This window comes from Syzygium oleosum, unplaced genomic scaffold, assembly GCF_021117445.2.
Source record: "Syzygium oleosum isolate NSW1041296 unplaced genomic scaffold, Sole_v2.1 Sole_v2.22, whole genome shotgun sequence".
Taxonomy (NCBI): Eukaryota; Viridiplantae; Streptophyta; class Magnoliopsida; order Myrtales; family Myrtaceae; genus Syzygium; species Syzygium oleosum.
This window is the reverse complement of record NW_026607506.1, coordinates 2,406,331-2,466,777: the sequence shown is the minus strand read 5'-3', so window position 1 is coordinate 2,466,777 and position 60,447 is coordinate 2,406,331. Positions and strand designations below refer to the sequence as shown.

Here is a 60,447-nt window from a genome sequence, read left to right as displayed (position 1 = left end):
CCTCTTCCGCCATCGACGGATTGGAGAAAACAGCGCCAGTGGACTAACAAGACGAAGGCACCAAATTTTCTTGAGAGTGGACGCAGAAGAAAGTCCCGATCTCGATGACCGACAGGCTCCGAAACCTCCGGAAGTTGTCTTTCGATTCATTCCTGGTTGGCAAACTCTATCTCGATATCAATCTCCATCGTCATGGTGGGATAAAGCCGCTTGATTTGCGCATATGCCCGTGCGCGTCGTCTTAGATCGGGAATCGAATCCGTGATCTCATCCCTAACCTCCTTTCTTCAAGGCGTGATTTACCCTTTCCCATCAATGTCAATGGAGTTGAAACTTGAAAAAGGAGACAAAGCCCTGTATTCCTTTAGGTAGGAACTTTGCCATTGTCATGGTGCAATGCAGCGAGTGCACATACATCGTGGGTCGTAGTTTCCTTCGTTCAAGCTTCCTTACAAACTTTTGTTTAGAAAAAAGATGTACTTTAGGAACTCACATATCTAATTTTTTCATTCTAGTAGAATGAGTGAGTTTATAGAAGCATCAGATATTCTGAGTTCATCCGGATGAGATTTATATAATATAAACAAAAAAATCACGTCATTAAACATCGATCCGTTGTAGTCTAGTTGGTCAGGATATTCGGCTCTCACCCGAAAGACCCGGGTTCAAGTCCCGGCAACGGAAACAGAAAAACTTTTTGCATTAAACAACTCGCCGTCTCTGTTTTTCACCGTCTTTTTCGTTTTTTGGTTCTTGCCTTTTCCTTTTGCGCCGTCAAATTCTGAAGTTTTGAGCGCCAATCTTCAAGGGAGATTGAGATCTATCGATTCCTAAATTTTCAAAGGAACAGAAGAAAAGCTCGTGCATATGTCCGAGCCGTTTGCTTTACGATCCCCTCCCCTCGTAGAAGCGGGATGTTAAAACTGTACAAAATATTAATGGGCATTATTTAAAACTGTATTGCTTCGGGCGTACAGAGATTCCCCGTGACTTTATTGGTTATGTTCTTGACAGATAGCGAGTAAAAGCCCTGTAATCTTGTGCACTAAGAGACGGTACTCAGTATCCGGTAACGCTCGCTCATCCATCCGCGCTTCGGGTGCTTATGATTCTGGCCGGTCATGTGGTCTCGAATTAGCAGCGTCGGAAATGGCGGCCTCCAATGGAGGAATTGGAGCCGCGACGCCGCCCCTGGTGTACGGCGTGGGTCCCCATCTGCCGTAGTCGTCCGTGATCACCGATCCCGTCAGGCCTTTGTCACGGTCGCGGAGTTCTAGCTTCAGCCAGTCGGGTCACAGTGGCGAAAGCAAGGGCGAGGGCCGCGTCGCCATCTCCACGCGTGCCGTCGCGACACCTATCGCTAAGGCCGTCATCGCCGCCAAGCACAGGACCGGAACCAACCGTGAAGTCATGCTTGGAAATGGCATCAGCGCGATTTATTCCACGGTTCGAGTTTGATACCATAAAGAAAAAAGAGAATCGAGTCAATAAAGCGTTGCTTTCCATTGATATGTTGTACAGTATAAATAGAGATATCATCACCTATAATTATGGTATAAGTTAAATATAAAAGATACAACTTGATTTACAAGGAAATTGAAATCAACTCGTGGATACTTTCCTTGATATGTTATCTTCGTGCTGATTTGTTGAAGATTTTGCACTATAAACATTATGATTTTTTGCTTTTTGATTTGTTGCCTCAATAGAGTCGAGTTGGAGGAGGGTCGACCCACCATCATTTAAGTGACAACTTAAATTATCCAACCTTATGTCTATCACGCACCGTGAATTTAAATGATTAGCATTTGCTTATTGTTTAACAACTTTGCCATAGCCCCAAAAACGGAGAGTGCAAGGATGGAATTAGTTGGCCTCATGCTTGATGAATGATAATGTTCATGTTTTCCGAATGAGTCGTGATTGATATGGATTTGCATTCTCCAGCCAAATGGGAAGCCGACCCGCAACTACTTATTTGAAACTAATTGAAATTAGTGGGGCTTTTGAAACTGAAAGGCATAATGAGTGGACCGCTCAAGATGAGCCAAACTCGGCCCATGAACTACAAAGGCCCATAAGGTGGTTAATTGCCTCTTACTATAAATAGTAGACACCTCTCGGAAAAACTAACGTGATTTTTCATATGCGTAAGAAGACACCCCTTCGAAAGTAACGTCTTCTCTAGTTTCCTTCAAAACGTAAGTGGGCACGAAAGATGATCGAAGATTACTCTCAAGTGCAAAGTGGCATTTAATCTGTCACAATTTTGGGTATGTTCATTATGTGATATGCTTGTACTATCGGTGATACAAGTTAATGGTTATTGGGCACGTTTTCCACATTGATCGAATTCATTTCGAATATGTTTCGAGTATGTTTATCGGGGATTGAGTTTTCCCTACATTGGTATCAAGGCTCGCTTACTTGTTTCTTGATCGTGCATGCGAATACCCTCTGAAATTAAAGTGTGTACTGTTTTTTCTTTCAATCTCGTTTTTGGCCCGTTTTCTTTGCGTCAACACACTGTTCATGCATGTTTCGATTGGTGCCTTTCGTCAAAACTTATTTTTTATTAGACAGACAAAAAGTGCTTGTTGAGACGAGCAAAATGAGGGGCGGCGCGTCGCTAGAGGAGGCCGCACGCCCCCTCATGAGCCGACACACGCCATGGGTTCGACAGCGCGTGAAGGCCACGCGTGTCGCTTGCCACCAACCGTCGACGATGACGTCATCGTGACGTTAGCGACACGCATATCCGAGTTGACTCGGATCCTAACTCGGCACGATTCGATTGACCCATTGATCGACCGGTTGACCCGTTGACCGAACCGTTAACTTGACCCATTTGACATGACCCGGTTGATCGTTGACCATTGATCGGTCAACGGTTGGACCAGTCAAACCGAACCGGTTCAGACAGGTCAGAATGACCCTAGCGCGGTTTTATGGCCTGTATGAGCTCATTTGAACTGCGATTTGGACGTTCTTGGTATCAGCGTGCTCGTATCGGAATGCTCTATGTGATGGTATATTCGTATGACATGAATGCTGCACTTATGAATGTGAAAATACACGATGAACCCTATGTATGCGTACTTTGGGGTTATATCCTTTGGCATTTTCTCTAGTATTTCTCTATGATTTTCGAAATACAAGTGCTAGATCACATGTATATAAATAAGCATTCCTTATCTTAATGTATCATGGATTATGAACAATCTTTTTGTTCTGCATTCGTTGCAGGAACAATGGTACATTGGAGACGCACTCCGATAATCCTAAGAGCGGCGGCTCAAAAGGAGAAGCTTAAGAAACTTAGAATCAAGCTAGTTCTTTATCGATGGGATGCTGGTGATGACATGATGACACACATCATCAAGGTCAACAAAATGATACAAGATATCATTTGGAACGGTTTTGTAATTCCGGAATATGTGATGATCGGAGCCCTAAAATGTACTATTCCTAAGGAGTTGGGAAGAATGCTTGATAAGGTTGGAGAAACCTTAAAGGGTTCAAGTTATAAGAAACTTGTGAAAAATTTCCTGCAAGAGTACATAAGGGTCGGGGTAAGGAGAACGTCAACCCTTGCATTGAATGGGTCTCGACGCAAACCATGGCCCGGATCTAAGGATTTTCCGGGAGCCTCTATTTTTTATCCAAAGAAAATGGAATTTCCTAAGGAATTTCATGAGTCCTTTCTTTTGTATGTGTTGGATTGGTACACTTGATGTTGGTCCTTTAGGATTTGGAATTACTTGTGTATATGTTTCGAGTTCATATTTACATGTTCTTGAATATTTGTGAATATGTTATGAAATATATGGTTATGAAAATCTGTGGCCTCCTATTTGATAATGCCATATTATATGGCATGTTATATAACTTTTGAAAAACTAAATTTTTTCTTTACATAAATGATTATGTTAATGAAAATTTCAAATTAGTATTCTTAGACGATGATTGGGAACTTAGTGACCTATCGACTCTAGGGCCTTTTGTGAAACTATTCATTAATGTGATTAGTTTATGTAATTATGATGCTAATGAAGCATCAAGATATGCATTAATAATTCGTGCGTATGTATCTGAAATGTTCAGATAAGATGGCTTCAGCAACTAAGAATATAATGGCTGAACTTAATAAGGGAGAGAAATTGAATGACAATAATTATGAGATTTGAAATCTCAAAATTAAATATGTGCTGGAAGAGCAAGAAGCATTTGAAACTCTTGACCATGTTATGGAAGAACCTGAGGATGAGACTACTGCCCAGCACAAAAGGGATAAAGATGCCTTTGCTGTCTGGAAAAGGAAGAACTCTCTTGCTCGCATTACGTTACTAAGTAGCATGGACAATGATATCATGCGAGAGTTCGGACGTTTTAAGAACGTTAAAGACATGTGGGCCGCACTAGCAACAAAATTTGGTCAAGCTTCTGTGACCAAACTGAGACAACTCACTATTCGTTTCGACTTATACAAGATATCTCATGGAAATACCATGAAACAACATTTGAGGCAGATGTCGAATATGATAAGTGAGCTGAAGGATGCCGGCCACATACTCATTGATGAACAGCAGGTGCAGGTAGTAATCCGCTCCTTGCCTCAAAGTTGGGAGCACATGAAGATCCACTTGACCTATAATAAGGGTATCAAGACCTTCGAGGATGATATGTGACATCTTGACCTGGAAGAGGACCGCCTCATGGTGGCTAAGCCAGAAACCGATATTTACTTTGCTTGTTCTAGCTCGCATGGAGTTTTGGGCTCCAAGCGGAAGCACCCTGCTGGGTCAAAAAAGTGGAAAGGCAAGGATGCAAGTCTTACAGGGAAGAAACCGAGGCTTAACCAACGGGAGAAAGGAAAGCGTCCTTTCAGGAAGAACATTTCAAGAGTGAAATGTTACAACTATGGCAATATGGGTCACTTTGCTCGTGACTGTGGCGAGCCAAAGAAGGTAGAAACCCTTAACATTCATGAAAATGCTATTTATGTGTCTAGTTCAGTATTTATGTGTCTAGTTCAGTATTTCTAACTGAATCTAATCCTTTATGGACTGTAAACTCGGGAGCCACTGACCATGTAGCGAAGGATAGAGAAGCTTTCGTGGAGTTCCGACGAATTCCACAAAGAATAAAGTAGATTGGCATTGGCACCTATCAGCAAATACGTGGGGAACAATTCCAGAGTGGAGGTCAGAGGCATTGGCACCTGTCAACTATTTATGCGCGGTGGATGCGCATTGTTCCTACATGAAGTGTTATTTGCTCTAGAGATTCGTCAGAACTTAGTTTCAGTGTTGGTTTTAGTAAGACTTGATTTTAATGTAAACTTCCATAACAATGGTGTAGACTTGTCTTTAGGTACAAGTTATTATGGTTCCAAATATTTTTTGGATGATTTCATTGTATTAGATGTTAACTATTGTGAAGTTAATATTAGTTATTCCTTATTTACATTATTTGATTCTTATGAGAATGATATGAATATGTGACATGTTAGACTTTGTCATATTGGCCAACAAAGAATGAATAGATTGGCCAAAGATGACTTATTGGGCATTATTAAAATGTTTATTTGCCCATATGGGAGCATTGCCTAAAAGAAAAAATAACGCGGAAACCATTTGGAAAAGGAACAAGAGCTGAGTTTCCTTTGCAATTAGTCCATACTGACATCTGTGGTCCAATGAATGTAAGAGTAAGGCACGAGGCTGTTTATTTCGTCACATTTATTGATGATCATACTCGATTCGGACATGTCGATTTGATTTCTTATAAGTCTGAGGCATTAAATCGCTTTAAAAGATTTATGAGCTTAGTGGAAAATAAATTAGACAAAAAAATAAAAGCATTAAGATCCGATCGAGGACGAGAATATCTATTTAATTAGTTCAGAAATCTATGTGATGAAAAGGGAATAGAAAAGCAATTGACTATTCCACATACACCTCAACAAAATGGTGTTGCAGAAAGAAGAAACAGAACCTCAATGAAAATGGTTAGGTCAATGATGGCTCAAACTAACTTACCTATCACTTTTTAGGGTAATACTTTGTTAACTACTGCCTACATACTTAATCGTGTGCCTTCAAAATCAGTTACTTTTACTTTATATGAGTTATGGATAGGCAAAAAACCTGATTTAAGCTTTCTAAAACCTTGAGGTTGTGCTGCCTATACTCGTGAGTCCTCTCACAAGTATGAAAAATTAGGTCCAAGAGTCAAAAAGAGTATTTTCATAAGATACTCAGAGCACTCAAAAGGGTATGTATTCATAGGTAAGCAAGAAAGCGGAAGTATAACTGAATTTGAATCACGGGATGTTACATTCTTAGTGAAAGAATTTCCTAAAAAGGATGAAGTGGGTGGAGATTACTCACTATACGAATTTGTGGATCGTGATAGTGAAGTCAGTTGGAGTATTGTGACAAGTGGAGAGTTGAGTGTAACCCAGTCTCAATTGCAACCACTTAATATGATGACACCACTATTATCTAATCTAAATGGGAGCGCAATAGAACGTGATGAATCATTAGGAGTACATTCTTCCATACGACAGTCAAGTCGTAATAGTATTTCCCGTCGACGTTTTGATATCGAAGGAGAAGCTTTCATGATCGCCCCACAGGATGAAGAAGAGCCGAAGAATGTGAATGAGGCACTAATGTGCCATGATAAGGAAAAATGGATATATGCAATGGAAGAAGAAATGGAGTCATCAAGATCAAATCAAATTTGGGAATCGGTTGACCTTCCAAAAAGACGCAAAGCCATTGGGAATAAGTGGGTTCTCAAAATAAAGCGTAAGGCTGATGGCTCAGTAGAGAGGTACAAAGCTTGCCTTGTGGTGAAAGGATATAATCAACAGGAATGAGTTGACTTTGAAGAAATTTTTTCTCCTGTGATTAGATTTACCTCTATTCTCCTTATTCTGGCAATAGTAGCTAGTATGGATCTTGAATTACATCGAATGTATGTAAAGACCGCATTCATTAATGGAGAATTAGAGGAAGAAATTTATATGAAACAACCTGCTGGTTTTATTACAAAAGGCTAAGAGCACAAGGTCTGTCGACTATTGAGGTCGATATATGGTCTTAAGCAGTCTTCGAGATAATGGTATATACGTTTTCACAATGCCATAATGGCATATAATTTTGTAATGATTAGTGAAGACAATTGTGCATATATCAAAAGATCCAAAGATCAATTTGTGATCTTATCATTATATGTTGATGATATACTAATTACCGGAAGCAGCATGGAGTTTATTAATACAGTCAAGAGTTGGTTATCTTCCAATTTTGAGATAAAATATATGGGTGAAGCTACATACATTCTTGGAGTTAAGATTTCAAGAGATTGCTCAAAGAAATCCCTATCTCTTTCACAAGAGACGTATGTGAATAAAATCCTTGAGCGATTTTGTATGTAAGACTGTAAATCAATAGATACTCCTATTGCAAAGGGCGAAGCATTGAGCGACAGAATGTGTCCTAAGACTCCACAAGAGAAGAAGCAAATGGAACAAGTTCCATATGATGGTGTTGTCGGAAGCTTGATGTACGCTATAATGTGTACGAGACCTGATATTTGTTATGCAGTTTGAATGGTAAATAGACACCAATCCAATCCAGGTCAAGCACATTGGATCGCCGTCAAAAGAATCCTGAGATATCTAAAGGGAAGTGCCGACTATGCGCCGACTTATCAAGGAAGTGATCTGCAACTTGGAGGCTATACTGATACTGACTAGGGAGGAGATTTAAAGGAAATGAAATCTACCTCTGGATATGTAATAATGGCGCCATATCTTGGAGTAGTAAAAAGCAACAGTGTGTGGCCTTATCCACAATGGAAGCCAAGTTCATGGCTCTATCAGCAGCGGCACAAGAAGCCGTTTGGCTTGGAAGATTTTTGGATCACTTAGGTGTTACTAAGAATGATGCAAATCCAGTATTGGTCTATTGTGATAGCCAAGCAGCAATAGCGTACATTAAGGATCTCAAGTACCATGGAAAGACCAAATATATAGATATCAAATATAATAATGTCAAGGACATGGTTGCACGAAAGGAAGTGAATGTGCAGTACCTATCTACGCAAATGATGATAATAGATCCCATGACGAAGCCGATTCCTAGAAAAGTTTTCCATGGTCATGTGAGATCTCTAGGACGGTGTAGAGTATAATGTACTAAATATTGTAATTTTCCCTGAAATGTTCACTATTAATGAAGTTTGTTACCATCAATGTCTATGAGTTTGTATGACGTTTATGAATGTCAATACTGAGTGCATTATATTAAAAAGGTATGTTGGACAGATGAGAGATTAGCCTACTCACACGGGTAATCGCCTCTACTTACTATGTGATGAATAGGGATGAGACAGTTTTAAGCTTGTTATCTAGGTGATAATTGAGAGCTCAAGCTTGAAGCACTGACGTCGCCTTAACATAATGTTAAGATGAGGACATATAGATTATTATGTCCGAAAGTGAAATGACCCACATATTTCACTTTACCTATCTTTAATGCCAGGTGTGAGTTTTGGTAGATGCTTATGAATAGAGTAGATTTGTGAACTCAAGTTAAACATTGAGTATGTTTGAACTATCATCTGTACGGTATTGAGAGTAAAGACATACGCTCTATGGGAAAGGAGAGAATACTGTAATATGTATTACATATTACGTATGCATAGGACGATTGATAAGAGTTGACAAAAGTTTTGATCTCAACTTTTAAGCCGTGTGAGACTCTTGAGGAAATAGTTCCTCAATTAAGTGCCATCACGACTTTTACTTATTCTAAAAATTTCTATTCAGTATTTGCTATCTTAGGATGTTGCCGATGATCATGATAATTCGATTTAACGAGGCATTTCTAGAAAAGTGAGTTGGACTGAAATGGAGAAGTTTTAAGAAATAAGAAGATTAATTTGTTTTATAATGTCACATTCTATATTTGTATTCACAGATCAACCAATTATGATTTTGAGTAAATCATAGTTGTGAATAAAATATACGAGATACTAAAAGAGATCAAGAGAGATACAAATGTGATTGATTGATCTAGGGAACTGCATACTAATTTTACTCTGGATAGTGCCTAATTTGAGCTGTTATATATTCCTAACAGATGTATTGTAACGAGCTCTCGTAATATGCTGGTCGCACGGATTATTTGCCAATATGAACTTTGCAAAGAAGAGAGTTGTGTTTAGCCCATCGTGGGTGAGTGGGAGATGAAAAGCATAATGGGTGGACCGCCCAAGATGGGCCAAACCCGGCCTATGAACCACAAAGGCCCATAATGTAGTTAATTGCCTCTTACTATAAATAGTAGACACCCTTTGGAAAAACTAATGTGATTTTTCATATGCGTAAGAACATACCCCTTCGAAAGTAACGTCTTCTCTGGTTTCCTTCGAAACGCAAGTGAGCACGAAAGACGATCGAAGATCACTCTCAAGTGCAAAGTGGCATTTAATCTGTGATAATTCCGAGTATGTTTGTTATGTGATATGCATGTTCGATCGGTGATACAAGTTAATGGTTATTGGGCACGTTTTTTGCATTGATTGAATTCGTTTCGAATATGTTTCGAGTATATTTATCGGGGATTGAGTTTTCCCTACAGAAAATTTCTCTCAAACTTTTTCATACGATCCAACTTTCTACCCATCTGCCAATTGCAATGTTGAAATTTAAGAGTCTTCTTAGTTCTTAATGAATAGATAATTGCGGGTTTCTTTATTTTTATCCATTTAGGTCGGAAATAAAATTTTCATTTCGCACGATAGACAGGTACGTAACTTCGAGACAAAACCAATCCCAGAAAGTTACGGACCGGCGCAATTCCCACAAAGCAAGTAGATCTGATAAGTGAAATCAACTCAGTACGACTTGTAGAGACTCGCTCATCTCATAAGAATGGATCTGTTACGGGATTAAAGCACAGCCGGCATGTTGATGAGTAGATTTTGAGAACTAACCGTGCACTTCTTTCAAGAGATGAGATACTTTTAGCCTGCCATAAAATCAAGAAACTTATACACCATTTTATGATACATTGGTTTGCAGTTTTTAATCTTATGCAAGTTTTGTCCTATACATTGAATTGCAACTTTACAAAATGATTAATCTCATAGTAACGTTCGGATGGTAGCTGTACTAATCGTCCCTCCCAATCTTTATGTCAAATTATTGATTGCTAGTTATCGGTGCGTGCTTTTATCACCATTTGTTTGATTTGTCCTTTAGAAATTGAGCATATTCCTTGTCACGTGCACTTAATAAGTGTTTCGTTTCGTTAGTCTGGATGAGCAATTAGGATGAAATAAAGTAAATTCATGTGACCACCGAGATGGTTGGTCTAAAATTAAGTAAATTGATCACCTGCCTTTGATGAGATCATAAGTAAGAGTGAGCAAAACAAACCGGGAACCCAAAAGCTTGGACCGATCTGATTTTTCATAACCGAATAGTCTTGGGCCATGATTTTTGGGCTTCTCCTATTTTTCATTCGGGATGGTACAAGCATTTGGGTTTAGGACCAAAAGTGACTGGACCGGTCCGAACTCTTTTTTAAGGATAAAAATTACATTGGAAATATAAAATATGAAACTATCAATAACAAAAAGTACATTATTTATCCTCGAAACAGTTTAATAAAGTCACAAATAAATTTAAAAAATTAATTAAAATGGGAGAAATGAGAATTGATGTGGCAATTTGCGTTGAAATTAGAGATGAGTGGTTACCCTACCCTCATATAGAGGTTCTCCATTTTTTGAAATTTAAAACCTACCCGTCGGAACCTGAAACCTGAAACCTACCCTGTCATATGTTTCAGGGTAGGTTTCCGGATCTAACAGGTTCTTGTTTTTTTTATTGCATTTTTAGTTAAACAAAATAAAAATTCACGCAACAATACTGAACAAGCTTGTCATTCAAGAAAAAGAATACAAAAGACTAGTTTTTCTAGCATTATGGTTCAAATAAATATAACTAAAATGAGAAGTCATTGCATGAATCGATACTAGGAGCGAGCAGTTCCATATTTCGTATAGGTTCCACCCATAATAATAGGTTCCTCATTTTTTGGAACTTGGAACCTATCCTATCGCAGGTTCGAGGGCCGGTTCCAAAGTCTACTCGGGTTCCACCTGTATTATTAATTGAACAATTACAGTGAATTATCGCATTTAATAACCACTACTTACTGCTATGATCCACTAATCACAATTTATATTTAGACACACGAAGAATATGAAACATTAACAAGTTATAAAATGAAAGTTCAGACTAGTGGTTCCAGATCATACACTCATTATCTAATACCATGAAAGACCGCAGGATCACGATAGAGCCGATCGTTCGGGCGTGTCGATCAATCGCGGCGCAGGCACCTCGGCGGCGTCGGAGCATCCCAAGCTCTGGATCCATGAAGGCTCGGGCCTTCTTCGGCCCATCTTCAGGTGCGTGTTCCGAGTTCTTGAGGTTTCGGTCTGTCCTCGCTGTCGATTTCTGCTCTAGAGGCTGAAGAAAAGATTGGAGGTGATCGGGCTCGTGCGTCGGCAGGTTTTTTGAAGGTCGACGAGCGATCCTGGGATGGTCTGAAGGAGACCGCAGGGTCTTCCTCGCAAGTCAGGCATCATGTCGGAGCGGTGTGTATCACGTAACCGGTGCTGTTATTGCGATAATATTCTTGTTATGTGCATTTTTCTGAGTCTGAATGCTCGAGGTTTTATTGTTGCTGTGCTATTCGATTCTACGATTAGTGTGCTATTCGTGCGCCGCCTTTGCCGACTGCCTTAAGGCTTAAATTGCAGTCACTCTGCGGTGGTGGTTCCCCGATCTCGTCGACTACTGCCTCGTATTATCGAAACTGCATGTGTTGCAGATAACTTTGAAACTGATGCCATTCTCTTTGAAGTAGCGCAATAAAATTGACACGGACATACCGTGCATTCTATCTTGGGGGCTATTCTTCTTCTCCCTTCTACTTACTTCCTACTTCAAGGATGAGGATGAAGTGGAAGGGAGAGGATGAGAGATCTAAAACGGGGACACTCGAGACTTACAAGATGGGTCGATGGAGGGTACGTCTGAATCACTTCTTTCCTCTTCCGCCATCGACGGATAGGGAAAAAACAGCGCCGTGGACTGACAAGATGAAGGGGCCAGTTTTTCTTGAGAGCAGACGCAGAAGAAAGTCCTGATCTCGAGGACGGACAAGCTCCGAAACCTCCGGAAGTTGTCTTTCGCTTCATTCCTGGTTGGCAAACTCTATCTCGATATCAATCTCCATCGTCATGGTGGAATAAAGCCGCTTGATTTGCGCACATGCCCGTGCGTGTCCTCTTTGAGCGGGAATCGAATACGTGATCTCATCCGTGACCTCCTTTCTTCAAGGCGTGATTTACCCTTTCCCATCAACGTCAATGTCAATGGAGTTGAAACTTGAAAAGGAGACAAAGCCCTGTACTCCTGTAGGTGGGAACTTTACCATTGTCATGATACAACGCAGCGCGCATACATAGGGCCGTTTGATTTAACTTTATAAATGAGACTTAGAAAAATACAAATATCTTTAGGTTAAAGTTCTTTGGAGAAATGCAAATAACGTTTGGTAAACAATTCTATATAAAGCTAATTTGGCCCAAGGTAGTGTTTGGTAAATTTTTTTTGCAAAAGGCTTTGGAAATTTTCTTTTTATTAAAAAAAAAAACTTACCATAGCCTTCGCTGGAGCCGGCGAAGGCTTACGGCCGCCGGCGAGCTAGATCTAGCGCCTGCGGCCCGAGGTCGGGCGACCCCCGGCAAGCTAGACCGTCGCCAAAGGCCGGGCAACCCTTGCCGAGGGTCACGCGACCTAGGCGGCCATTGCCTGGGCGGTCGCGTGACCCAGGCTGGTGGCGCTTGGGCTATCGTGAGACCTCAGACGGCCGTCGCATCCGGTATCGGCCGCCCTTGCGCAAAAGATGAACAGTAATAAGAGGGGCAAAACCGAAATAAGCCAGAATAAGTGATGATAGTTTAGGGGCAAAAAAGTCGCCCAAATGCTGAAAGCCCAAAGCTGGCATTCAGCATTCCTAATGCTGGCTTTCGACCGGAAGACCCATTCGGAATGCTGAACCAAATGGAGCCATGGTGGGTGGTAGTTTCTTTCGTTCGAGCTTCCTTCTCACAAACTTTTGATTAGAAAAAAGATGTACGTTGGGAACTCGCACATCTAATTTTTTCACTCTAGTAGAATGAGTGAGTTTAAAGAAGCATCAGATATACTGAGTTCATCCGGATGAGATTTATATAATATAAAAAAAAAAAATCACATCATTAGTCAACGGTCAGGATATTCGGCTCTCACCCGGAAGACCCGGGTCCTTCAGTTCCTCACCATCTTTTCCGTTTTTTCGGTTCTTGCCTTTTTCTTTTAAGCCGTCAAATCCTGCACTTTTAGGCGCCAATCTTCAAGGGAAATTGTGATTTATCGATTCCTAAATTTTCAAGGAACAAAAGTTATGGCGCATATCGGAGCGGTTTGCTTTTCGATATCCTCTCCTCGTGGAAGCGGGATATTAAAACTGTATAAATATTAATGGGTATGATTTACAAGTCTATACTGCGATCTGCATACAATGGGCTAATGTTTGTGACTATCTGACCTTTCCTAGTTTGTGCGACGAATGATGGTATTGCTTCGCGTGTACAGAGATTCCCCGTGACTTTATTGGTTATGTTCTTGACAGGTAGCGAGTAAAAGGCGTGTAATCTTGTGCACTGAGAGTCGGTACTGATCATACAGTAACGCTTTGCTCATCCATCGGAGCTCCGAACGGTAGATTCTGGCCGGTCATGTGGTCTCGAATTAGCAGCATCGGAGAGGGCGGCTTCCGCTGGATGAGGGATTGGAGCTGCGCCACCGCCTCCGGTGTCCGGCGTGGGCCCCCATCCGCCGTAGTCGTCCGTGACCACCAATCTCGTCGGGCCATTGTCACGGTCACCGAGTTCTCGCTTTGGCGAGTTGGATCGTGATGGCAGAAGCAAGGGCGAGGGCTGAGTTGCCATCTCCACGGACGCCGTTGTGACGCCTATCGCTGCAGCCATCATTGCTGCCAAGCACAGGACCAAAACCAACCATGAAGTCGTGCCTGGAAATGGCATCGGTGTGATTTGTTCCGCGATTTGAGTCGAGTTGGGGGAGGGTTGACCCGTCTCCATTTAAATGACGACTTAATTTATCAAAGCTCATGTCTATCACGCACCGTGAATTTAAATGATTAGCATTTGGTTATAGTTTAATAACTTTGCCATAGCCACAAAAGCGGAGAGTGCTAGGATGGAATTAGTTGGCCTCATGCTTGATGAATGATAGTGTTCATGTTTTCCGAATGAGTCGTGATTGATTTGGCTTTGCAATCTCCAGCCAAATGGGAAGCCGACCCGCAATTGCTTATTTGAAACTAATTGAAATTGGTGGGTCTTTTGAAACTTTCAATTAGCGAGGAGAGTTAGAAATAGAATTAGATAAAAAAAAAAAACCATCTACCTATCTATCAATGGAATGTTGAAATTTAAAAGTCTTCTTTAGTTCTTAATGAATGGATAATTGCGGGGTTTTTTTTTTCATTCTTTTCGGTTGGAAAGAAAATCTTCAATCCACACGATAAAGATGTACGCAACTTCAAGACAAAATCAATTCAAGAAATTACGGATCGATGCAAATCCCGCATAACAAGTAAATCTGAAAAATGAATCAACTTGATACGACCTGCAGAGACTCATTCATCCCACGAAAACGAATCTGTTGTAGAATCAAAGCAAGACTGGCGTGTTGGTGGGTAGATTTTGAGAACTAAACGTGCACTTCTTCTTTCGAGGGACGGGATACTTTAAACCTGGCATAAAATTAAGAAACTCGTACGCCATTTTATTATACATTGGTTTGCGATTTTTTAACCTTATGCAAGTTTTGTCCTACACATTGACTTGCAATTTTGCAAAATGATTTATCTCATAATAATGTGAAGAGGGTAGCTGTACTGATCGCCCCTCCCAATCTTTTATCACCTTTTGTTTGATTAGTCCTCTACAAATTGAGCATACTCCTTATCATGTGCACTTTACAAGTGTCTCTTTTCATTAGTTTGGATAAGCAATTAGGATGAAATAAAGTGAATTCATGTGACCACCGAGATGGTTGTCCTAAGAGTAAATTGATCACATATCTTTGATGAGATCATAAGTAAGAGTGAGCAAAACAGACCGGGAGCCCAAAAGCTTGGACCGACCCGATTTTTCATACCCGAATAGTCTTGGGCCATGATTTTTGGGCTTCTCCTATATTTTCATTCGGGCTGGTCCAAGCATTTGGGCCCGAGATGCTTAGGCCCAAAATCGCCTGGACCGGTCCAAACTCTTTTTTAAGGATAAAAGATACATTGGAAATATAAAACACGAAACTATGAATAACGAACTATACATTATTTATGGCCGAAACACTTTGATAAAGTCACAAATAAATTAAAAAAACTTAATTAAAATCGGAGAATGAGAATTGACGTGGCAATTTGCGTTGAATTTGAAAAAGTGGCTGAAAATATATATTAAAAGTGATTTTTAGGCCTAAAATATAGTAACTAATCCATTTGATTTTATAAAATAGAAAGATTTCGGATTAGGCCAGAATCAGCCCGGCCTGGACCGGTTTAGTTTGGTTCAAGCCTTTTCTTGTTCGATCGGGTTGGGCAAAAAAAATGTCTTGTGGCTCGACCTGGCTCACCCGATCGACCCATGCACACCCTTGTCATGAGTTTGATTCACGTCGTAAAGGAACATATGAAATGGCATGTGCTATGTTACCCAATCGGAGCGTATCTTATGTAGAAAGACTTCCCGACTGTTGGTATTTCGATGAGGCTATGGTGACGGGCCCACCAACCTCGGACTATCTAGTCACAGATGGTGGAGAGCAGTTACGACTTAAATTTGATCTGTAGTCGGTGTCTAGCATTGATCGCTGCTCGAAATCAAATTCCCGTGCATATTTCGAGGAGATAACCGGAAAAAAGCGAAAAAACGAGGCGGATCCCAGCCAAATGAGGATCACGCGACGTCACGTGCCTCCCACGTACGGCCTCCTCTGCGGTCCCCCGCGTGTACGCGTGCCACGTCCGCAGCTGACGTGGCAGTCTCTAACCGCCGAATATTTTCCCTCCCCTCTCAACGGAACCAAACTAGTTCTCCGCGCTTCGTTTCCGGCGTCACCCCGAAGAAGAAGAACGCTCTCGCGAGTTGCGTTCATGGCCTGAAGAACCCGGTTCCGATCGCTTCCGTCGCTTTCGAATCCGGACCGCCGTCTCGCCCTCCATGGAGACCTCAATCCTCACGGCGACGCAGAGATACGCAGCGGCCGGCCTCCTCGCCCTCGCTCTCCACCGCTCCCAGAAGCGCCAGGCGCGGCCTTCGGACGCCTTGGCCCCTCTCGAGGAAGAGCCGATCGGCCGGGGCGCGTCGATCGATCGCGGCGTCGGTGCCTCGGTGGCGCCGGAGCATCCCGAGCTCTGGATCCACGAAGGCTCGGGCCTTCTTCGGCCTGTCTTCAGGTGCGTGTTCCGAGTTCTTGAGGTTTCGGTCCGTCCTTGCTGTCGATTTCTGTTCTAGAGGCTGAAGAAAAGATTGGAGGTGATCGGGCTCGCGCGTCGGCAGGTTTTTGAAGGTCGACGAGGGATCTTGGGATGGTCTGAAGGAGACTGCAGGGTCTTCCTCGCAAGTCAGGCATCATGTCGGAGCGGTGTGTATCCCGTAACTGGTGCTGTTATTGCGATAATATTCTTGTTACGTGCATCTTTCTGAGTATGAATGCTCGAGGTTTTATCGTTGCTGTGCTATTTGAGTGTACTCGAGGAGGAGAAGTTTTTGGTCGTCCAGCTTCGTAGTACACTTTGCCCAAATCTGTTCTCATCGTCTTATGCCTTCAAATTACGTGTATATTGAGTTGATGTCGATCCTATTTCAGTTCCTGACATTGCTCGTAGAGGATAAGGAAGAAACTTGTCCAGAAAGGTCAGACAAGGAGCTTGCTTTGGCAAAAGCTGTTGATGCCATGGTGCTTAGTGTGGAAACTTCTCCTGATTATGAAGAGGAGGATAACAGGAGTCGTGAATATGAAAAGGAGTGTCGAGAGAAATGTTCTGATTCCCAGATGAACGTATCATCTGAGGAAGTGGCGAAGCTAGATGGAACAGCTGGGGTGGCAGGTTCGGAGATGACCTCTGAAGAAGATGTTCCGAACAAAGTTCTTGGGACATCTGAGGAATTTATAGAAGAGGGCAGGATGATCAGTCGTCAGAGAAAACTTGCAGTTCTTTATGAGCTTCTTTCAGCTTGTGTAGCAGACAGCTCCGAAGATGAGAGCAAGTCACCTGGGAGGAAGGGCTATGATGCTAGACATCGCGTTGGTTTAAGGCTACTGGCAACGTGGCTTGGAATTAGATGGTTGGAAATGGTTTGTCCCATGCGATTTTCGTTAACCTGGAGTTTCATTGAGTATGCTAGAAACTGCAACACGCGTGCCTACAGATCAAGTATTTCTGGTTTAAACAAAGTAACTTCTGCATGATGCTCTAACTGCTACCTTCTAGGAAGCTTTGGAGATGATTGTTGCTTGCTCTGTGATGTCTTCATTGAAAGTGGAAGGTGCAAAGGAAGAAGATACTGAAGTCACAGAAAACCGTTGGGCTAAGTGGAAGCGAGGAGGAATTATTGGTGCCGCTGCTTTAGGTGGAGGGGCCTTGATGGCCATCACCGGTGGTACAAAATTGATTTGTTTCGATAGAGGAAATTGTAGTTCACAGAAACAAGTTTGTATAGTAAGCGAGACTTGTTTTGAGTGACTTGTCAACTGTAGTTTTTTCACAGGGCTAGCTGCCCCAGCTATTGCAGAGGGAATGGGAGCCCTGGCTCCAACCCTAGGCAGTGTCATCCCTGCTGTTGGAGCAGGCGGTTTTGCGGCAGCAGCAACTGCTACAGGATCTGCTGCAGGTTCTGCTGCGATTGCTGCATCATTTGGAGGTATTAATTTTCTGGATTTACTATTTGTTGATGTTTCATTGACATTCTTTTTGGATTTTTAGCAAGTAATACCACAATGTAACATCAGATATAGACTTTTCCCCCTTTTCTATTTCGCGTTCAATTTAGGCTACTATACTGTCAAGCAATAGTGGCTGGACTAATACTCTTCTATGCCAAAATTGAGGATAAAAAACAAGTAGAGAGAGTATATGTCTTCAATGGAGGCACAATGCTATTAGCTTTCCTACTCTGTCATGAGATGTAATGGTGTATCTTTTGCTTTCTTTGTAACTCTGTGCTTCTTTAACCCCTCGAGTTTTTAGAAGATTCTAAGGACTCTATGCATTTCAGTTGCTGGAGCTGGCCTTACAGGAAGTAAAATGGCCAGAAGAATTGGAGGCATTGAGGAATTTGAGTTCAAAGTGATAGGCGATGATCATAACCAAGGCGTGAGTTATAGCATATTGCATTTTGCTTCACCATTTGTGTTGAAGGGGAGGTACTCGTAAAAATGGAATGGCTTGCTCTATGTAACGCCTCAAACTTATGAGCATGATCTCTCAATGTTGCATCTAAATCTTTTTCTATCAGCAATTGGCAGTTGAGATATTGGTTTCTGGACTTGCTTTCGAGAGCGAGGATTTTGTAAGGCCATGGGAAGGTTATGACAGTAACTTGGAAAGGTAGAGGAAATGACATGTCTTCCACTACCTACAAGATGCATGCTGACCTGGTGTCCGTATCTCTTATCTTCTTGTACTAGAACATGACTTGACAGCAGTTACTGATGTCATTCATTGGGTATCATGTAGATAGATGACATATTTTAGGGTGCTGACCTGTTATTTCCATTTCTACTTGATATGACGAAATGCTTGAGGTTTTGTTGTTAACTATTAGTTACAAATGTTACTAAGTTTTTGTTTGTTATAATGCACTTTGTAGGCAACTGTAGAAATTCAGTGGTAGGAGCCATGAGTAATACATAATCACTTTTGGGTTTTCAGCGTCTCTACCACTTCAACTTAGAAATATGGCCTACTTAGGGATTCTAGTTCTTAACAAAGAATTTCATGCAATGTAAGTGTTATTTTTCTTGGCCCACATGCTCAGATGATCTAAGATGAAGGGGAAAATTCTCTCTCCCACCTTGGCCACTTTGATGAAAGGACCTTTTTCCCCAAATAAATTGGGTTAACTCTCAAGAAAGAACTTAAGCTTGCTTTAGAGGGGAGGTCACTGCCTTCTAGAGTTCTTTTGCCAAACTTGTGTGAGTTGAGCTCTTAATATCACAGACACCAATTGTTAAAGGGGGGTGGAGAATAGTAAAGGAAACTGTGAGGTTGCTTGAGTCTTATTTGTGGAAGCTGAGCTGAATTCCCCTTAAACATATGTAAAGTGTGTGGTGACTTGTCTGCTTAAATTTTATAGCAGCTGCTCTGTTTTGATGTATCCAGATGGTCTGGTGATATTATTGTTATCGAAATATAGGTATGCACTGCAATGGGAGTCTAAGAATTTGATTGCTCTAAGCACTGCCATACAGGACTGGCTTACTTCAAGTAATTTCTCACAACCTTACATGCTTATGGCATCATAGCATGTGTAGTGAACACAATTTAATTTTTTAATTGACCATTGTACCTCCTCTGGCAGGACTTGCTATGGAGTTAGTTAAAGGAGGTGCAATGATGACTGTTCTGAGCACGCTTGTGGCTGCATTAGCTTTACCAGCAACTCTGGTTACTGCATCTGATATCATAGACAGTAAATGGGCCATTGCTATTGACAGGTTAAGATTGTTAATTAGTATTTTTCTTCTTTAGAAAAACTATTATTAAAATTCACACCCAGAGCTTCTGAATCATAAGACAAACATGCACAGCTTGCGACTTATTGAAGCCCTAGGGCTCCAACTGGCATGGTGTCAGTTCTGAATTTCTTGCTTTCAAGTTAGGGATTCACATGTTGGTCCCTCACATTCATTCTATGACACCGCGTAGTCTCATTAGTCACTGCCATTCTTGAGATTCTCCCTTTTCCTGGACGACTTAGGAAGCTCCTCGATATGTAACAACATTAATGGAAATTCTCTGGAGTTTTGAAAATTATAGATATTCCTCTTAACCAAATCGAGGCTATTTCTCCCAGGAGTTTAATACTTTATAGAGTGTTTAGATATTCCTGTTTACCATGCTGAGGCTAAGCTGCTATATAGTATCTAAATTTGGTGATATCGTTAATCTATCTATTAGTACTGATTATTTCATAAGATTCCTTGTTATACGGATGCAGTTTACTGAGCTATTCCAATTTTCTTCCTCTTTAGCAATGCCCTCTTTGATCCAGTTATTATCCCACGTGTTGCTTACGACTTTTCTTAAACCTTGTATCTCCAGTATTCGCTAATTAGCTAGTTAGCAATCTTACCATGTTTTTCCCATCCTTCTTTAGTTAAATAAAACTGACTGGAATTGCAGTGGTTTCTTGTCACCTTAGTGCCTTTTGTTCTCCGTTGATATCATCATAATTTGCAGATCAGATAAAGCAGGAGAACTGCTATCTGAAGTGTTACTGAAAGGATTGCAAGGCAACAGGTTGGTCAACTTGTATGCTTGATTTTGCTCAATCTTGTTGCTTTCTGCCGGTCTGCAAAATAACTCCATGGACCAAAGACTGCTCCTTTTTCGCCTTCTATGGCATTGTCTGACTGCCTCTGTAACATCATGTAGGCCCGTCACTCTCATAGGCTTCTCTTTGGGTGCCCGAGTAATTTTCAAATGTCTACAGTTTTTGGCTGAATCGAGTGAAGATAATGGTAGATATCATATGGCCCTGATTTTACGTTTCACTTGGTATTAGCTCTGTTGGTCAGGGATATGCTTATATTTGTCCTTTCCTGTCTGCAGCTAGATTTGTTGAAAGGGTGGTTCTTCTTGGAGCACCAATTTCAATCAAGGATGAAAATTGGGAGATAGCAAGAAAGGTATATTTGAGCTCTCTATTTTTCTTTCTTTCCTTCATAAATATAGTATTGTCCATTTTAGTTCTTACTATTCCCTGACGTGATTTTGCAGATGGTGGCTGGAAGGTTTGTCAATGCATATTCAACAAATGATTGGACCCTTGGTATTGCTTTCCGTGCCAGGTGCGAATTGCCTTTTTGTTTTCTCAAAAAAGGATGAACGAGTAGTTTTTTTCTACTCCCTATGCAGCGGTATGTGAGTCACCCACTTGTTCTTTTCCCTAGAAGACATGGAATATTAACGCTCAAAATGAAATTCTCTTGACTTACAGGAGAGCAGTAGACAGTCATAGACAGTTTCAGCCTGTTGTCTGAGGTTATGTTAAGGGTCATTTTGCTCTCTAGATTTTTTCCATTCCATCTACTATTAGTGATTAGAGAGTGCCTCTCTCACTTTCTTCTTTTTGATTTTATTGAGCTAAGTCATAACACGGCATTGCTAGTAAAGTAACTTGAAGCAGAACTTAGGGGAAAGAAAGGAAGAGGGATGTAAAGCAGAAACTTGGGAAAGCAAATTATAGTTAACCATGAAAAAGCTAAAAGCAAGAATTCAGACAGAATATCATTTGGGCAAAAAAGGTGAAGTGTCAATGCTGAATTCAGAAAGAATTCAGACAGAATATCATGGGTGTTTCAGCAGAAACTGCAATTATATTAATCTGAAAAATTACAGCTCCTGAATATCCAGAACTAAATGATTCAGTGGTGACTGATGTTTCTTTTTGAAAAATTTCCTCTGTAACACCACCGGTTCGAGTGTAATTAATTGTACCTTCCATTAGTCAAGGCACAAGGTGCCTCATTCAGGCTCTAAACCTACTTTTGAACTGTAAAAGGTTTTGATCCAAAATGGTAATAGGTTTATGGGATATCTAACATAGTTATTTTCCTCTTCTGCAAACAGTGTTCGTTTCTTCGGTATTGCTTCTATTTGTATCTCACTGGACTAACCGCTTCACCATCTTCAGTTTGTTCTCTCAGGGGTTAGCTGGGATTCAACCTGTTAATGTTCCTGGCGTGGAGAACGTAAGCTCTCTTTCACACTTGCTTTGCAGTAATCCTATGCTAATTTGCCCATGGTATTCATGAATATTTCGTTGTTTTGAACCTGTGATCAACGTATCTTGCAGGTCGATGTAACAGAGTTGATAAATGGTCACTCATCCTACCTTTGGACGGCAAAACAAATTTTGAAACAGCAAGAACTGGACAGTCCTTACCCCGTTTTTAGAACTGAGTAGTACGAAGATTCATGATGAAAAGAATTCTCTTACCTTAGCCTGACTTCTCTAAGCAACCTTCATTTTCTGGTTGGCTTTTCATTTCATCCTCTATCGATTTTTACCACTATTTCGAGTTTGACAACTCACCTTCCAGGACATGAATAGACAATGATCTCTTTCCTCGGTCAGGTGTCTGCAGCACATCATTCAACAACCATGCCGGCATCTTTTATGGACTATAGTGAACCTCCTCCGGTCCTTCGTAAGTTAATCTTTTTGTTTTAGCTCGGACATGCAAAGAGACCTGGGTGGAGCTATAGTTAGCATTCTGGACTTAATGCTAGGCGCCGAAGCATTCTGAATAGCAAGATGCTTTTCGGCTTAGTTGTAGATTGAACATGCAATTTGTCATGTCTTGCTATTTCCCGGCTACACCTTTTCCCTGATTATTTTGCCTAGTTTCTCATATGACACTTCCAGTTATTTATGATTGGAAAGACCGATTTGTGCTCATCAATGGCTGCTTAGCGTAAATTGCTTTGAATGGAGAAATCAATCATTTGTCCTTGAAGATGATCGAAAAAGTCATAAACCTATTGTACGGATGCTAATTCAGTCCTAAGCCTTTCAATTTTGCCAATTCAGTCATAAACCTTTTGATGATTTGTTAATTTAGTCATAAACCTTTTGACGATTTGGCAATATAATCTTTCCAGCTAAATATCTAAATAATAGGTTTAAGACTAAATTGACAAATCTTCAAAAAGTTTAGGACTATATTTGCAAATATTCCGATCACGTATTTTGGTCTACGCTGGTTTTATTTCTCATCATTAATTCGTTGGTTTTAAACATTAAATATTACAGCGATGGGTATTGATTGGTCAGCATGTGAGATTACAATCATTGTATGATGTGTGAATTATATACTGTATTGGGTCCACAGCATGAGTGAGAAGCTATGTGCCACCGTCCTCTGACCTAAGAGTGTCTGAAAAGTTTCCGCGGTAGATTCAAAGAGAAGCAATTGCAATTATTTCGAAGAAAAAGTCTGTCTCTGGAAGTAGATGGGACACCAATATGCAATAATCCAGTGATCAACAGTTTGGGAGCTGTTTTTAGCTTTCATATGCCAAGATATTCATTAGGTCCGCGATTTAACGGGTATCCTCGAGATACTTGTTAAGTATACTTAACAAGAAAATATTTGCATTGGAAATTAAAATTTTTCCCTAAATATGATGTTCGACAAATGATCACAAAACACTCGTTAATAAAACCCATTTCATTATAGCATCATTTATATTTGTTGAGAGAGAGATATCTTACTAATGAAAGGGTAGGCATTGAAATTCGGCTATATGTAGGCAAGTTTAATCCTTCGTTTGTGCAGGTGGTCTTCATACAGAGAAATTTGCATGCAGTTGATGGATATTCTTGAGTTTGAAATCTCCTTATGTTCAATCAATGTGAGGTCATCTTGAGTTGTCATTGACGTTACGCAATACATTTGAGGAGATTGCACTTAGAGAAATGCCAAATCCCGGTCCCTCGTATACATAGAAATGTTGCAGAACATGTTTAGTATAGTTGGTTCTGAAATCCTCCAAGTACGTGATCAACCTAGAAAGAAAGGCAACTGAATGTTTAATGCGCATGTGTTTCTTGGCAATCACAATCGAGATGGCAAAACATAGCTTCAGTTTTATGCTGATGATTTTCAATGTTCGAGTGATGGCAGCTTAATATATATATGATTGCGGCAGAACTGATACATACATTTTCACAAGCTTCGTACGATTAGAATACATGCTTTTCATTTATGCTATTGTTGGTGTATGTAAATTTACTGTCCAAACGCTCAAAATCAGATTCTAGTAAAGATAGGTTGAGAAGAAAGAGTAAAACCACCAGAGTCAAGTCATATCAAGTTCAATCTCGATCTGGAGTTTTAACTAACCTAACTTTAACCTAGGATGCGCATTGCTTCATCTCAACCCGAGGTGTATACGAGTTAATTTCGATCGGAGTAAGGAAATGGTACCTCGATCTACTTGTTTCAACCAAACTATATAATACACTCATTAACCTGATTTTTCTTTGAATGTGTTTTCCCTTTCGAAGCAATGTCTTTGAATTTACGCTTCTGTTTTGAGGTCAACGTTGTTTTTCATAATGTTCATTGTAAATTCCAGTGTTGCTCGCGTGTCAATATTTCCATTTTGAGTGTCAATGGGTCTTTAACTTTCTAGTTCTTTCAAGTCCCTGTGGATTTGATTCTCAGTAATTTCTTTTTTCATAGTTTGCAATTAGTTTACTTTCCAGTTAGATATTATTTACTTTAATTCTCTTTAAATTTCCTTTAATTCCGACATTATCATAGGCCTTGCAATTTACTTTTCCAGCACTTTTAAGCAGCCTTGCCATTCAGATCAATGTAGTTGTTTTCACAGGTCTCTTTGCTCTCGAGAGCTGGCATGCCTGTTTTTACAACCTCTACACTCCACCCGTCTTCGCAAAACTTGCTTAGTAGAAGTTTGATCACTTTGTGGTCAAGTTTGAACTAGAGAACAAGCTGTTGGGTCGTACTTCCGATCGCTTTTCTGTCAGATTTGCCTTAAATCAATTGAAGTCCGACACCTCTTTTTGGCTCATGTCCGATGAGACTTCTTTTGGAAGTTTTCCAGATGGCGAGGAAGAGGGCATGATTACCTAATGCTTCGAGCAATCAAGCACCCCTATACTACACCATTTCCGAAGAGCTCAATGAGGAGACTTTTCACACGGTCAATAAACAATTCTAATGATGAAGCGATGTTAAGGAACTGTGTTAGGGAACTCAATCGATTCACAGGAAGCCTTACCCAGACCGGATTGACGACACTCGTCATCCGTTTCCAAGAAATTATTAGGTAGAGTTTGTCACCTTCGAAGGGGATGGAACTCAGTCCCCTGTTGAAACTCAATGATCTAATTTAGATTGTTTAGGTGAAACTCTGACATTTTGGAAATTCTCCAACTGTAAATGCTTTTAATTGATACGTGAATTTACCTCCTAGTTCAGTCCAAGATTGGGGCAGTTTGGGCTATTATTCATACTCAATCTAAACTAGCAAGAAACAAGCGTATGATTCAACTTCTTGGGCGAGAGTTTTGTTGATATTAGGGATAATCGATTTCCAGGTGAATCGAGAGCCGGGCCACTTTGTTATTTTGTATTAAAAGTCAAATTCGTGTAGTGAAATATAAAAGTTGCATCATTTCATTGCAAAAAATATATTTTAGTCAAAGTGATTACGTTGTTTCTTCAAGTTGAAGACCAATGTTCAATTCTCGTTGGGTGCAAAAGTATTGCTTTTTATTTTCTAAATTTTATCTTCAAAACCGATTCAACTCAGAAATCATGCCGGTCTAACCCGTTCCCGAATAAAACCGACAGTTCTGGCCTTGAAACAGGAACCTCCCAAGTTGGTCCAGGCCAGTCCCATCATGCTTTCGGCTTGAACTGGATCCGGAGCTCATCCCTAATTGATACGGGTCAAGAGTGGTTTGAACTTCGAGTTAAGAAAGAAATTCGAGCACCGTGGAACTTATCGATTTTGTTTCAATAGGCAAAGTGTTAGAACTTGTTAGAACAAGATAAACTTAAAAAATGGAGCATGCTGACCTCCATTGGAACAGAGACGTGAGGAACATTTCATTTCACGCGGATTATCAAACGAAAAACTGACCCAACATTCAGCTTTGACCCCCGCCCTCCCTCCCTCCCTCTCTCTCTCTCTCTCTCTCTCAATTCGGCCGGACATCCGGAAGGACCGGAGCTAAGGACCACGAACCCGGTCCAAACGCCGGTTCGCTTCCGCTTTCTGTTAAAAATTCAACTGCTAGGGAACGGGGGACCTCGAGAAACAAACAGAGCGAACTTTTTTCACCGGAACAAAATCATCAAAGGTTCGGAGATTTGAAAAAATCAGCAGCCGGACCACACGAAGCTTTCGGCTTCCATGGAGGCCATCCGGAAACAAGCCACGAAGCTCCGAGATCAGGTCGCCAAGCAGCAGCAGGTAAACGTCCCCGGCCCTCTTCGTATCTTCTCCTCGAACCGTACGGCAGGATTCGGATCGATTCGCGTGAGTCTCCGTCTCCCGCCGCCCCCCGACGCGCGCGCTTGCCGAGTTCGCGGCCGCGCCGATCGGGCCTCCGATTCGGGTCGTTTCCTGCTCGTCGAATCTGGTTATATCGATCGATCGGATTAGCGGATGAGGGCTGCGGTGATCCCGTGTTCTGTGCGGCGATTGTGTGTTCGAAGTGATTATGAACAGTTTGGGATTTGATTGTAGCGGCGGCAGGGGAGAGATCCGTTTCCTGGTTACGATCCTAGGTGATGGGCGTTGTCTGTCTTTGGCTAATTTGTGGGTCAGCAACCATAGTGCACGGGTCGGTACAACCTCTGGATTTGGGGCGGGGTCTTGTCTCTGCGTATCGGGTGAGGCGCGGGTTGTGCATTTCTTATGGGTGCGCCTCACCTGTGATGAACTTAATGGAAGTAATGAGTGAAACAATGATCGGAGAAACATCAGACCCAGCTCTGGGATATGTCGAATATCCTAAATTCACCATCCGCTGTTAGATTTCACTTATGGAATGAGTGGCGAGGCCCATATCGATACGGCTTTGCAGATTGGTGAGATTAAGAGGAGTTTGGACATTAGGGCTCCTTACACGTGCTCCTCGCTGTGACTCTTTTCAGCATTAATCGGAGGAAACAAAATCGGAGACGAAGCGAATACAGCTCCGGGATCCAATGCGAAAAGACATTCTGCAGTAAATTTTATTTATTGATGTAGTAGGCGTGGGAACTGTGTTAAGAGGACACTGGGGAGGTGAAGGATCCACCTGCTTCAAAATTTTCAAAGCCAACTGCTGGCATTCGTGGCACTACCATGTGCCAATCGTTCAACTTCATCTGTGATTATTTGGTTAGGTTCGGATAGGGCGACACTTTTCAAGGATAGTTTCCTTCTCCAGATACGTTTTGGATGTTATGTTACATTATTCTCTGTTCTAAGAGAGTTTCTAGGAGCCATCACTGGGAATGTTTTAGCTTGTTTCCATCCCTGCAGTAGAAGTTGTTGTGTAAGATATTTGATTTTGCTTAGTGATCTTTCTAGTTAGATTTCTCAGATTGTGGTTAATTTTGTCACAGGCTGTCTTTAGGCAGTTTGCTGGTGTATACGGAGGTTCAGATAATGTTGTAGCTGATGAGACAGAACTTCAGCATCATCAGAGACTTGAGAAGCTCTACATATCAACTCGTGCCGGCAAGGTTACTCCTCTTCTCCTTGTTGATTGAAACTTATGTTGGTTATTATTTATTAACCAGCGTTAAGAATCTAAATTACCAGCATTTCCAAAGGGATATAGTTCGTGGTGTGGAAGGTTACATTGTTCATGGGTCCAAGCAAGTTGAAATAGGTGAGTGTGTGGCTAATGTTGTTCTGCTATGGCAGGGTTCTGAGTTTACCGTTGTCATTCATTAATCTTCACGTTTTTCCTTCACAGGTACCAAGTTGTCAGAAGACTGTAGGAAATATGGTGCTGAAAATACATGTACCAGTGGCACTACCTTGTCTAAAGCCGCCTTAAATTTTTCAAGAGCTCGTGCTCAAATGGAAAGAGAGCGTGGAAATCTATTGAAAACTCTTGGAACCCAGGTAAACCTAACTCCATATATGACTAGTAGATTATATGTGAGTTGTTCACTGCTTGATTTGATCGTATGAAATGAACACTAGGTGCAAACTTATTATGTGAGAAGTGTATCTTCATTTTTTACTATTTCATTTATGGTAGATTGGAAAATATCATACCAGTGAAACAACTTGCAATACCTCAAGCATACCGTATTCTGAATTCTGATCCTTTTTTTGGATAGGTATCGATTTGTTTCACTTTTCAGCCCCTATTCTCTTAAAGTTTGCCTCATCTAAAACATCACATTAAATGTATAGAAGCTGGCTTGCGCTTGCTGGGTTATCCCGCCCCGCCTTCCTCTTTATCCCCCTTTCTTGCCTTCTGCTAAACCCACGTGAGTCTTGCACCATTGAGTCCACGTGCTTGTATCTCCCTAAGTCGAATACATTGCCTTGTCACATGTTCTTACTCTTCAATATCTTTGTATGCCCCAGTAGTTGATATGCTTCAGTTGAAAGCCATTTGCCACACTATTTACAAATTTTTGACTTAAAAGTGCTTTAACTTCAATTTTTCTATGTTGCCTGGTCTACCAGTATCGTTCAGAGGGTTGGGGATTAAGATTCCCCAGCTTTTAGAAATTTTTTACGAAAACGGGGGTTTCATGTGCTGCAACTATGTCCAACGACCTTGTTGGACCTTCAGGGACCCTGACTGAATGCTGATAATTAATGGCAGTTCAATGTACAGTTTCTTGGTTTTGATTAGAATCCCTTCAAAAAGAGATGAATGTTCTTTATTTGCTGTGTAACATCATCGTATGTCCTCTATTTGGGTTATTGTATTTTGTAAGAGACGGGTTGAGTTTGCCTGCGTTGATAGGATATCCACACACCTACATGGGAGCGCACACATACACACGTGTAAATGCAAATATATACTTCTGCATATATGGTGTAGTGAATAACGGATGTATTTTCGGTTGAATTATTTGACAGTTTAAGTTGTGGAACTGATCCATAGCACCCCAATGACAAGAAACTGTATATAGGCAAAATCATACTCGATCGGCCTCTAACCTATTCTATTTAATAATGCCCCTATAGGGATGGTAGTTTCAAATTATTACTATGAATTAACTAGTGGTTTCATCAGGTGGCAGAGCCCTTAAGAGCAATGGTGATGGGTGCTCCCTTGGAGGATGCTAGGCAACTTGCCCAAAGATATGACAGAGTGCGTCAAGAAGCTGAGGCTCAGGTGACGCTATTTGAGTTTGCTCACTTTATCTATATGCAATTTAATTGTCATTGGGCCATTTTAGGAAAGTCAAAGCTCAACTCAGCTGGCATATGATAAGTCACATCTATTAATCCTGTATTCTTGTGTGGTTGATCCTGCATTGATTGCTGAAGTGCTTTTGTATCCTGGGTAAGCTGAAGCTTGAGTAATACTTGCTCATTAAATATCTTCCTGTTTCGGGCTAAAATCATTAAGGTCTTTACTTAGGCGTGGGCCTTTCTTTGGGACCTAGTGTCCATAGTTTTGTCTGCGAATGTAAAACAACTATAATTTATTTGGTGAGTATCAAAATTACTTACCAAGAAGATAAAGTAGTGCTCTTCTACATACTTTTACTGTAGTTACCTTAGTCCTTCCATCAGCTTAGGTGCTGCGAGCAGGATTGGGGCACCTCATTACATTTATATACTCTCTCTTTAGCAAAGGATATCCATAGCTCAGCTCTCTTAGAAAAACTCATGAGAAGACAACTTAAGATCTTCATACCCTGATTATTCTTCCCTTAAAATCTCTGGCATTCTGATTCATGATTCTCTCTCTCGCGCGCATGCGCAGTCGGCTTGCATGTGATCACAGTTGCTCAAAGTTCTTACTTGAGCATTCACGCCTTCATAGCTAAGCCTCAGCTAAACCTTGGAAATCTTAATGTAGCTCCGAATAAATTAAATACATGCATTAAGAAAGAGTCTAAGAAGATGGCAGCGGATATTTTGTGGATATTCCATCAAGAGAAAGGGGGCAGACTGCTCTGTGGGCCAACTATATATGGGGAGCGAACCGAAATGCCTGATAATATGTTTGAGGTCTTCCTTCACGATAGTATACTGAGAGACTCAGATCATAAAGATTCTATCTATCCAGCTCTCGGTTGTGGGGTCTGAAACATTGTCAGCGTAGTTCGAAGACATCCTTGATAATCCCTTGTAACTTTATTTGCATTCTAATTCCAGTCTTTTTGGTGTCTCTAGGATGGGTGATTTTTGAGAATTTTCACAATATTAGCATTTAATTGGAATATTTGGGGCCTGAAAGAAAAAATGCTAGAATTTCTTGCAACGGAAGATGATCATTTCTCAAGCTTGAGGTGTTATTAGTTCTTCAAGGTTGCCCTTACATACTGATATGCTCCAAGACAGGCTATCGATGTTTCTAGGCGCCAAGCTAGGGTAAGGGAATCCATGGGTAATCCTGATATTGCCATGAAACTAGAAGCTGCTGAGGCCAAGCTTCAGGAGCTGAAGACAAACATGGCAACATTAGGTAAAGAGGCTACTGCTGCAATGGCTGCTGTAGAAGGCCAACAACAGAAAATGACTCTTCAACGGCTTGTTGCTATGGTAATGCGATCCACCCTTCTTTCATTTTTTTTTCCAAATGAGGTTGGTTGTAATTATATGGTTCCTAAAGGATAATCGAAGCTATACTTTTCTTTGAATTATAGGTCGAATCAGAAAGAAGCTATCATCAAAGAGTCTTACAGATACTTGATCAACTTGAAGGCGAGGTCTGAATTTTTTTTGCATGGCTTTTCTGGCATTAACTTAAGATACACCTTCACTATCATAGTCAGTTTTTCCAGTCATTTGCTAACTGCTGGTTTTGATTGAAAATCTTCTTCCCTTTCTACAGTTGTTGTCAGATCGCCAACGAATTGAAGCATCTCCAAGTGTAGCTGCCGAAACCTCTGTTCCTCCTCCCCCGTCGTATGAGGAGATCAATGGTTCCTTTGCTTCTCAGACATATGATGAAACTGCAGATACCATTGACTATTTCTTGGGAGAGGTAGATCTTGGTGAACTTGTTTGGATGATGTATTATGCTTGATGGTTTACTTCATTATTTATGCCATATAACTATTTAGCTTCTAATCATCTTTTGTCTGAATCATCAGGTTATGCACTCATTTAGAGCAGTATCTGATGGGGAGTTAAATTTATCAGCAGGGGACTATGTGGTTGTCCGTAAGGTTGTCACTCAGTTCTCATTTTCTCTTTTATGAAGCTTCTCTTTTGGTTTACGCTGACTAATTAATGCTTGTTTTTGTCTTTTTAAGCTGACGCCACTTAGTGGGATAGTACTTAGTTTAACGTTGCTGGTTGCCGTAAATTGTAGATTGCACGTTGAGGTGATGCAAAGCTTGGAACTAGGATAAACTAGTGATACTTTGTGTGATGACAAAATGTATTAACATTGAATGGAGAAAAATATGTGTCAGTTGTTTGGTCGTCAAGATGGATGATTATATTGTCATGTGTCCTAAAAATCTGTGAAAGTGTTGGTAATTGTTAACTGACTGGTAAATAGTTTAGCTGGGACAGTGATAGTATGTTACCGACTAGCGTTAAAAGTTTATGAATGTCTTGCTGAATAACTTACTGATCTTTATTTACTAATTCGTAACTTGAATGAGTACTAGTATTAGGTTATCAATTCTTATCTGAATAACTATCTCATTTTTATTTGAGTAAGGTACCAACTGTTTTGAAATTAACAACTCATCAAATTAACGACTTTAATTTGGAAAACTTACCAACTTTCGTATTGGTATGTTACCAATTAGTATTAAAGGACCAACTCTTGACCGACTTTGATTTGAGCAACTTACAATTACTCTATCGGTTAAATTTTAGTATTAATAAGTGGCGGACAACTAATTTGCCTGTAACCTATTTTTTTTCACAGGATATTAAATTCACTAATGTGTATTGCATTCTACCAACCACAGACAAAATGTCCGTGATTATGCCAATGGAACGCTAGAGCTTTGCCATCAAGATATAAGGCAATAATATCTGAAAAACATGTCAATCAACTTGATAGTATACATAGGTGTATGATAGAAAAGGGATTTTGGTGACTGCATCCTATAGATTTAAATCACCACCACTATTACCGTGGAAACACTTCTTCCAATATATCAACACCATATTACCTACTGCATGCCGTTGCCACCACCTCCTTCACTGATCATTTATTGCAACTGGCTCCATTACATCACTAATCTCTACATATATCCTCCACTTCTCCACTGTTTTCTAAACTTTTAGTAAAGATTGATTTGTTCAGCAAGTATTTAGTTGCCTTCTCAGTCCCGATCAATTTCTTGATGACCTACGTGGCTGTGAGCTTTGAAAGTAATTTGGATAGTAATAATGACACCGATGAGTTACTGTGCTGAGTGGATTGAGAATTTTGCATCAGTTCCTTTCAGTATCTATATCGACTTCTCGTGCTCCATTTACAAAAAGAATACTCCGTTTTCTTCCTCTCATATAATCAGGGGTTTAGTTCAATTCTTTCCGATGCTAATGCAGGTGTCAAACAGTGGCTGGGCCGAGGGAGAATGCAAAGGAAAAGCCGGTTGGTTTCCACTCGATTATGTAGAGAGGAGGGAGCGTGTTCTGGCGAGCAAGATGACACATGTATTCTAAATTGTACGGGCGGAATTCTTCTCATCACGTTTGCATGTGGTATGCGAGGGTAATTGGGAAATGGATTGTCACCTGATACTGCTTTGTGTCTTGGGTGAGAGTGAGTTGTATTTTGTCCTTATTTTTGTTTCCCCTCATTGACCTCAGTAACAGATTTATAAAAAAAATAAGAATGCCGTAGTGTTTGCTCCAGTGTGGTGCTGTTTATTTGTCTCAGTGTAAGAAAAAGTTGTAGCTCATATATATATATATATATATATATATATATATATATATATATATATATATATATATATATATATTTCGTTTATTAGGATTTACGAAGCTTCAGCTCCTCTCTCATCATGCTTCAGACTTTTGGTCATGAGAACATGTTACTAGAGCCACCACGGGGAAGTCTGTTTAGGAATTGCACAGCTTGAACTGCGTTTTCGCAGGCACATAGTTGGTAGGTCAGGTCGTATTTTGTCTCGGATGCAACGATGAAGGTTGGAATGCTAATCCGAGACAAAATGGATGGGTGGTATAGATAGATTCACGATAACAATCGGAATGTGCTGACATGAGAGATGTTTTGTTATATTACAGGAAGCTTGAAGCGCCGAATAAGGCCTCCCCGATAAGCTTGATGCTCATCTCTTTTTGGTACCGTCAATTGGCTGTTAAAACACTTTAGTATATGCTGTTTTCACCATTATTATTTGCATCTGATAATAGCAGGGTTCACCCAACCAAAAACACAGAAAGAAGAAGAAGAAGAACAAACAGCCACGTTTCGCATACCCGAACTCTGGGTAACAATCTGCCATCTGCACTCAAATGTACAGCTGAGACAGTCGAACTGAAACTTACATGATTCATCGATGCCAGATCCAGACAATTTAAGAGTCAAGTTGGCTTTCATCGATGCCGGAGCAGCGTCGCGTAAAATTCTAGTCGTACGATCAGATCAAGGGAATGACCATTACAGGTGGATTAATTCGTTGTTGCATAATTTGATTTTTAACGACTTCTTGCCCGAAATTACCAACTCGATTCGGTTCGTCCTCTTCAGCAAACCAAACATACCCCCAAGAATCGTCTGAAACATTACGAGGACACTGGAGTCATGCCGGAGGAATGATACCCCACGATCCTTCACCGTCCCCGTGGCAGATGTGCAAGATGGGGGAATAAGTTCTGCTTAGCCAAGTACGAGATGTGGGCCAAGAATATGTGACCGACATGTCCAATCTCAACAGATACAAAGTTGCAATTTGGCATCCGCACTCATCTAACGACCCAGTTGCGCCAACCACGAGATGAAGCCGAATCGGATGTGTTCTTCCCAAGTAAAGTTGCGGCTAACTCATCCCAGTAACATCCTTCGTTTTCTCTCCCCAACATAGCCCGTTATATGAAAATCGGCGATGAATAGCAAATCGCCAGTAGATCATGCGGGAGCTGGGCTCTGTCGATCATTTGCGCGCACTAGGACGGACATAGATCCGTCGATCTGACGATCGAAAGAATTACGTGGACTCACACGGCGAGGGTAGGTGCGGACCGAACCACAGGCCCATGAGAACCAATTGAAAGGCGACAGCCACCCTAGTGCTGGCGATCCGAAGATGTTCTGCTTTAGAGACAATGAGCAGACGTCACACCACCTTATTAAATATCTCGGATCATGATTAGGACCTGACAACTTTCTTAGTTAAATCCTTCAATCCCAATCTTCAGAGAGAGAGAGAGTTTGTGGGGGCAGGAGGAAAGTGACTTCTCATCTGCGATTCGGGTACAATTCTTTTCAATCTTGGGTTGCAGAATGACGTCAAGATTGGTAGCCGTAGAATTCATTTTCTGGGTATCGACGGAACACGACGTGTATGATATTCTTCTCTACTTCATATCCATTTTCGCGATTGTTCTGATTGTCAAACTCACCCTTTTTTTTCTTTCCATCGACAGTAGGCAGCACATGAATCACGATGTGAAAAAAGTCAACCTTGCCGTACATAACTGGCACACGTAGCCCCACTCAGGATGCCCAAGTGCAATAACAAAAGAAACACCATGTGATAACATTTCTTTCGTTCCAAAGATTTAGCAGCTAATGATAAGCCATGATTATGTTTAAGCCAGTTGTTAATCTGTTATTATAAGCTTAATGAGTGAGATGGTTAAGGCCGAGGGCTCCGCTTTCGCTGCTTTAGATGAACCAAAGAGAAGGCTCGCTCCTCCTTTTTAAGTTTCTGGACAAATAGGAGACAAGATCTAGGAACTTTAAGTGTGTGATTTCGATTCATTAAGACGGAAGTAAAGAAGATTATATTGCCATCTGATTTATACACGAAAACCAATAAATCTTTGCAAAGTCTATCGAGGATGGATAGCATAAAGAAGACCTCAAGCATATGAGAACTCAGTAAGTGGTGGGCGAAAGAAGTTCAAACGCTAGTCACATCTCGAAGACAAATCTTTAAATGTGTAAAAAAGCTCAAGGCCTCTAGTTTTTCGACCATATTAAAATCGAAGCGCACAACAGTTTTTCTTTCAAAGCTTAAATTAGTAGCGAATGACACAAAGATACATGTCATATTTATCATCACAGTACATGACGATGAAAGGGCAAAAAGAAGAGGGGAGAACAAAGCAGTTGAGCTTATCCCTCTGATACAGTGTGCTTTACATGGCAGTGCAAAGATAATTAGGACTTGCTATGAAAGAATTTTTTCTAAATGCAGACAAATGCCGCTCGTCACACCCTACTTTGAACCCTCCCCCTTCCAATCTTTTCTGTCTGATCCCCACGTCATAACCATCACCACCATGGTCACCACTTTCAATGTATCCCATCCTCTTCCACTACAAACAGTGACATTCCTAATAATACAAACAGGACCCTACCAAAAACAGAGATTGTGTTGTCCCTCTTAACTTCTTTTTGTAGTCATGATTGCAGATTACCTTTCCTTGTCCTGAATTCTCTTGAATGTACTTGAGTCAGACAATGGTCATTTGGCCCAGATAAAAGTAGGAGAAAGGAAAGACGGATGGCAAACCCAATTTTCGTGCTAAACTAAACGAGAGATTTCCACTAGTTGGCAGAAAAGCACGGTTAAAGTTCAGTAGTAACTATATACAAGCACTTGCGCCAGTACAGAGCAAAAAAGGGACAAAATTATGAGACCTAACCCAGGGAGGGTCAATCACAAGGAGAAACCAAGGGAAGATCAAACTTAGAACAGATCAAACATGAAGGTAAAGGTTAAGAAAGTAGAGGGAAACTCAAAGCCATGTTAGAAAAATATTAGCTTGAGGCTTTCATCTTCCTCTTCTTCTTCTTCTTCTTTTTCACAAAATGGATAGCACCAACTTCCTAATTCAATCAAGAGGGTCTAGATCTCTTGAATCCAGCGGATGCAGGACTGATTTCTGGAACTGCAAAGACATCATCATTCCACCTCTTGCCGGGTCTCATGGTTGCAGGCTCTTTTGTCTGCTTGAATCCTCCTGTGATCCCACCATTTTGGTAAGAGAACTGACTAGACCACACTGGGTTTGGAGATTGAGGGACCCAAATTCCCAAATTTTCAGATGGGAAGGAACTCATTTCACTCTCAAGATCATTGTCCGTGAATGGCAATAAACCATCGTCTTTCTGCAACCCAAGAACCATAAAAACCAATTATCAGCTCCGAAGTACTATTGTTTCTTATCCTAGATTTGGTAAGCCAGCAAGGAAGGATAACAAGTTTCGGCTATGAATCAGAACTACCAAAGAAGGAGATGGGTCAATGCAAACCTTACAGAAACCAAAGGAAGCAGAGCAGGAATCAAGAAAGTCCTCAAAGTGCCAGCCTGGCAGCATCTCTATCAAGTACTCTGATATGCTACTCGTTGACCCGTTCGAACCACTTTCCTGGTCGCCCAACAGACTGTTGTTGCTTCCATCCTTGTTGTTCACCACCGCTGCGGATGCAGCCGCCGCTGCCGATGCCGCGCTCGCCGCTGCCTTTCGAGGGCCCGAGAGCGTCGCAGAAACAGAGACCGGCTTCTTGATTGAGGATGATGCCTCGGACTTGAAGTCGGGGACGACATCGCATCCGTTGGACGGGGAGGCGCTACCGGCAGCAGATGCGTAGACTTCCGATGTAGCGGAGAGCTTCACTCCCGTGAGCAAGAACCTGTTGTGCTTCTTGGTATGCTCGTTGGCCGTGTGTATCGGAAGATCGCACTCCCTGCAGAGAATGGCCCGGTCCTGTTGACAGAACAAGAACGCTCGCCTCTCCTACACCAAACCCAGTTTTCATTTTCGCCGCAATCAGCAACAAACCAACGAAACAAACCCAAAAAAGAAAAAGAAAAAAAAGGATAACTTGTTCCGGGGAACATCGGTCGCCATACAGAAAAGGCAGTAGCAGGCGAGGCGAAGAGAGGCAAGTACCTGGCAGACGTCGCAGAGAGGGAATTCCTTAGGGGAAGGACAGAGAAGGGAAAACCGCTGGTGCTTGGAGGCGAGCTTGTTGGCGTGGTGGACGCGGTGGTCGCACCCCCCGCAGAGCGCTGCCTCGTCGGCGGTGCAGAACACGGACGCCTCGTCCTTGATGCACACGTCGCACTGGATCTTCATCTGGTCCTCCTCCTAACCCTTTTCTTCCCCTTCTTCCGTCAAGCTTCCAAGAATTTGACAGAGAGAGAGAGAGAGAGAGAGAGAGAGGCGTTGAAACTGGGATGTTGGAGGAGGAGGAGGAGGATCAAGAAGATGGAAATGGGTTTGGACAGAGAGAGGTGTGCGCAACGTCTTGGGTGGGCTTGAAGTTTGAACAAGAAAAGGAGTGGCTTTTTTCAACAGCATGGGAAAGAAAAAAGAACACACGCACTTGGGATGATGATGTAAGAGAAAGAGATGGATCAAGATTCAGGCGATGGAGCGGCAAGTTGGTTTATATATGCAAAGTGGAAAAAGATTCTTCCTTACTTTTCTTGTTAATTTAATGTTAAAAATAGAAAGGGTTAAAGTTAATAACCACGAAAAACCCAAAATTAGTACACATGTAATAAATTTATTCAAAACTAATTTTTTGACCATCAAAAATCTCAAATCAGTACATCTGTGACAATTTTACGCTTCATTAGTTTTTGTTAAATTTTACTGTTAAATTTCTAAATTAGATGACATATGGCAGTTGACTGGTATACCAATTTGGGGTTTTACCCTCTGTTTGTCAAAGGTATACCTGTATGTGATTTTTCATGATATTAATCCAATTTAACGGAGGGCAAATTTGTCATAAATGTACCAGTTTGGCGTTTTTAGTGGTCAAAAAATTAGTTTGGGGTAAATTTGTCACATGTGTATCAGTTTGGGATTTTTCGTGGTCAAAAAATTAGTTTAGGGTAAATTTGTCATAGACGTACTGGTTTGGGGTTTTTCGTGATATTAATCCAAATAAAAAAAATGAAATTCGGTCGTGTTTGGTAAATCAAAGAAAATCAAGAAGGTTATTTTTGACCGACACATGCCAAAAACGACTGTGCCGCAATATAATGTTGGAATAACCATGTGACTGTAAGTTCGGGATATGGACAGGTATATACTATTATTTTCCTTGTAAGTACGTCGAGAAAATTTTATGCGACGCTATAATGCAATCATAAAAAGATGTTACCATGATTTTACGTCAATTGTATTTTAAACAACAAATGCTTACATTTTTTTAATAGGATTATTTAAAGCACAAGGTTTTGCAGAAATATCATACCTAATAGCTAAATTTGCTACAATGTGCACGGCTATAATTGAAGGTGGAGAAATACATTTGAGCTTGGAAGAGGAAGTCGTGGACATGAGCTTGCAATTAAATTACCCATTGACGTTAACAATAAAGTTACTCAAAAAAATTTATTTTATAATATGAATGTGGCAAAACTCGAAAGTCTTTACTTTTTTTTTTCTTTTCTGTTAAGGGCTTAATTTATCGAATGAGGAAAATGAGACCTTGATCAGATTATTTCTCAACTTCCGTGTAATTAATGCACGCAATGTCATTTTTCTAAGGTTTCATTTGTTTCGCGGAAAATGAACGATTTATAAAATAATTTTTTAATAATGATCGCTTACATCTCTTATAAAAATATATATATTTTCATCGTCAACGAAAATATTTGTACATAAATTATTTACGATAATTAAGATATTTTTTATTAACTAATTTTTTAAAGTGATATAAGTGATTATTTTAAAAAATATATATTTTAAATTATTCATTTTTCAAAAAATAAACGAAATCTAAATTCATGAGGAATAGTGCTCACAAGAAATTACGTCTCAAGGCTTATCGTGTGAGAGACTTTGCTAGTCATCATTAATTGTACTTGACTCCACGAGACAAAATTGTGTATGTTTGCGACAACTTCAAACATGTTATTTATTGCGAGTCGCCCCAAATGAAACCTCCTTTGAAATTTGATAGCTTGTAAGAGAGAATCATGACTTCAAATCTCAATGATTACATGTATTAAAAGAGTTGAAGTGATGGGAAGGACATAAAATCTTAAATGCAGATGGCTAAAAAAACAGTACAAGAAAAGTAAAAACTAATGCACAATGACAAGATGAATTGTAACCCTCTCAGAATTGGAATTCTCTATATTTGGGTAGATAATTTTGCCCGATTCCTTTGAATCAAAAGATCCTTACGATTTAGGAAACCGAATATCGTCTCTTCTACCTTTGCCCTCATCGAGGGCAAGGGTAGAGCTCAAGGGTCGCGACCCAGTCGGCATCGTCACCCAACCCTGAGTGATGCCAAATCGGTTTGTGAGATCGGGCTTGGCCGAGTGACGTCGATTCAACGTGGTGAGCCTAATCCGATCCCCAACACGAAGTGAGAACACCCACTGTGAGCAAGTTGTCATGCGTGGGTGGTCGTGGTCGTGGTCGATGGTCCTCAGCGTTCATGGCTTGGTCTATTTGTGACTTACGACCCTGAGTAGAGAGAGAGAGAGAGTCATTAGAGAGGAGAGAGAGATATTGCTAAAGGCAAGCTAAGAAATAGGGAAAGGAGGAAAAGGAGAGAATGAAAATGAAAAGCAAAAGGGTACTTTTGTTTTACTAAAAACTTTATGATAAAAGAAAATATTTTTCATGAAAAATTGTTAGTGATTTAAGAAAAGTGATTTCTTTATTAACAAAAAGGGCAGCCGTTTTTTCTCAATCTAAACTTATTTTCAGTTCATGACTAGATCAATTAATTGTCCGTCATCCATACACAGGAAAGTCGAAAATAATTTCTCGAAAATAATTTCCCTTGTTGTTCACTGAAAATTTCATGATACAAGAAAATATTTTCCATGAAAATCTTATCCACGGAAAATGGGTAGTTTTTATTTATTTGGTGATTTAGGCAAAGTGATTTTCTTATTGCCAGAAAGATAAGTCGTTTTCCTCCAATTTAAGCTCGTTGTTTTCGGTCCACAAAAAACGTTTTCCAAACATCGTCCAAATACTAGAAAAAATTTCCCGGAAACATTTCTTCCAACAAACGGATCCTAAGAAAGAAATCTCAACGATCAAATTATATTTGTAAGGGAATGTCAATTTTCTCAATGTATATATATATATATAAAATGGAAAATCTACTCTTAAATTCAGAGGACTCCAATCCATACCTAGTTTGGTTGCATAAGAGAGAGCACTTAATGCAATCTTCTCAATTATGTGTACAAAAAAAAAAAGCCAGTCTCTCTCAAGACACAGAGTCACAACTGTACAATGGCACCAATGATTGGATAGTAAAATTCACTTGCCTGCCGTAGCTAGAGGTGTCAAAAATACCCTCTCCTACCCTACCCTACCTAGCCCGAACCGAACGGAACCGACCCGACCATTGAGCTAATGTGCATAAAATAAAAAACGAATGATATTAGCATATTATCTTTTTTAATCCCCTTCACTCCTATTAAGGTACAACTTCCAGGCTCTTTTGTCTGGGGGGACCATCTGGTGCCGCCTCCATTATTGGCCAATTCACATCTCGAGCTCCTCAGCATTTTGCACAAACCCAAGATCTCTCCCCCTGCATTGAAATCCATGATTGCTGCTAAAATCCATAGAAACAGGACACAGTGTGTTGCATCAGATTTTGCTGTAAAAAATCTATTCTATCTCCTCTCTCTCTCTCTCTCTCTCTCTCTCTCTCTCTCTCTCTCTCTCTCTCTCTCCTGCCTCCTTAGTTCTGCATCAAAGCAAATTAGCCTTGTGGTCCCTCTTCTTAACCTCGAACTTATTCAGTGCAAGTTTTATAGTATGGCAGCGGCAGCAGCAGCAGCACCAACCCCACCACATGGGGGGGCCTCTCTAGCTTCGAAGTACGTTTTCTCTTGTTTTTCTTTCAGACCATTCACTGGCATGAAGCATGAGTTCCACCTCGAATCCTTCTTTCGCGAAGAACCCAACTGCCCAAATTTTTGTATTCTTTGGGTCACCGCCATCTCTCCATATGTATTATTCCCAAGGAACCAATAAGCATTTTTTTGTTTGTTTGTTTGTTCGTTTGTTTATGAATTCCTACAATAATCGGCACTGCGTTGCGTTGACGTGCTTCGCGCGTGGGTGAACAGTGTTCATTTCGTACGCAACGTTGTGAGCCGACGGTACAACTCATAAGTTCAATTTTGCAGAGAATCTAAAATAGGCATTTTATTCACGATTCAAAAAATAAAAGAAAATGAGAGAAGTGTTCTAAATTTCCGCACATGGATTGGAAGATGAGGTTGATTATTTCACTATAAAAGATAATTAAGGAATTTTATCTAGTGCGTTAGTTAAATTCTTTCTTTTAACTTATTGTCCTTTTTCTTTGACCAAGTAGAGCAATTAGGTGTACAAGGGTTGTTAAATGGTGCATATAAACTATTTTAAAATGCTGGAGATAGGAGCCAAAGTTAAATGGCATTATTGAGGAGATAATTAACATTAGGGCAAAAAGAAGGCACTAATCAAGATCATTTGGTGCTCCTTATCTCTTAATGCTGGAGACAAACTAAGTCAATTTGCTTTTGCAATTCAAGCAAATTCTTGATGAGAATTACAAGTATAATATAAACAAAAGGCAAATTGGCCAAGAGACAGGGTCCTCCACTGCCTAAGTTGCCATAGTTGCAACTTTGCTTTGTTTTTGCTGACTAGTTGTTGAACTTTCCAATATAATCCCTGAAATTTTAAAATTTGTTCGAATATGATCCTTTGGTTTAAAATAATTGATGGGATTTACTGACATAGACAAGATATTTCATCCAGTTCGTGACTTATCGCTGTTCTCGCACTATTTTGCCAAATTTATTTTGTTTGTTTGCTCGATTGGGTCCTTGCATGTGTGGCTTTGTATATGCACCCATGCGCATGCTTGCGTGTGACGAAAATCACTTGGGCATTGCTTAGGTGAGGATTCGGTAAATACCCATGTCACCATGTCGTTTTCATGTCACCATCTCGTTGCATCTAATTTAGGTTTAAACCCAACATGAAATGTTTGATAATCGCGTCACGACATTAAAATCCCAACATACCAAATTAATTGAATGGATTCCACAACATAAAAATTGTTCAAGATATAAACCCTCATATACAAAATGCATAGAGATGTGAATACATGTCGTGATAACTTCATGCACATTATACCAACAACGCAACTCGTCCTTCCATCTCTAGATATATTTCGTCGTATTCACATGTGGTGATTATGTCGAAGGAGCAATAACACGTCGTGTTTTAGAAATGGAGACATCGTCGCGCCCTATTTAGATCCCATTACGCAAAAAATCAGATATCTCTCTCGCTACAAACTTAAGCTACCAATTGATCGCTTTCACGTGCACTATTGGGTTCACCAGAGATAAGGCATGACCTCCCCTCTCCCACAGATCCAAAAGCTTCAACTTGCAGCGATGCCCGCCATTATTTGCCCTCTTCTTTTGGTGGTCTAAACACCATTATTTGCTTAATTAAAGCCGCGCTTTTAAGCGCAACTAATCGCCTGATTAAGCTGCTTCCACGATAACATATACAGCAAAAATATCTGAGATAATTGCACCGCGGGGCGATTAAACTAATTAGATATCATCATTCGCCAGCAGATCTCTGGTTCAAATCCACTAATCCCCACTTCGATAATAATCAAAGCGGTGGTCCCTCACCCTCCCCAGCAAGAAGACGAAAATCGCTTTTTTGAACAATCTGAACTTGAGACCGTGGATCGATGTGAACGTGATTGGTTCTTCCTTCCTCCCACGATTTCCCACCCACCAAAACGATCAGAAAAGGCGTGTGGGGTCAAAGGAGGGAGTCGGCATCGCACTGTCCACTGAATAATGGAGGCATTATCTTATTATTAAATCACTATTATCATAATAATAATAATAATTATTGTTTGGGTTAGCCCCGCTTATTCTCCACTGCGACCAGATTTTCCTGGGAAAAGGAGAAAGAAAATTAAAGTTCGTCTTCGTGTATTTTTTCTTTTTCTTCTTTAGTGGACACTGTTTTATATTCCTTTCATTTTCTATTCTTTTGTTCTTTTTTTGTTCTTTTTTAGATTTGCTTCGTATAAAATATGTTGCGGCCTACAATCACAAGGAAACCCATGTTTCTTGTACAGTTTTGAGTGGTCATCGCGTTATCCTACGTCCTGCCTCGTTCGCTTCTTGATGAAACGGACCTTTCTTGTAAATAGATCTAGGTTACGATCCGAACTGACTCGATTTATTCTTCGACGTCGTAATCAATAGCCTTTTAAAAACGCGCCTCGACTGTGAACATATTTTTATGGCCATTGGTCGTATCGAGGGATAAAGAAGATAAGACTCCAATGTGAGTCCCACTCGACAAGAAAATAATCGGTCGAAATGAAAACGAACAAAGGCACATGCGAAGCAAATGTAGATCAAAGTGCCCGAGCTAGTCCATTCTTTGCTTCGACTCACCGGTACATTCGACGATCTCAATGCTCCACTCGATTACTATACCACGACCATCAGATTCTACCCAAGCAAAAAGAACTTAGTGATGAACTTATTATATAGGATATTAATTATTTCCATTGTAACTAATTCAACTATTATCACATCCAAAGGCGATTTTTCTATTGTCGTTCTCGTCCCTCCCTTTATTTATGTGTGTGTATATATTTATAGACATACATATATTTTTTCAATTGACAAAATTTTTCCTAAAAAAATCAACAAGGCCAAGGAAAATCAACATGGTTGGAGATAAGTGCAAACTTCTCTATATAAGCTGCTAATTATGTATTTATGAAGATGCTTGGAAAAGACATAAAGTTGGCAAGTGCTTCCATTTTTAAAAAGGTTAATATCTATGATATCTGTTGACCAATATCGCCCGCCGCATTCCATGCCAATCATAAATGCTTGAATAAGTTGCACAAAATAAATATCCTAAAAGGACGTTCACGAGTCATGACTATTCATATTGTTAAATAAAATGAAGAAATTAAAATAGCCCTTTATATATATATATATAGTTGAAGAGGATAGATATGGGCGCTTAGATGCAACAACCTAGCATGAACCCCCAAGTAAAGAGCGTATGAACTAAGACTATTCTAGACATTCAATTAAAAAATTCAGGAATAAGTGTGATGGAAATTCTAAGACTTGTCACGAAAGTGTAATCGAGTCTTAAAATTTTCAAAAAATAATAGTCAAATCCTTCCATTAACTCCGTCCAGCTTGACTAACAGAAAATGCTAGCAAATTCTAGGACTCGGCTGCATCTTTCAAAAGCTTTAAGGATTTGATTGCACTTTCGCGATAAGTTTTGGGATTTTCAGTGCACTTATACCAATAATATTTTGTGAATTAGGGTGCGCATGAATAATTCTGGTGCTGGTATTATTTACGAACGAAATGATTTTTTTTACGTGCCGGAAACAATTTTTGAGTATTTGAAGGCGTTTGATAAAGTGTCCAAAATTTCTATTCCTAGAGTAGAAAAGAGCAATGCGTTTGGTAACTACAAAAATTTACGTTCCCAAATAATATTTTAATAATATTTTGAATTGTTTATTTTTTTTTCTTTCTACTTTCTTCTTTGGCCATGGCCGGTCGCCGCGACCGGCCACGACTAGGGCCGAGCGGGCGTCACGGACCTCGCCGGCCGCCGGCGAGGTGAGGTCGCCCTCGCCGCGAGGCGAGCGGCGGACCCTCGCCGTCTGCGGGCGAGGCCGAGCCTCGCCGTCTCGGGCGAGGCCGACCTCGCCGTCGCGACGGACGGCGAGGCTCGGCCTCGCTCGATCTGGGCGAGGCCGCCTCGCCCGGGCGGCGAGGGTCCGGCCCTCGCCCTCGCCTCCGCCCGGCGGCGGCGAGGCCGTGACGCCCCCGCCGGGGCCCTGGGGCGGTCGCGGCCGCCGGCCGCGGGAAGAACAACACAAAAATAAGAAAGAAAAAAAAAAACTAGTTCTCAAAATTGTGTCGAGAACAAGAAGCGACTTTTTTACTTCTTGTTTCTCTCCATGTTTCTCGGCACAAATTTTTGCAAAATGTGCGAACAAAAATTCTACAAACACATTTCTTCCAAACTATTTACGAAATTTTTTATTTGGCGTTCTAAACGGCCTTTAGAATACCCTAGGCATTCATTTGAATGGTTTATTGATTATGATGACAGGCTATCCTCGACAAGGGACCAATAATTACATGATGGAGGGGACAGACAGAGCATAGGGAATATGGTAATTATACATATAGTACTACTCATGGTCTAAGTAGGAATAAAATAATTAGAGCCAGCAGCGTTAGCCACCACAAAGGGCACCTCGTTATCTTCAGCAATAAAAAAAAAAAATTGGTGGATTAAGGATGCCTTGTGGTCCTGAGCAAGACCTAAAAAGGCTCGAGGAAACAATAAGGGAAAGGGACTCTTCGGTACGATGGAGATCCGTCTCCAAGTTTCTCTCCGTATTCCCTCTCTTTAGGAAAGAAAAAGATTTGGAGGGAACTTGGGGCCTCTTAGGTGGTGAAGGTATACACCACGTCAATTTCGATTGGCTATCTCCGGGTAAGTAGGTATAATAGCCTCTCATGCCTAGGATGACAAGAAGGGAAGTCTCGGCTTCCTGTAGGTCTGCTTATGATTCGCACAAGTTTATCAACCAACTAGCAGACCTGAAAATGTTAGCAAATTCTATGACTCGGTTGCACTTTTCAAAAGCTTTAAGGATTCGATTGCACTTTCGCGATAAGTTCTAGAACTTTCAGTGCACTTATCCCAATAATTTTTTGTGAATTAGAATACCCTAGGCATTCATTTGAATGGTTTATTGATTATGATGCTAGGCTATCCTCGACAACGGACCAATAATTACATTATGGAGGGGACAGACAGAGCATAGAGAATATAGTAATTATATATATAGTACTAATCATGGTCTAAGTAGGAATAAAATAATTAGAGCCAGCAGGCTTTAGCCACCTCAAAGGGCACCTCGTTATCTTCAGCAATTAAAAAAAAAAAATTTGGTGGGTTAAGGATGCGTTGGATTGAGAGATGAAACCCCTTTTTAGCGACAACGAAGGTCCCCCTCCCCACCACTTCAAAAAAGGTTGAGTGTTTGGCATTGCCATTTGCCATGTGGGATCTCGATTCCCTCCATATCGATGATCCAAATTGAACTTAACTTTTCCTCTATGGGTTTATGCAACGTGACCCTTTTTCGTATTTAACTTATCAAGATCGATTGCATTAATCCCGCCTTGATATCACTTAGTACGGATGTGATATTCGACCGTATGATAAGGAGAAGGGATAAGTGCGTTGAAAGTTCCGAAATTTGTAACGAATGTATAATCCAGTCCTGAAACTTTCAAAAAAGTGCAATCGAATCCTAAAACTTGTCAAGTTGATACGATCAAGCCATTCCGTTGATTGCACTTTTTGAAAATTTCAGGACTCGATTGCACTTTTATGACAAATTTTTAGACTTGATTGCATTTTTTGACGTAAACGTGACTCTACTATTCTCTATTGATTTCGAACGGTATTCATTCATGTGTTGGGAGAAGATCGAGTAGTTAGATGAGGCACCAAATCATTATGAATCCCAATGAGGGAGCACCTACCTATTCAAAGGTTAGAACTTAAGAATCATGATGATTTTGTGTTTCATTTTCAAGTTGGATTAAGAGATTATGTTTGGCGAAAGCATTGTTAGTTGATCAGCGGTTTTCCGAGTTGGGGAATGGCCGACTCTTAATGGAGGTGGTGGTGGGTGACTACTAGCGACAGATTGAAACCGTACATATTGTGCTTGTTCCCTTTTTTTATGTCTTTCTTTATCTTTAGCTCGGATGGCAAAGAAAAATAGTTTGGATTAATATCTTCTAACGAATTTATCGACACGCAAATAAAAAAAACCAAACCCAATTAAATTGGAGAATTTCTAAAATTTGAACACATAATCAACTTGGACACCTATTATGGGATGATGTGATTAGTCGATTGTATCAATTCGATAGTGTAATCAACGCACAAAACACTTTCTCCTCACCTCACAAGGTGTATTATACTCGTCAATGGGTATTATCCTCTATTAAATGCAAGAAAGATAGTAAATCCAAGAAAGCAATATTAGAAAATTAGGCCCGATTTGCATACGACTAAGCAATTGTAGTTAGTCTGGAAGCATGGTAAATCAATTTATCACGCGTGATCGATATCCCCAATACCGCCACGGCCAGTAACTTCACTGCGAACGTGAATTTCATGATCGGAAACTCTACTTTCGGTCCTCCAGCTTAACTAAAGCGAAGATCTTTTGTGCTATTCTTGAAAGAACATGAAGGAAGCAATTTAAACTCGTGCAGGAATAAGCGTAAAAAGATAGCTAGAAGTGCCAAAAGGTTGAAGTGAGGGCTTCGGGGAGTTTGAATATGTGAGAAGGGAATGTCTCATTCCCAATGTGTTGGAAAAGTTCAAAGTAGATAGTCTGATCAACCAACAGTATGCGACTAAAACCTACTGCAGCTGCTTGAGCATCTTGGTTGCAGCAACTGCGTTTTAACTTCAGGGGCTTATCATATGATTTCATTGACCATGAAATGGAAGCAAAAATCTGTATGACTAGGTTTCGAGATTCTTCATCTGCAATTGGCTAGGACCAATAGTGTCGACGCGTAGTAGGGATCGGCTTATATTAATGGCACGCCGTGCTTCGAAACCACCTAAAAAGGTTGCTTTTTCGCTAGCTTCTAGCGGGCGAAAGCCCATGGAGGGCTTTTGGGTTTCGGATCAACCTGACCCATTTCGGGGACCACTCACGCACACTTTGATTTTCTATAGGAAATGCCAAACGAAATTCCTAGAAAGTTGACCGACCTCTCCATCAAAAGATGGGGATGGGGATGGGCATGGGCTTCAAGAAATCGATGGCATTTTGATACGGGACATGGTCTTCACATCTATCTCCGTGGGGACCCAACATGGACAACCATTCCTTGGAAGCATTATTGTATTCCACGAGTAATTTTGTGAATGGTACTTCCTTGTGGTTTGTGGGTCCCTCTCATTTTCGACCTAGATAATGATTAATTTAATGGGGGTGGGAAAGAACCTTTTGATTGGAGCGGTAGATGAAGTTAGATCTTGTTGAGATGAGATTCAGTGAATCCACCAGCATTTAGGTTAATACTTGCTTGAACTTGGCGAAGCAACTTGGGAATGCTGTGCTGCAAATCTAGTTTTGTTGCTTAAGAAAGAAGAAAAACTTAGTGAATTGTTAGTTAAAAATTGCTCTCCCCCCCCCCCCACCAAAAAAAAAAGAAAGAAAAAGGAATAAAGCCGTCCAAAGTCCCTGACTCCTCTGGATATCGGAAATGAAACCATCGGAACTGGAACAGACACATTCTCGATCGATACCATTTGGCAAGTTGAAATGAAGCGGAATGGAAATGGAAATTGGGGAATGAACATCGGTGCATTCATGCATTTTCATTACCATGTGGGAGGCAGGAATGAGTGAGAATGACGGGAATGTGATCAATGAAAAAAAAGGCAAGCATACAAGTGGGTTATTTATTAAGCTCGGGAATTGGTAACCTTTTGAATGAAAAATTGGGTACGGTAACCAATTTTTTTCACCAATAGATTACGATTTGAAAGATCAAAACTCATTCCACAGAAAGATACGTTCCAATTTCGATGCATTGCCAAATGCAATACTTTTTACATTAATTCTCATTCCGATTTCTTTTATAATCCGATCTATCTCATTCTTATATACCAAATGGGAACCTAAGGGATTGATTGCTAGGCAATCAAGTGGAAGTTCTAAATCTGGGGAGACGTGGCCCTGTCAGTTCAATCTGGGCCCAGACGCTTTTGATTTCTTTCTGGGCTCTGAGTTTAAGGCCTCTCGCCTGTTTGGGCCCAATTTGTCAAAGTTTTGCAACTGCTCAGGCTTCAGAAAACGCTTCGCATTGCATGAATTTTGCTGCGAGACCTCGAAGCGAAGTCAGAATCACACCAGCAATCTCGGCTCGGCTACCACCAAGCGTGGTTAGCTTTGTGACTCTCGTACTTGTACGCCTTCAACGAGGACACAAATTCGAAAGAGCGAGATGAATTTCGTGACGAGACGTGCCGACCTCGGGGCGAAGAGAGTTTGCTGGTATTTTAGTGAGCCGGTGTGCATTTGCGGTTGTAAAAGTTTAACTGACTTCGAACTCCGGTCACGGATGATACCGGGTAATCATGATCAGGGCCGAGCATTTCGAAGAAGGTGCGATGCGAATTGTTATGTCAAGGCAAGTTGCTGCGTTGATTGTCCAACGCCGCCCCTTTCATTTACTTTGGTTTCAGTTAAAGAGAAGCCTTTATATGGAGAGAGGGTACTGTTTTTCATGTATAATGTATTATGCTCATAACTTAGTCACCCGTTAGACATACCGTATTGATAGAGTAATTAAATATTAAACCACGCCATCATCTAACAGTTTAAGCTTTTAGAAGAGTTGGCTGTGGTCCCACCAAATCTCATATGGTATCAGAGCTGGAGATTCTGAGTTCAAATCTTAAGAGTAAGGGAGAGTGTTAGAGTAATTAAATATTAAATTACACCTTCATCTAATAGCTTAAGCTTTTAGAACAATTAATAGTAAAATCGCCTCCGAATGCTACAACACGAGGAAGGAAATGGGTCATAATTGCTTTGGAGTTGGCTAGAGGCAGGTCGACCCATTGTAGTTCGCGCACACACAAACACAGGGAGGTTGTGGTTTGGTGGGGGCACCGCCGAAGACAACAATGGTAGTGACGATGTCGGTAGTGACACAAGCAAGTAGAGATTGAGCGTAACGACCGAGACCAGCAAGCTTGGATAATGTGCGCCTGCTGGCAGGCTTCCAAATTGGCAAATGGGACGGGAATGAATTGAATTGCACACCGAACAGAGGAAGCTTACTGATGCATTGAGATGTAACGACCTTATTTAGCATTAGAACTCCAATGCAAAGAGTGCTCGGGTGATGGTACCATCAAGGTATGCAATTTTTTGGAAAAGTGCTTACATGTAAGCGCCAAAGGATAAAACATTTATATTCGACATAGGACAAACTAAATCGGACAATATCTTGCAGCTGGAAGATTGTCTTGACCGTTGGATTGGAGAACTTCAATGGCCCATGTGATGGCTCTTAAATGCGTTGGGTTGTCCACCGGCAATGCAACTACGCTGCACATGGGACTTCATAATAATAATAATAATTATTATAATAAGAATGCATTCTCGAGTTTCCATGAGGAGATACGACGTCGTCTTCACATAGGTAATTTTCCCTCGTTGGAGGAGAAGCCTCGCAATCTTTTACCCCAATTTCAGGGAAAAAAAAAACAGATTCAAGACCTAAAGAATGGCACTTTATATCTTTTATAAAAATCCATTAGAGAAGATGATAGTTATCTACGAGCAAGAAACGCACGTGCATGTCACTTCGGATCGGGCTCACGTGCCGTGTCTAACAAGTCGGTGACCATTTGCATACCAACCGTCGACCAGGAAATTGCAATATATAAGCCTTATGAGCTATCCCCGATTAATATGGAATAATTTTAACGTTACCCAAATCTACCAAAATTCAATACAAACCAATAAAGAATCCACCGTATATGATACAGTTTTTCTTTTTTCAGTTTCAATTTTTGTCTATGGAATAATAGGGCTGAAGCTCTTACAATCCGCCGGCGACTTCTGATCGCCGCCCTGACAGAAGAAGAACTCGTTGGGGCACCGGTACAGGCAGTTGTCCACCAGGCTCACGTTCGCCGACCCGGGCCTGAGCCCCATCAGCGGTCCCGGTATCGGCCCGAACAAGTAGTTCCCGCCCAGCAGCAGCCTCCCGATCTCGGTCGTCCCGCCGCCTCTCCGTCCGAGGGCGGCGTCCCTCACCCTCAGCGCGTACTGCGACGGTATCATCCCTGTGAACAGGTTGTGCTCCAGCGACAGCGCCGACAGCGTCGGCATTGCCGCCATGAACCCCGGCAATAGCCCTCGGAGATTGTTGTAGCTGAGGTCGACGGCCACCAGCCTGCTATTCACTAGGGACGTCAAATTTTGACCCAAATATTGATAAATAAAAGGAAGAATTTAAATATCTTCTTGATTGGCGCATTGAAACATAGTTTAATATTTTTGACATGATGAAAATTTAAATTTCCATACGGGAACACGAATTGGCAGACCTGCTGTTCACACCCCCCAACGGCGGCGCGTGCAAGGACGTGAAGCTGTTATGCGAGAGCGTGAGCTGCTCGAGGGACGGGTGCTCGAAGAGCGCCGACGGCACAGCGCCGCTCAGCTCGTTCCGGCTCAGATCCAGGACCTGCAGGAGCTTCGTCGCTCCGCGGTCGATTTCCGGGAGGTCCCCTCGCAGGCGGTTGTTCCGGAGCGAGAGCTCCACCAGCGACGGCGGGAGAGCCGCCGGGACTCCACCGGAGAACTGGTTGTCGCTCGCGTCGAGGAAAAACAGGCTCTTGAGCGAGCCCAGATCGGACAACAGGTCGCCGGAGAGGTTGTTCCCTTGGAGCTCGAGCCTTTTCAAGCTCGCCAGACGGTTGAAGCTCGACGGTATGCCCCCGTCGAAGTTGTTGCCGTCGAGGCTGAGCTCCTCAAGGGCGGCGAGCGAGCCGAGCGAGGCAGGGAGTTGGCCAGAGAGCGAGTTCCGAGAGAGCCGGAGCCGGCGGAGGCTAGTCAGGCCTGCGAGCGAGCCGGGGACGGAGCCGGCGAACGAGTTGTAGGAGACGTCGAGGGTTTCGAGGTAAAGCACATCGTCGTCCCAGGGGACGGAGGAGAGGTTGCCGGAGTAGCCGGCGGAGTCGAGGGCGATCTTGGTGACGCGGGAGTAGTTGGAGACGGCGAGGTCGCATAGGAGGCCGCACGTGAAGCGGTCGCTGAAGATGCGGTCGCAAGGGTCGACGGAGAAGTCCCAGGAGCTCACGCAAGATCCGGGATGCACGGACTTCGGGTCGATGGATGCCTTGAGAGCTTCGAGGACTCGAACGTCTCCGGGATGAGTTCTTGAATCGACCGGAACGAAGAGCTGCGAGAATGGCGTGATCGCGAGAACGAAGAAGAGGAAGAGAGAGAACGAGCTCGAAAGCGGCGACATCCCTCGTGCATGCAATCTGAGAAGAGAGCTAGATCAGATCAAAGAGGAAGAGAGTATAAAGAGGATGGCGGTGAGATGGCCAGTGAGATGGCCAGTGAGATTCTTGATTCTTGGTTGACTGCTCCGTACGATCCGTTAAGTTTCGATTTTCAGTCGGATTTCGATTTGAGTTTTTTTATCTTGGAGTTTGACCGTAAAGCGAACGCTGTCTCCTTCTCGTTCGCTCTCCTAACGCAAAGTGGGGGGAATTCTTTCTGAAAAACGTGAGGTTACAGTGGATCTGTAGCAGCCTCTCTAAGTTTGGTCGATGGGCCTGATGAACAGCTAAGCGTTTGGGTCGCAGCTCTTCATTTTGGAACGCAGGGCTCAACTTTTCGAGGCCGATTTCACCAGCATTCGTTCGAACGATGTAGTGGGCTTTCACCGTCGACGCATGAATTCACTTGGGCAGAGAGTTCACTTTCGGCCGACCATTTCGAGTGGAAAAAGCGAGAAGCTGACTTCGACGAAGTTTGGTGATGGGACCTTTCGTTTCATCCCATCTGCTTTTGATGGGTGAACGTTTGTGATTAGAGCTTTAGAAGCATGCGATTAGACTTGACACACCGAGGGAAATGACAACATTTCGAGACTAAACAACGTTAACATCGTCCAAAAAACAAACGAGTTCGTACGGTGCGCCAAAACCGACGCATCGTTACTCCAGCTACTTCCTTCAGCCTACGCCCATATGACATTTTAGGCTTTAGCTGTTGCTTAGCCTTCAAGTCCCGAGGGACCTCTGTGCCTCGGACATGCAGAGATCGATGGCATGCAGTCAGACGTTTGACACCGGAAGAAGATGTGAATGACGCTGTGTAACTTGGGAACAACATCCCGACCAAAAAAAAAAAAAAAATTGGGAACAACAGCGGAGGCCTCACGAGACCATAAGTTCGAGAGACGTGGGGTGGGCAAACCTTTAATCGGTCGGTGCTCTTTAGCATTATTACCTCTCGTAAATATAGTCGCCGACTGCCGATGCGGATGCATTTATAGGACCTGACTGTTTTCCCGTGCTTCTGACCTTTGGCATTGATGGTGCTGGATGATTAGCAAAAGCCACTTCCCTTCTCTTGGTAATTACGGATGTTCAAAATGGTGACTAAATGTGTCCCATGTTTTACACATTTCCCTTAGCGCTGTTTATGTTGTACTTGATAATTCTGGTGTGTTTTGTATGTCGCTGCTACTGATTTTGGCGTTTTATTTTCTGATCGTCAGCCACGATTTGTTGCCTTTGAACAAAAGGCCCGATATGTTTGGACTAGGCTTTAGTTTCGATAGAAACCCGACCGTTTGGAGCCCTAACTCTAATGAAGTATGCCTTCCTTTGTCTCATCTTATTTTAAAAGTCAAAGGGCGGGAATGGACGATCAGCGTAGCTACCTCATTTATGCATACTATAAGGGTCTCGGCATGAGATAGCAAATGCCCCGAGCACACAAACTAATTAGAGATTCACTCACCAGATGCCTCGAGTTTGTGACCTCAGAGAAGATAGTATGACTTATTTATCACCGAGCTACCACGGTTGGGAGTTCTCTTTGTCCCACATTGAATGAAAACCTGGATTGTTTATCTACATATACAACTAAAACCTCTATTGTTATAGTATTTATTAAATTTGAACGTTGTACGTCAAATATCTCGTGCTAATATATCTCATGGCGGAAGCACCCAACGTCTGGTGATTCAACGTATACTTCAATAGTGCCTGAGAACATTGCTTTTGTCTCCTATGATGCCTATCGATGGATTTCAATTTCTGAAACAACTGTAATTTGAATTTATTAAATTTTAGCATAGCTCGGGACGAGCTTTCCACAAAACTTGGCATTATGGATCCCTGACAGCCGCGCCCGCATCGATGAGCCCCATACCATTCGTTGGTCTCTATATATTTCTGCACTCGAGTCAATCAAGATTCAAGGAGCTTCAAGTTCAAGCTTAAAGAGCTTAACAAAGATTCACAGAGAAGTCGTATTGAAATACAACAAGACACAGCTGGACCAACTACAGTTGCAGTAGGGTTAATGGAAAGTTTGGATGAAGAAGGCTAAGGATCAGGTCCTACCGATCACAAAAATGACCGGGAAGATGTTCCTCCGTTGGTAACTGGGGTTAGCGTTTCTCCGTTCTGGTCCGCCGTTTCTGTCAGCTCCCAAAACAAGACAATATATCAAATCAAAATCCCGCAGACAAATGGAGTAAGCCTACAACATCGATCACATCCAGGTTTTTGTCTAAGGTACAAGGAGGAGGCAAAAGTTGAATTGCATCAAGTTACTCCACCAAGGATATGCTAAGTAAGTAAAGACATTTTGCAATTTCTAATCCAAACAGTATGCCTTACGAGAAAAACTAGAAGAGGCATGTGAAAACACGTATATTATTCAGTGAGGTGCTCACATTCTGATTTTGTTATTTCTAGACACATAATCGAGAGAAAATATTGCATTGAATTTTTAGACTCGGTCCAATCTACGGTCCAATTTGGAACCAGATCGGCCGATTGTGGGTGGTTCCTAGATGGACCGGTCCAGTTTCCGATTACACATGGGGAACTTAAGGAACACGATCAAGATTTCTTTTTTTTTTATAATTTATTTTGAAGCAAATTGTAATTAGTATTTTTTTTTCTTTTAATATTGGGAAACTTCCACTTGTAGGGAATAGAAGAAACCAAAAGAAAAGGAGAAGAAATTATTGGTTCTAGGACCAGGTTAGTCGGCTCCCGATTTCACAAACTAAGAACTGACCTTACCCAATTCAGCGTCAGATTCTGGAGTGAGAACCGACCCGCCCTGGAACCCGGAACCGATCACCCTCACCGTTGATCACACGATCCCTGAGACAAGACTGGCCGGATCGACGGTAAAAATGGTGTGGATCCACATGGTCCGCCAAACCGTGGGATGTGCCAGCTGGGTCTCTGGTCGGACGGAACGGAAGGTAGCGGTCCACCACCACCGTGGGAAATGCGTTTCAAATCAATGAAGCCCCAGAACTGCAAACATGGCACTTACTATGTTTCATCACTTCGTACACTACCTTTCACCAATTTGGCATGCCCTTTCCATTTACGGCAAAAAGGGAAGACCCCCCTCCTTCTGTACTCGCCCTCTCTCTTTTTAGCTCGGTGGTTTTTGTTCTTCTTCATTCTGGGTCACAGAAGAGAGAGAGAGAGAGAGAGAGAGAGAGAGAGAGAGAGATGGCGAGAGGGAAGATCCAGATCAAACTGATAGAGAACACGACGAACCGGCAGGTGACCTACTCGAAGCGGCGGAACGGGCTGTTCAAGAAGGCGAACGAGCTCACCGTCCTCTGCGACGCCAAGGTCTCCATCATCATGATCTCCAGCACCGGCAAGCTCCACGAGTACATCAGTCCCTCCACCACGTATAAAACCTTATTTTTGTTTTCTTGATTCGTTTTCCTTCGGCCTTTTTTTCTCATCTCTTCCTGTGAAAAAGAAAACCCTAGATTTGTTTGACTCATATGCTGCCCCGTTGTTTTTGGTTTTGGTTTTCTTCTTTCTTTTGTCCTGCTGTTCATGTTTTAGAACTAAGAAGATGTACGATCAGTATCAGCAGGCACTTGAGGTCGATCTCTGGAACTCTCACTATGAGGTCAGATCTTGCTGATTTTCCCTATCTTAATATTCTAAACAAATTTTCACATGCATGTGCGTACTTGGCGTTAGTTCGATTGTTTTGTTTGTGAAAGTCTGTTTTGAAATGACATTCTTCTCTGCACTTTCATCAGAAGATGCAAGAGACCCTGAGGAAGCTGAAGGAGGTGAACAAGAAGCTTCAGCTAGAGGTCAGGTAAAAGAAGATCCTGTTCCATTTATCTTGGTCAAATTTTTCTTCAGCACTGTTGGAGGTTGGGCTTGTCATGGACATGCTAACTATGTATGTGAGCTGGGTTTCTATTTGTTGGGTAAAAATGATTGCGCAGGAGGAGGTTTGGGGAAGGATTGAATGGTATGAGCTTTGATGAACTGTGCGGTCTTGAGCAAGATATGGACAACGCCGTTAGTCTGATCCGCGAACGAAAGGTTCGTGATTGACCCTATAATCGCTCGTTTGGCTTTTGGATTTTTAATGACTCTCGGGTGCTCAAAAGAATTCCAGACAGGTCACTTTACTGACATGGTCGTCAGCTGGTGTGCTTTGCCAATATTCTAGCGTGCTTGCATAATTTCTCTCAACAAGAATTAATCCTCACACTGCATTGTAAGCAAAGGCCTGCATTGCGATGTTTGAATTGAGATTTGGATTTCTTGTTGCCATACCCTTTAGTAGCTGACAAGAGAAACCGCGATTTGAATTGAGATTTGTGTTTATGTAAGAGTAGATGCGTCAAACAATTTTTTCCTCATGTATTGCCAAGTCATATTATTGAAAAATTCACTTACTTTACGATGTATTAGGCTTTCACTCGTTGCATAATCAATGCAGACATGGACCTGATAGTACAAGTAACCAATCGATTATTGTCAAATTTGTTGTCATGTTATTTACGAAACCATTCTTTTTTGTAAATAATTAGTGTCACGACATATGTTTTATATAGCATGTACATTGTGGACCTATTTCCAGATAACTTTAAGCTTGTGGGAAAAATGTTTGTTCTAAGATGATGTCAGATCACAAATCACTATAATTTAGCGGTGGCAAAACGAGTCAAAAATCCACTTGTGAAATTATATTTAGTGCGTTAGTTAAAATTTTAGAAATAGCTTGTGATGGATTAGAGTGGCAATTTCAGATATTGTTTGATGCATCTATTAGCCTTTCTCTGCTCTTGGATTTATATTGCTTAAAGGTCTAAAATATTTTTGTTTCGTGCCGAAACAGTACAAGACGCTCAGCAATCAAATCGACACCGCCAGGAAGAAGGTGAGCCCTATGATTTGTCGATTTGCGCATCCTCCTTATGCAAGGGCTATGCTAATTTTCTTGTTATCATTCCAATTCAACCACGTGTTTCCAAAGAAACACATATTTAAGAATGCACAGTTTCCGATTTTCTATGATTGATGGCCACTCATTTCTGTTATAAAAGTGATTATTTCGCCTGATCTTGTCTTGGTTGGTGCTCATTGCAGAAAAAGAATGCTGAGGAAATAAACAAAAGTCTCCTGCAAGACTGGGTAATTAAAGCTTCATGGCTAATAGATACCTCGTTAAAATTAATGACGTTATTTCTTCGTTGTCTGTGGAAACATCTGCTGTTATGTCCGAAAAAACTGCCAATTCACATTAATCAGCTGTCTTCATCTACTGATTATATTGATGGAAAAATGGTTGGAGGATGTCCGAGTTCATTTCTCTCTCTCTTTTGTGTAGACTAATCTGATCAAGCATATGAGGGAGGACGACCCGCATTTCGGAATGGTTGACGACAGCAGGGACTACGAGGCTGTGATCGGGTACTCGGACACCGCCGCCGCCACTCGCCTGTATGCTCTGCGCCTGCAACCGGACCATCCCAATCTTGCCAGCGGAGGAGGGTCGGAGATCACGACCTACCCTTTGCTCGAGTGAGACGAAGGTGTCGAAAAAACCCTTCGGATGTCCTCATATTGTCTAAGGGCTGGTTCAATCCGGATTTTAGACTTTATCCGTATATGAAGTTTAGGATTTTGTTATGTTATCTTATTCAGTGACTAAGTTTGCTTTTATCAGAAGATGTTCCTATTATAAATCAGGGTATTTTCCTCAAGGACATCTTGTGTTCAACAGGGCTAAAAATATTTGCCTGAATTATGGTCCGTCGGTAAGATAAAATAACGACCGTGTTAGACTTTATTAGATGGATGTGACATCCATATGATATATTTTCACTTGGAGCATAGGGCTTTTGTTTTCTCCGACATAGACCCGACTAGTGGCATCACAATCTTGGACTGTATGTCGTTGGCGTTGTACGGAGAGGATCTAATTTTCCTATTGGAAATATAGGAAGTCTCTCTCACAAAAAATTATGAGATGGTGTTGGGTAAAGATATATTTTTATAAAAAGGTAAATTCGAATACATGAAATGCCCTGCCAACCTTACGAACCATACAAGATGTAGATGAACTAAAGGCAAATTTTTTTTATGCTTGGCGACGTGGAGTATCGAATCTGTGCTGTGCGCTTAATTGATCTAAACATTTCCATTCCTTAACTACTATGGGGTTGGGCAAAGAAACCTACAACATATATAGGCTTCATTTGTTTTGCGGAAAAATGAATTATTTAGATAAAATTTTTCTGAAAATAATTGCTAATTTTCATTATCGATAACAATTCATGTAAGATATTTTCGTTAACGATAGAATTATTTTTCGTTTATTCATTTTTTTAAGTAATAAAACAATAAAAAAATTCCAAATTATTCATTCAAGGTTTCTTACGCCCAAGGATATTTGCGTCACTTCACCTATTGATGTGTGAGAGATGCACTCGTGAGTCTTTATGGGCTCGTTTGGTTCGGCTATGAGGGAAGCTCGTGAGTCTTTATGGGCTCGTTTGCTTCGGCTACGAGGGAATGCCTTTGACAAGCATTTGAACTAAAAGGATTTTCCGAAATGCAAATAGTATTTGGTAATGTGTATTTTAAAATCACATTTGAAAGCAACTTTGGCCTAAATACCGTTTGGTAAAAATTATATTTTATAAAATACTTTTACTGATATTTAAAAAAAAAAAAAGCAATCTCGGTGGAGCTCACCCACTGATCACCACCGCCGACCAGATTTGGTCGCCGGCCACCGTCGCCTAACCTCGGGCGAGGTGGCCTGAGGTCACACGATCTCAAGAGTCGCCTAGGTCGCGCAACTCAAGCGACGCCTGAGGTTCAGCGACCTCAAGTCACATCGCCTGGGTCATACAATCGCCGCCTGGGGTCGCCGGACCTTGGGCGTCGCCTGGGTCACGCCACCCAGGCCAACGCCCGAGGTCCAGCGGTCGCCTGGGGGTCGTGCAACCCCAGCGACCGCCGCCTAGGGTTGCCGGACCTCAGACGACGCCCTAGGTCACGCAACTGACCTAGGTCTCGCGACGCCCGGTGACCCCAGGTGGCGGTCGTCAGGGTCGCGCTACCCCTTAGGCGGCGGTCGCCAACCACTGGACCCAAAGCTTGAAGAAGATGAACAGTAGTCGCTCGATGAATAGTGAAGTTGCATCCCGAAAATGCAACTTCCCCAAGGCTCCTCCATTCCTCCATTCAGCCAAAATGAGCTTTAGAGATGCAATTATATCTCCTCAAAGCTTGCCAAAAAAATTGCCAAACAATTTTTCATTTGCTCAAGGGGCTTTAGAGTCTCAAAGCAGTATTCAAATGCTGAACTGAACAGGATCATGTGTAGTGGCGTGTTAATTAGTATCTGCCTTTTGTGAGGGTTATACTTGTAATTTGACATTCACCTCGATTTACTACTCCTCCTGACAGGTGGAGGGCATTTATGTACAGCTAATCCCTTTCAAATCAACTCCAAGCCAACACCCTTTTAAGAGAAAAAAAATAAAGCAATGCGAAATTGAATTCAACTCCAAGAATTTAACATCAGTTCCAAAAAAATCGAAAACTCAAACAACGAAATTTTACTTCACAACCACTCTGACGAGGAATTGACGAAAAAAGTAAATTTAATTACGAAAAAAGCACATTAAATTTTTTTTTGTCTGAAAAGCTTTACAATTCCCATCGAAAAGATGTTCAAGAATACATAAAATTTGCTTAAGAACACAGCAAATTCGAAAGGCTAAGCGGGGATAAGAGACCAAATTCGAGAGCAAGATTTTGTTACGATGGGCTTTGACGACCAAATCCGCAATCTAATTACTCTCTCTCTTGCGATGGCTATAGGGAGGTGATTGAACTTCTTCACGTGTGACTGGGCTTTGGTGATACAAGCAATTACTTCCCAACTTGCTTGATCTGAAGTAGCGATTATTGTAGCTACCGGATCATATTGAT

General features: G+C 41.4%; 5 protein-coding genes and 2 non-coding genes across 7 annotated transcripts; 4 read left to right on the top strand and 3 right to left on the bottom strand.

Moving 5' to 3' along the window:
- The first annotated feature begins 611 nt into the window (after positions 1–611).
- On the top strand, positions 612–684 carry TRNAE-CUC (transfer RNA glutamic acid (anticodon CUC)). Its single transcript has one exon. It is a non-coding gene; the product is annotated as a tRNA-Glu (tRNA).
- Positions 685–16,278: 15,594 nt separating this feature from the next.
- On the top strand, positions 16,279–22,807 carry LOC115670005 (uncharacterized). The gene is made up of 15 exons (XM_030591189.2): positions 16,279–16,625; positions 16,729–16,813; positions 17,039–17,527; positions 17,664–17,832; positions 17,941–18,093; positions 18,448–18,545; positions 18,688–18,779; positions 19,588–19,658; positions 19,753–19,888; positions 20,634–20,693; positions 20,829–20,914; positions 21,006–21,082; positions 21,174–21,244; positions 22,090–22,147; positions 22,252–22,807. Exons 1-15 carry the CDS (start codon positions 16,390–16,392, stop codon positions 22,360–22,362), a joined length of 1,992 nt encoding a protein of 663 aa, XP_030447049.2. The 5' UTR covers positions 16,279–16,389; the 3' UTR covers positions 22,363–22,807.
- A 3,360-nt stretch (positions 22,808–26,167) lies between these two features.
- On the top strand, positions 26,168–32,960 carry LOC115669927 (SH3 domain-containing protein 2-like). The gene is made up of 10 exons (XM_030591111.2): positions 26,168–26,408; positions 27,551–27,670; positions 27,750–27,819; positions 27,907–28,058; positions 29,194–29,295; positions 30,474–30,674; positions 30,779–30,841; positions 30,967–31,119; positions 31,229–31,303; positions 32,652–32,960. Exons 1-10 carry the CDS (start codon positions 26,349–26,351, stop codon positions 32,766–32,768), a joined length of 1,113 nt encoding a protein of 370 aa, XP_030446971.1. The 5' UTR covers positions 26,168–26,348; the 3' UTR covers positions 32,769–32,960.
- A 2,366-nt stretch (positions 32,961–35,326) lies between these two features.
- LOC115669116 (B-box zinc finger protein 21-like) lies at positions 35,327–37,671 on the bottom strand. The gene is made up of 3 exons (XM_030590429.2): positions 37,198–37,671; positions 36,556–37,041; positions 35,327–36,411 (listed from the first exon to the last, which is right to left on the bottom strand). Exons 1-3 carry the CDS (start codon positions 37,381–37,383, stop codon positions 36,139–36,141), a joined length of 945 nt encoding a protein of 314 aa, XP_030446289.2. The 5' UTR covers positions 37,384–37,671; the 3' UTR covers positions 35,327–36,138.
- Positions 37,672–50,964: 13,293 nt separating this feature from the next.
- Positions 50,965–52,779, bottom strand: LOC115670004 (leucine-rich repeat receptor-like kinase protein FLORAL ORGAN NUMBER1). Its single transcript, XM_030591187.2, has 2 exons — positions 51,508–52,779; positions 50,965–51,353 (listed from the first exon to the last, which is right to left on the bottom strand). The coding sequence occupies exons 1-2, from the start codon at positions 52,431–52,433 to the stop codon at positions 50,972–50,974; spliced, it is 1,308 nt and encodes a 435-aa protein (XP_030447047.2). The 5' UTR covers positions 52,434–52,779; the 3' UTR covers positions 50,965–50,971.
- A 2,850-nt stretch (positions 52,780–55,629) lies between these two features.
- Positions 55,630–58,335, top strand: LOC115670087 (floral homeotic protein DEFICIENS-like). The gene is made up of 7 exons (XM_030591289.2): positions 55,630–55,874; positions 56,038–56,104; positions 56,241–56,302; positions 56,436–56,535; positions 57,338–57,379; positions 57,589–57,633; positions 57,830–58,335. Exons 1-7 carry the CDS (start codon positions 55,687–55,689, stop codon positions 58,025–58,027), a joined length of 702 nt encoding a protein of 233 aa, XP_030447149.1. The 5' UTR covers positions 55,630–55,686; the 3' UTR covers positions 58,028–58,335.
- On the bottom strand, positions 57,374–57,479 carry LOC115670109 (U6 spliceosomal RNA). Its single transcript, XR_004004471.1, has one exon. It is a non-coding gene; the product is annotated as a U6 spliceosomal RNA (small nuclear RNA).
- Positions 58,336–60,447: the final 2,112 nt, after the last annotated feature.

Excerpts from the sequence above, each read along its gene's own strand:
- LOC115670005 (XM_030591189.2), top strand. The coding sequence starts at position 16,390 with ATGGAGACCTCAATCCTCACGGCGACGCAGAGATACGCAGCGGCCGGC. Across the intron at positions 18,546-18,687 it reads GCGATGATCATAACCAAGGC|CAATTGGCAGTTGAGATATT; the intron begins GTGAGTTATAGC and ends TTTTTCTATCAG. Across the intron at positions 19,889-20,633 it reads TGGGCCATTGCTATTGACAG|ATCAGATAAAGCAGGAGAAC; the intron begins GTTAAGATTGTT and ends CATAATTTGCAG.
- LOC115669927 (XM_030591111.2), top strand. The coding sequence starts at position 26,349 with ATGGAGGCCATCCGGAAACAAGCCACGAAGCTCCGAGATCAGGTCGCC. Across the intron at positions 26,409-27,550 it reads AGGTCGCCAAGCAGCAGCAG|GCTGTCTTTAGGCAGTTTGC; the intron begins GTAAACGTCCCC and ends ATTTTGTCACAG. Across the intron at positions 28,059-29,193 it reads TGAAAACTCTTGGAACCCAG|GTGGCAGAGCCCTTAAGAGC; the intron begins GTAAACCTAACT and ends TGGTTTCATCAG.
- LOC115669116 (XM_030590429.2), bottom strand. The coding sequence starts at position 37,383 with ATGAAGATCCAGTGCGACGTGTGCATCAAGGACGAGGCGTCCGTGTTC. Across the intron at positions 37,042-37,197 it reads CTCTCTGCGACGTCTGCCAG|GAGAGGCGAGCGTTCTTGTT; the intron begins GTACTTGCCTCT and ends GGTTTGGTGTAG. Across the intron at positions 36,412-36,555 it reads CTTCCTTTGGTTTCTGTAAG|AAAGACGATGGTTTATTGCC; the intron begins GTTTGCATTGAC and ends CTTGGGTTGCAG.
- LOC115670004 (XM_030591187.2), bottom strand. The coding sequence starts at position 52,433 with ATGTCGCCGCTTTCGAGCTCGTTCTCTCTCTTCCTCTTCTTCGTTCTC. Across the intron at positions 51,354-51,507 it reads TTGGGGGGTGTGAACAGCAG|GCTGGTGGCCGTCGACCTCA; the intron begins GTCTGCCAATTC and ends AGTGAATAGCAG.
- LOC115670087 (XM_030591289.2), top strand. The coding sequence starts at position 55,687 with ATGGCGAGAGGGAAGATCCAGATCAAACTGATAGAGAACACGACGAAC. Across the intron at positions 55,875-56,037 it reads TACATCAGTCCCTCCACCAC|AACTAAGAAGATGTACGATC; the intron begins GTATAAAACCTT and ends TTCATGTTTTAG. Across the intron at positions 57,380-57,588 it reads TCGACACCGCCAGGAAGAAG|AAAAAGAATGCTGAGGAAAT; the intron begins GTGAGCCCTATG and ends TGCTCATTGCAG.